This window comes from Hakea prostrata, chromosome 3 (genome assembly GCF_041222555.1).
Source record: "Hakea prostrata isolate BN-2017 chromosome 3, UWA_Hpros_2, whole genome shotgun sequence".
Classification (NCBI taxonomy): domain Eukaryota; kingdom Viridiplantae; phylum Streptophyta; class Magnoliopsida; order Proteales; family Proteaceae; genus Hakea; species Hakea prostrata.
Window position 1 is genome coordinate 25,097,908 of NC_142602.1, and position 72,089 is coordinate 25,169,996.

Consider the following 72,089-nt stretch of genomic DNA (forward strand, 5'->3'; position numbering starts at 1 on the left):
ATTTTCCCACCCCACTTCAAATTCTTCAAACAAACGATACCTTAGTAGACCTTACCCTAAAAGGGGTTGGATTATCATGTATTCTCCAAGTTGCCTTAGAAATATATATAAATCCCTGAATCTTGAACGACTCTTTTTTTTATCAACACAATTACCACGAATTTAAAGGTAAAATTTTGTGAATGAAGCATATGTATGTCTTGTTCATCATCTCTTTCAACAATCTAACATGTGACCTCTAAAGAATAACTCTAAAACATAAAGTAGTAGGTCTCTTTAGAAACATCTCAAGAGTAACATTTGAAATATCCTACAATACAATACCGTACTAGTTAATATGTATTCACATTAGATGCAACTGATACATTGCATATCGATACATCTCTTTTTTATTTCTAAAAAGACATGTATTAGATTGCATCAAAATAAACTTGATAATACGATACAACACTCGATACAAAGAGATATATCTCTTAAAAATCACTTGACGGATATGACACTTGATATTAATACTTTAACAAGGCTACCCCTCTTATACTCATCCAAAGAAAGATGTATAGACTGCAAAGACTCTCCATTCCTTCACATAGAGTGTAAGGTGGTATTGGCGTGGGCATCAGAGACTCTTGGTCCACTTGTATCAAGTATCAACCATATGAGAACCGATCTTCTCTCCAATGATGGTAGGTGAACCATTAGCATTAATGCAAGAAAAACGATTAAAAAGTGTCTGTAAAAGAAAAGGGTTTTCTTGAAGTGGGAGCTCACTCTCACCAACCAAGGCTAACTGCCACAGCCTATATAGGAGTTGTAGGTATCATTCAAACGATAACAGTGAGATTAAACTTCTCAATCAAAATAATTTTGAGAGTCAAGAGTTGGGGTGTAAATGGATACTCGAAATTCTCTTTCGAATTAGCATCTGCATCCGTTTAGGGGTATCCGAATCTGTCCGATTACTAATAGAATACGGATATGGTATACTCCTTTCTTACTAAATATTATCCGTGCGATAAAATTATCCGATTAACTTACTTATTTAGATTTATTATTCTTATTTTTATAAATTTTACCTATGATATGTGACTATTTTTTTACTAAAATAGCTACAAAATTTGTTAAATTCTTAAATTTCAAACCTAGCCCTCACAAATAAAAATGTAAAAATGTAAACAGGTAGAAAACTTGTATTCAATCTATATTCATGTCCGTTTTGAAGAATTTACTTAAGAAAATAATTATCCGATTATTATCCGAATCCGACATAATCCATCAAAAAACCGATAAGATATTATCCGAATCCGTTCGAATACAATAGGATGTGGATATGGATATACCACTATCGGATCCAAATCCGGTCTGTTTACACCCCTAGGCGAGAGCCTTGTCATTATGTGTGTTAGATTAGTCTCTTTTTTTTTTTTTGTGGAGAGTTTGTTAGATTAGTCAATTTGCCATTCTTTGGGTGTTCGATGTATATCACTTTACGCTATAAACTCATTTGTGCATAAACAAAATTAATAGTAAATAGTATAACAAAAAAAAATAATAAAGATTGCACCTACTTACTGACGTTCATGTGTCTCATGCATAAAAACTAGACTTTGAAATGCTCTATTATTAAAGACCAAGAAAAATAGCTTTTTAAATATACTTAATTTAAATTCAAAACTAATGTCAATAAATAAAGAAAAAGCATGGAATGTCTAATTTTTCGGTCAGAATCTCAACAGTAATGTCTAAACGACACATGATTGGTTGGCAGGTGAGGTGTCAGGATGTTTTACCACATTTGTGATGGTTTGTTTCCTTGTGGTTGTTTTCAAGTCTTTTTCAATTAGGAAAGTAAATTGCTTTAGTAAACCTTAATTGAAAAGAGGTAGGATTGTTATATGCTCTTGAAGTTTTTTTTTTAATATATTTTTTTATATAAAAAGAAAATTCATTAGAAACTAATAGCACTTACAAATATTAGATATTGTTCTATTACAGTCATCCATTTGATTGGCTGCAATATTTGCATACTGTTCAAAAAATGTCTGAAGCACTGGGTTTGGGACATTATCAAATTTCACCAATTTTGTTGTATTTGCTAATTTTAATAACATTGATAATTCCCCAAGTGGCCAACTTTCTCTTGTTGTTCTTAGTAATAGAGCTTGTAGGTTTGGATTGTTAGTCCAAACTTCTTCTATCTTTAGCCTCCTCTCTGCGGGCTCATCCAATCCTATCTCGAAGCTGCCTTGAATACCAGTATAGGTTTTTCAATTTTGACTGGCTTGCCTTTGGCTCAACATAATCACCTGGAATTTAAAGTTAATTTTTAACCACCACGCCATATAGACTAATAGGGCTGAAAATTATTACAGAAAAGAGAGATTGAAGAAGGGAGGTAACTATCATTTATTCAAAAGAATATTACAAAAATAAAACGCCTAATGGGAATGACATAAAGATTATTTGGTCGATTCTGAACTGCTTTCTTTTTTTGATGTTTTGATCTAGAATGTTGGAAAGCCTCACCTCTTAGGTTGGATGTTGAGGCATTTGTTGGGTCCTCTCTCTTAGATTGGATGGACTAGCTTTATCCGTGATACTTTTTAAAGCTCTGGTCAAATAGAGCTCATTAGCACTATATGGAGTACTCTTAGTTGAATTATTTGGAAGGAGAGGAATGCAGTTCTATTTAAAGCATCGACCCATAAACCCTAATCCTAATGCTCCCAAACTCCCAGAATCCGTCTTTGTTCTCACCGGCAATCGCCTCAACCTCCACAACCAAATCCTTACCCTCATTTGCCAGAATGATCTTGATGAAGCCGCACTCTTCACTCGGCGTTCAATTTACTCCAATTGTAGACCCACCGCCGATTCATCGTATGAGGAGGCTACATACAAAAACCCAAATCAGTGGATTGGGTGAACTACCCCGAGCGATGATTCCTTCTTTCTTGCTTTACCTGCGACCGAAAGATTAAAATAAAACAGTTGAAAACGATTTTTCCCTTGACGGGAGGGTTTCCAAACCTCACGGCTGTTTGAGCAAGCACCCAGCTGAAAAATGAGGCCAACCGCAGGCCATGTTTATCACTATTCTAGTGAAATTTCAGATCTTACCTTCTCCTGAAGACGATTCTTGAAGACGATGAATCGCAGGGCTGCTGACCTTCAACGGCGGGTTATGTCACCGGCATGCCCTGTTCAACGTCGGTTTGGAGAGAGAGAGAGAGTTTTGGGTATGGATGATGAGGGACTTACTAATGTAAATTAATAAAATTCAATCCCTTAAAATGTGAAACAAAAAAACTAATATTTACAATAAACTCTCATTGCTTAAATCTCAACCCTTGATTTAAATCTTGCATAGCATAGCCAAATAAGGGCCGTCGGCAACAGCAGGACTGCTGCCACAAATAAAAATCCCGTATCCTTTGACTAGTTTAGGACCAACGTATCTTTTTAGAAACCGAACTTAAGAAGTACTTAGTGATTGTATTAATCATGTCAACAAGTATGCACAGTTATATGATGTAATTTGCCGTTATTGTTTCGTTTGATCACATGAATTGCATGTGACATATTTAATGTAAGAAGAACACGATCCAGCATCCAGCTAAGTACCAGTGGATCTCCAGCATCGAGTACTGTGTATAGTAACAGTCAATATTGGCTGGATATTAATGGCGGCGCATCTCGATGAAGCTTTCCCAAGTTGATCAAATGAAATCAGGTCGACCTCTTTGACTGATTGCTAGAAATCAGATCGATCGGCCATTTTCTTCAACTTGGATGTGTTTCCTTAGAAAGTCGTTTCATTTTGCAACGGCCTTGACCACCCAGACTTCTCTAGATTACGTTTTTCTTCTTATCTGATGGATCAAATATTCAATTCAAAGTTTCTACCCAGAAAATAATTAATCAATTCAAAAGGTCTTCAGTCCAAGTTCTAGTATCCTGGTTAATTGATCAGTTCACCCACTGTTTTCAAATTTCCTTTTTCTTTTTCAGGTTGTCATCACAGTTCTTGAATTGCGGTCATCTGGTTTTTGGGTACTTCACTTTGAAAGTTTAGGATGATAAGATCCAATTGTTACCATACGTTAATTCCATCGATCTCCACTTCGATCCAAATTCCCAGATTAAGTAATCTATCAATTAAAACCTTGTACTGCTCTTTAGGATCGATGGTTTACCACATTTATGATGGTTTCTTGTATCAAGGAAATCTTTGTTAATTAGTAAACCTTATTCAGAAAGAAGTTGGATTGTCATGTAGTCTTCAAGTTTCTTTGGATAGAAGTGCATGTAGAACCCTAAATCCTGAATGGCTTGTCTTCCAATCAACACAATTACTTCGAATTTTAAAGTTGACTTTAACCACCCCACCGCATAGACTACTAGGGATAGAATTTGTGATGAAGCATAACTTACTTCCCAAAAATAAAAAAACACACTGATCTTAACGTTTCAAATATATTTTTTGGGAGACTAACCTATGATCCAGAGAGCCTTGTTTTGTGTGTGTTAGATTAGTCAAATGCCATTTCTTTGCTTGTTTAACGTATATTATTTTATGGTAAACACAAACACATGATTATTGGTTGTTTGACTTATATTATTTTATGCTAAACTCTTCTGTGCCACAAACAAAATAATGTGTTTCATGCATTATCTACATTTTGAAATATAGACTTTTGAAATGCTATGAAGAAAAATAACATTTTTAAAATATTTAATTTAAATTCAAAACTAATATCAAGACATCAAAAAACATATGGTTGGTTTGACCAAAGAGAAAAAAATTATGATTGGTTGGGGGTGGGAGGTGGGGTATGAGGTTTCAAGAAGTGGAGAAAAGATTGCAATCTATACCAATTTTAAGGGTATTTTCATGTTTTGTATCTTTCTTTTATTTTTAGAGTTATCTAACAGCATGGTATGTATGTTGCCTATATATTTGAGGTTCTCTCATATGAAATCATTCATCAATTTTTCCTATTGAAGTTGTTTCTTAATAATGAGTTTTTGAGGGATTGAGAAGTGGAGAAGGGTATGATTCAACTAAAATGTACAAACATTGGATATGGGGAGAGCAATCAATCTATAATTGATAAGGCTTTTTAAACAGGAGTCTGAACGAAATTGTTGATTTCTCAAAGTCTAACTAATTTAAGATGAGAATTGTAAAGTTCCTTCTCCACGACAACACAACGTCGGTGCAACCACTTGTGGAGAATAACATCGCTTTTTTGATTGCTAGAGCTGTTTTTGGATTGATGATGTGAAATCAGCCGAATCAATGAAACATGGCACTAAACACCTTGATGATTTTGAATTAATTACCAAAACCAGGTCTCTTTGGAACTTTTATACTTAACTTTTAGAAAGCCAACAAGAATTATTAGAGGAGTAATATTAGAAGATACATCGATATGGAATGTCTTAATACATTTCTTACGGATTTCTAATACTTGATATGCTTCTATGCTCATTTACTAGTTTCACAAAAAGAAAAGGAAAAAAAAATTCTAAGTTGCTGTTCTAACAGTACTGTTGAGAAACCAATACGCAAAGGAATCTAAGTTGTAATGCTCTAGCACTGGTGTCAAACCAATAAATTTGCATATGAGCATATCAAACATAGAAAATTTTGTGTGTAATGGATGGAGCAGTGATTTGATGGAGACTATTAGTTTGCATAGGCTTTACGCAATCAAACAATATTCTTTCATAAGATCTCATAAGAAAGTTTTTGCTTCACCCATGAAATCTCTTTAAATATTAGTGTGATTTTATCGTTAACCATTTATGTTATTCATCGACAAATGTAGCAAATGCCTTACTTATCACTCAAAGAATTTCCTCCAAGTGTCAAAATCTTAAAGCATAGTTCTTGACAGCATAGGTGGTTGAAAGCAAGACAGACGGTCGAGATCAAAAACTCAGTCCAGATTTCGATCTCAACTGTTGACAGCATAGTGTTAACCCGTGGGTGAACAAAAATTCACTCCACCAAACCCATTTCCTAAAATAAATTTCCAATGTGACTCCCGTGGTAGGTCAGATTTTTGACCTTACTAGAATAAAAGAATTTTTCTTGGCTAATTACATCACATGAATGTCACTCTGGCAAATGTGGTAGGTCAGATTTTGACCCCATATGCTGCATTTTCCTTTCTGTGAATTATTAATGCAACTCTCTTGGCTTAAAAATGTACAAATGGAAGAAGAGGGTAGGTAGGGTAACCTCACCATTCACACATCAAATTTCACATTTCAATGGTTGGAACTTGAAAGGGATGTAAAAGCCTAAATTAACTAACATCTTCTAAGCCAAGGCGTGTCGGACCGTCGGTTTGGTTCAATTGCATTTTGGGTTTTATTATGACATAATAATGAACCAAATCAAATGTTCAATTTACATAACCGGTCTAAGATAGAAAACTGTTGGTTAATGTAAGATCGGGTCCGGTCCAGTGCTGCACTGGACCGGACCGGTTTCATATCTTCATTGGGTCATTCTGAATAAAGTGCGGTTGGTGAACTTCACCAACCACCAAAAGGGTAATCTGGTTTAGAATTTTGTAGATTTTTTTAATGTTTACAGCAAGTTTATGGGAGGGTGAGTGAGAGAGACAGCGATTCTGAAATCCAGGAGATTAACCTTGCGGAAAAGCCATGGGAAAGGAGACCGCGTCACTATATAATGCTCTAGCCATTGCTTCTGTATTCGTACTCGTTCGAGCAAGTTCTTTAGATCTCCTTCTCTTTCCAGCTTTGAGATCTTTGAGGAAGAGACAGAGGTGCGTATGGGTTCTTATGGTTTTGGTTTTTGTTCTTATTTTTCTGATTTGCATGTTGGTCAGATCTTGCTTGGCATCTATTAGAGCTAGGAGGTACCCAGATACAACCATAGACCATTTAGCCGGAATTTCGAATTTTTCTCTACTTAGTTTCGTTGTTTTCCCCACCTGATTTGGTTTGGTTTCTGAAAGTTACAAAAATCTGATGTTTTTCCGTAGTTATAAGGGGGTCTCTGTTTTCTTAATTTTGTGGGTAAATTCAGATGCGAGACATAATTTATTTCTCTCAATTTAATTTCCTCCCCCATGCTTCAGATCTCTCCTTGATGTGCTTTGTTTGTTACATTTAAACAATCTGCATGCAGTAAAGAAGTAAATTAGTTGATTTTGAGAAACTAGTTCAGGTTTATGTTTCAGAAACATTTCTTTAGAGCTTCACTGACTCAAGATGAGTCCAATTCCAGTGTAGGGACTATATGATTATGTGTTTTATTTTGGCTTGGATCCAAGTTTAGTGTTAGAATTATGTCTGCCCTTCACAAGTTTACAGATTTGGCAGTACAAACTAGTTATATTTCTAAATTGATGTATAAGATCTGATCATGTCTTGCTGAAATATATTTTTTCTCTTTTGTGTAGAGATGGATACCTTCCTATTCACCTCAGAATCCGTCAACGAGGGTCACCCTGACAAGCTCTGCGACCAGGTTTCTGATGCTATCCTTGATGCATGCCTAGAACAAGACCCAGAAAGCAAGGTTGCTTGCGAAACATGCACCAAGACCAACATGGTCATGGTCTTCGGTGAGATCACCACCAAGGCCAATGTGGACTATGAAAAGATTGTCCGAGACACCTGCAGAGGAATTGGATTTGTTTCAGCTGATGTGGGTCTCGATGCTGACAAGTGCAATGTTCTGGTCAACATTGAACAACAGAGCCCTGACATCGCCCAGGGTGTTCACGGTCACCTGACAAAGAAGCCTGAGGAAATTGGAGCTGGAGATCAAGGTCATATGTTTGGTTATGCCACAGATGAAACCCCTGAGTTGATGCCTCTCACCCATGTGTTGGCTACACAGCTTGGGGCTAAACTCACTGAAGTGAGGAAGAATGGAACCTGCGCGTGGCTTAGGCCCGATGGCAAGACCCAAGTGACTGTTGAGTACAAAAATGAAGGCGGTGCCATGGTCCCCCTTAGGGTGCACACCGTGCTCATTTCAACTCAACATGACGAGACTGTCACAAACGACCAGATCGCCAAGGACTTGAAGGAGTATGTGATCAAACCCATCATCCCAGCTCAGTACCTGGATGAGAAGACCATCTTCCATCTCAACCCATCTGGTCGTTTTGTCATTGGAGGACCTCATGGTGATGCTGGCCTCACTGGTCGCAAGATCATCATCGACACTTATGGTGGATGGGGTGCCCATGGTGGAGGTGCCTTCTCTGGCAAGGACCCAACCAAGGTTGACCGAAGTGGTGCGTACATTGTCAGGCAAGCTGCTAAAAGTGTGGTGGCTTCTGGACTTGCTCGACGTTGCATTGTGCAAGTCTCTTACGCAATTGGTGTCCCAGAGCCTCTGTCCGTGTTTGTTGATTCATACAAGACCGGAAAGATTCCAGACAGGGACATTCTTGCTTTGATCAAGGAGAATTTCGACTTCAGGCCTGGAATGATGGCCATTAACCTCGACCTGAAAAGAGGAGGCAACTTCAGGTTCCAGAAGACTGCTGCCTATGGACATTTTGGCCGTGATGACCCAGATTTCACCTGGGAGACTGTCAAGATCCTCAAGAATGAGAAAGCTTAAGAATTATAATCTCCACCACCGACTGCTCGTTCCTCCTCTTCTTTCTGGGAAATAACCATTTGTGCTTTAAGCCTTCCAGATTTTTTGTATCTTTAAATTGTATGAGTACTCAAATGTTTTTATAGATAAAACTGCATTGTCGGTTGCAGTAACCCTTTATGGTAAAGCTTGTAAAAGGGTTGGTCATGATAATGAATTTTATATGTTTACTTTTCTTTTCCTATCTTTTACTGTTCATTAGATTCCAAATTCTACATTTACATTCTCTATGATATGATTATATAATGTCTTATTGAGAACATCCTGCAGCAGACTGACTGCTTAATTGTCTCCCCACAACCAAAACAGGTTGGAGGGTAATTGCAAACTGACCGGTTGTCTCCCCACAACCAAAACAGATTGGTGGGTAGTTTCACCAATTGCCATAAGAAATGGTGTCTGTTCATAAATATTATATAAGTTTGATGGCTCTACTTCTTTCTTTATGAACTACTCCTACTCAGCAGTCAGTTAGAAAACTAGTGAGGAAAGATGCTCTAGTAAGAATGGTTGTAGGTCAATAACTGGCTTACTGGCGTGGATCAAACTAAAGAAGGGTTGATTGAATTGGAGTTTCCATTCAACAGAGAAAAGGTAGGATGAAGGTTGAAAAAAGCTACTATTTAGTTCGATTAGGATTCTAAATATCAGATCAGAATATCCACTGGTGGAATTCCTATTAGATCTGGTTCTTTATTTTTGAGCCCCAATTTGGTCATTCTCTTGTTGACTGTTCCCCTGTCAATTTGGACAGTTTGAATCAGTGAATGAAAACTATCTCACACCCTTTTTTTTTCTTTTTATGGTAAAACCATCCCCTACCCAATTCCAAGTTTGTTGGTTTCTCTCTTCGACTGTCTTAAAACGGATTCCAGGAAGGCAAAAAGTTTGTTAGCATAAGAGCCAAACTAAATTTTATAAAATGAAAGTTCAAAAGATGCCTACAGTATTTTTATAAAGAGAAACAGCAGCATGTGAAAGACAATAAAGCATATGTTTACAGCAAAGGCTGTCTCTTAGTCGTGTGGTATTATCTGTCACAGCATATGCATGAGCTATTTTAAGAGCGTAACCAAGGTAAGAGAAGAAAAAAATCTAGTGAACCAGATTCATCTGAAATCCTTATCTCATTGAACAGCAACAGTGACATATCAATCTGATGCTTGAGAATATGAAATCGTTTACAGACATATCACCATAATTAATGTAGTGTCATACTCAAGGAGACAAGGACCATAAGTGCTAATAAAAAGATATCATCGATCTATAGATCACTACTATGCATTGTAAATTTCAAGAACTGTTAGTTCAGGTCCCAGCATGAAGATTTGGATTTAAGCCTCAGTGGCGGAGCTTCCCCAAGCCACGCCTTCCTATTCAGATTTTCTGAAATTTCTACAGAGATCCCTCTGACCCTCTTTTCATGGTGAAATACCAACACTTGGATTTAAGCCTGAAAGTCAAGTTTGTATGAAAAAAACCAAATGTCAAGACCATCTCCTACCTTACTGCCACTGGCTTTACAATAGTAGGACTTGCATCAATTTATGCTCCTTTAGCTACTCCTTCAGACACCTTTGGTGAAGATGTGGTTCAGACTGTGTGAGTGCTTCAGGAACAGGTTTATTTACTTTAGTGCCTTAGATTATACTTTTTCCTTTTTTATTTTTCACCTCCCCAAGGAGTTATATGTAATTCGATATATTTTTTGGATGAATAAGAAATCCATTACCAACACCCGGAAATATGTTGCCTACATGAGTATCACTACTGTAGAATAGAGAGTAAAATTCTTGCAACCCTAGCTCTGTTGCATTACCAATAAGTTGAGGTTGCAGGTTCTTGCCCATCACATGCGAATGTGATTATGGATGATGGAAGGGAATATGAATGCTTTAGAAGAACCCTTGTGTCATGGACGATGGAAGAGATTATGGATAACCATGAAATGCTGGTAAGACATCGTGTCCTCTCTGGATTCAAATTTTTGTTATCAACTATCTATTGACCTACTTTAACCAGTTTAATTTCCCTGCAGTTAGCAAACCAATAAGCACAGTGTACTTTATTTTGATTGCTTGCGTGTTCCAAAATTTAATCCTGTAAGTGAAGTTGTTCTGCATTTCTACAGTATATATCTGGGGGGGTGGTCCATCTTTCTCAACGATTCTTCTTTACCTGTGGAACGTATGAAGTCAAAGATTTCTGAATTTCTGGCAGTAACCAATTTACCTCCAAGTTCTGTATAAAGACTCAGCTAATCAACTAGTGATGTGACGTTCTGAGAATTACATACCTGACTAGTTTTGTTGCTCAACATAGCAATTCAATATGAGCTCAGCCACCATAACAAAACTATTCAAGCGATTTGGTTCACATCTTTTCCTGACAAAGAATTGTTCAGACACGAAAGAATTAATGAAGTTCCAGTGCCAATTTATCGTAAATGGGCTTTTCAATGAGACCATCTTTCTCAGCGCCCTTCTCTCCTTCTCTGCAATCTCTGTTGCTGGGGACTTGGGTTATGCTAGATTTGTTTTTAATCACATAGATTCACCCAATGTGTTCATGTTCAATACCATGATTAGAGGGTACGCTTGGAGTGCTATGCCTCATGAAGCCATCTCTCTCTATATTCAAATGCTCAATTCTGGATTGTTTCCTAATAAGTTCACATTCCCAGTTGTGATCAAAGCCGCATCAAGAATGACAGACCCAATTTATGGAAAAGCCATCCATGGTTCCATAATCAAGTTTGGGTATGGTTCAGATGTCTATGTCTTGAATTCTCTCATGCATATGTACGAGAGTCTTGGGTTGTCCACGGTAATCATTGACCTGTTTGATGAAATTCCTGAACCAGATGAGGTCTCCTGGAACGTTGTTATTGGTAATTTTGCCCAACATGGTTGCCTTAATGAGGTCTTTATTGCATTCGCTAAAATGTGTTGTTCTGGGGTTGAACCAAATGCAATTACATATCTTGGTCTAATGTCTGCCTGCTCCAAATCACAGGACTTGTATTTGGCGAAGTTGATCCATGGACATCTTATGAAAAAATATATGCAGACTACCCCAAATCTTGAAAACAGCTTACTTGATATGTATGTAAAAGTTGGAGATGTAGACTCTGCTAGAAGACTGTTTAATATAATGCCTGAGAAATCAGTCATCACTTGGACCTCCATGATTGATGGTCTTCTGCAAGATGGGGAGGTAGAAGATGCACTTCTGTTATTTGATCAGATTCCAAGCAGGGATACCACATCTTGGAATGCTATGTTAAATGGTTTTATTAAGGATGGAGATATGATCTCTGCAGAACATCACTTCAATATAATTCCTGAGAAGGATTTGGTTTCATGGAACAGCATTATTATTGGGTTTGTTCAAAACAAGAAGTATGTGAATGCCTCATATCTTTTCAGGGAAATGCTGGTTTCAGGAGTGAAGCCAGACAGAGTAACACTTGTGAGTATTTTGTCTGTGGGTGGGTTTCTAGGTGCTCTGGACCTTGGTGAGATGATTCACTCATATATGCAGAAACAGAACATAAAAGAGGAAGAGGTTGAAGTGGCTCTAATGGATATGTATTGCAAGTGTGGGGCTCCACAGGAAGCCATAAAGATTTTTCATGGGATGCTTAGGAAGACAGTGTTGGCTTGGACTGCCATGATCTTTGGCTTGGCCATTAACAATCTAGCCAAGGATGCTCTGGATTTCTTTTCTCAGATGACGAATGCTGGAATTAAACCAAATGAGATAACATTCATTGCTGTTTTATGTGCTTGCAGTTATGCTGGCTTAGTTGAACAAGGTCAATGGTTCTTCAATGCAATGATTCAGGAGTATGGCATCCAGCCAAGAAGTGAACATTATGGATGCATGGTTGACATTTTAGGCCGTGCAGGGCTTTTAAGTGAAGCAGAGATGCTGATTCAGAGCATGCCCATAATACCCGATGCTGGTGTCTGGGGAGCTCTACTTGGTGCATGTAAACTTCATGGTGAGGTTCCCATGGCAGAAAGGGTTGGAAAAATCCTGACTGAAATCGACCCATATCACTCTGGGCGTTTTGTTCTTCTCTCTAACATCTATGCTTCACAAAAAAGGTGGCATGATGCAGAGAATGTGAGAGACATGATGAAAGCCCATGGAGTCAGGAAGAAGCCTGGTTTCAGTCTGGTCAAGCTGCGGGGTAAGACGTACCAATATCTGGCAGGGGATATGTTGATCTCACCCTGACACCCAACAGATATATTTATATATTTCAATTTTCAATAGTGTGGAAGGAGATGATAAAAGATTGAAAGATGCAGGATGCAGAGAAGGATACAATTCAGATGTTGTTCGACATAGATGATGAAGAGGATCATGCAATATCGTCTTTTAGCAAGAAGTTCCTGTTGCTTTTGGATTCCTGAGGGGAGGCCCCAGGCTGCCATTATGAGTTATGACGAATCTTAATTTGTGTTGTGATTGCACTTCCACTGCCAATCCAATCTAGAAGGGGTTCAACAATGAAATTATCATTAGAGCTTATTGTTTTCACAATTTCAGAGGGGGTTCTTGTTCTTGGATGGGTTACTGCTGAAATTAAAGCTGCGTTTGTATGCTCTCATAATACATTCTAGACCTAGAATGGAGCGAGTTCTAGAATGCATCATTGGACCCATTCTGCATTCTATGACAAAGAGGAAATTTTCATTTTTAATAGCATGTGAAAAGAGCTTATGCAAGAACTTGTGAGGTGAGAAAGCATCAGCAAAGAACATGTGGTTCCTTACAACACTTACACCTTTCTGCGCATCAAGGTCTGATTTTAGCTCCTACCCACCATTAAGAAAAGAAGACAGACTCTCATTTCTATTAATTTGTATGATGTACAAATCATCTATTTGCTAGAAAATGTTGGAAGAGGGTTAACATGGATTTTAGTTGGAGTTATTTTGATTTTCTTCTAATTTGTTTTAGGTTTTCATTGGAGCCTGAGTGAGCTGAAGCAAAGAACCTGTGAATCCTTCAAAGCACTTGCCCAATCTTTACCTTAAGGTGAATTTTCTGATTTGCTCCCTCTCCTCAATTAGGAATTTGGGCTGAAAAGTAAATCCAAGTTTAGTTCACTTAAGCTGGGTCAATTAGAACCATTAGTTGTTTGATTCTCTGCATAATTTGGGATTTATCTGTTATAATTGAACTAAATATTCTTGTTTACTAAGCTAAATTATTTGATTAAGGACCACAAATCAATCTTAATGCATATGATAAACTTCCTATAATACAAGAAAGAAGTGACTCTTTGTAACTGGAAAAAATGGCAAACTGAAACCAAATTTTAGAAATATTAGTAAACCAACCATTTGTTTAAGCTGAAAATGTCCAGTATCTCATCAACCACTGACTAATCAACCACTTAGAAGGCAAGAAATAATTAAATAAATTTCTTAGAATGTCGAAAAATGGAAAAATGTAATCACATGCCGTGGCTGTCATGGTAAGCTTCGGTTGATGTTTCATACAAATGGCCTTGGTCTTTCATGGAAATGATTCACTTGCCTTTCCCATCCCATCCTCTCCACTGAGCACAGCCACTGGCTTGATTTCTCTCCCAAAAAAGTTATGTAAGGTCTAACTCAAATACAACAAAAAGAGTCAGTTCTAATGTTGCCCATCCTCATTTCTTTGTTTATTTCCTTAACGTGTTCAAACTTTTATGTATCACAGATTTGCTTGGAATCTTACCAAGCAAGTCTGCTAACATTGGATAAAGAAATCTTACCGAAGACTTCGCTTGAAATGATTATAATCGACTTGAAGTCCTCTAGCATTGGAATAAATCCCAATCTAATTGTGAACAACTGCTTGGCATACTTTTTAGCTTGTGGTGCGTAGAGCTCTTTGCTAACCAAGAGGTCTCAGGTTCAAGCTTTCATATTTCTCCATGACAGGGTACAATAGTGTGCTTCTAGCATGGGCATCTACTCTAGCACTAATTCATGTATTGCATCCTACTTAGTTAAAAGATTGAGCAAGCAATGAGAACCGTTCAGAGAAGATTTGGCAACTGTTGAAGCTATTGTATGATGAATCCATTCAAAAACTCTACCATAAAATCTAGAGCAAATTGCACTAGCACTCCAAAATGGAGGCCTTAAAGTATTGACACTCCCACTTTATATTCAAAAAGTGCAGAGACCCCAAAATTGAATTTTTGTTGGATATATTTGTCAAATTTATCACTAAAAATAATTAAATCACTGTTTATTTTCAAAAATATCTCGATAATAAACAGTGTTTGAAAGGTTTTCAATGACAAATTTGACAAATATATCCAACCAAAATTCAATTTTGGGGTTTCTATGCTTTTTAAATATAAAATGGGGATGTCGAGTGCTTTAAGGCCTCCATTTTGGAGTGCATGTGCAATTTGCTCTAAAATCTATTTATGGTCTTTCTTCATTGAAATCATATTTTTTTAAGTCAACTTATAGCATTGATTTATCAAATAGTTGTCAGGGTAGTATTCCCATAATGCACTTCTTGTTTTTCTCACCTTCCATAGGTTCCAAAAATTATGGATGTTTCTTTCTTATATTAATGTAATACTCTTTAACATTGTTTTTGATGTATGGGTTAATTAGTTATGATTAGGGTTGGACATGGATCTGAAAATTAATCAATTTTAGGCAGTAATTCCAGACGGATGATGCAAACAGGAAAATATACATTTTATTTCAAGTTCTCTCTAATTTATAATTATTCTTTTTCGGGAATGGAACCAAGTGATTCTCAGAATTTCAACATCAACTTGCCAAATTACTAAACAATGGTTAATGTGAAATTTTTTATTTCAGATACGAATTTAACCACTCAACTTCAACGTTGGAACAGGTTTTGCATTTGGAGGTCTAACGTACAATTGGCGTCCCAAAACCTTTGTCCATGTTTGTTGATGCATATAAGACCAGAAATATTCCAGATGAGGACATTCTTGCTCTGGTTAAGTAGAATTTTTTCACTTCAAGCCCAGGATGATTGTCATGTGCATGGGAAGTTATTTCGGTGAAATATCGGCGAAATTTGCCTGTTTCGCCCCCTGGCGAAACGCGAAACCAGGGGCGAAACGATATATTGCAGATCTCGAGATATTTTGGAAAATTTTATTTTTTTTACTTTTTTTTATTTGTGATTTTATGTTATTTCTTGCACTTTTTAGGCGATTTCTCTCGCGATTCTATCACAATCTTACCAATTCTATCCCAAATGATTCAAGATTCAAAATTTAATGTGCTAAATATAATTAGGAGGACAATCTACATAGAATAATTTATAAATAGAAAGACATTTTATAGCAAAATCTTCAAGATTAATGAGCAATCATAACAACTATATTCAAGTAATCTAGTCCTCAAAAGTCAACATGCCAAATGTGGTTAGGGAATTGTTTCCATAAATTATTTCATGTACAATAATTTCATGTTAACTAATTTAAATTATTCCTAAAGGATTTTGTTGGAAAGATTAATCTGTTCTATTACAAAATATCTTCATATGTAATTTTTCCATAATTTTTCATTTATATTCTTCCCTAACCCCATTTGGCATGTTGACTTTTGAAAACTAGATCACTGAATTGTTGGTAAGATTGTTCATTAATCTTGATGATTTTGCTATAAAATTTTTCTATTTATAGTTATTCTATATAGATTTTCTTCCAAATTACATTTAATACATTAACTATTGAGTCTTGAATCATTGTGATATTGTAAGATTGTGATACGTGAGAAAATCGCCTAAAAGTGCAAGAAATAGTATAAAACACATAAGAAAATAATTTCAAATTTTCCTCGATATTTGCATCAAATAAGTGGGTCATGAAATAATTTATGAAAACAATTTAAATTATGAAGGGATTTTGTAATAGTCGGTTAATCATTCCAACTATATCCGAATGATTTAGGCCTTAGAATGTAACACGTTAAATGTGGTTAGGCAGGATATTTAAATGGATATATTTATAGAAAATAATTTAAATTTACCACATATTTGCATCAAATTTGGGTTCAAAATGACCAAAAATACCCCTGAAACTCGTGGGCAAAAATTATCGAAAGTCAACATGCCAAATGTGATTAGGGAAGAATGTATACATGAAATAATTTATGGAAACAATTTAAGTTATTAATGAATCTTGTAATAGAATCTTCAGAGTGAATGGATAATCATTCCAATTATGTATAAATGATGTAGGCCTGAGAAGGTAATATATTAAATGCGGCTAGGTAACAGAATTCAAATAGAATAATTTTTAGGAAATAATTCAAATTTACCACATATTTGCATTAGATTAGGATAGGCATCAAATTTACCAAAATTATTGAATAAAAATATCCAAAAATAATAGGCTAAATTTTCTATATGGGGGCGAAATATCGCCGAGATTTCGGCAATATTTCGCCAGTTTGCCCGGTTTACCGGGTAGCGAACCGGGTGATATTTCCAAACTTTCGTTCCATGGTCATGTGCTGGATGACTGCTGTCTATTGACACTTCAGTCATGACGACCCAGATTTCACTTGGGAGAATAAAGCTAGTTGTAGTTCATTCTTCAAATCTGGGAGAATAAAGCTACTTGTGGTTCATTCTTCCATCAATTTGTACTAGTGCCGCTGTTTTCTTCCATAATATCGTAATGTTGGTTGTTGGATAAGACAGGTTATCCTCAGCTGATCTACTTATTAGTTTTCTCTAGTATCTCAATTTGCAGAATAACTTTGTCGTACATGTTTCTTTTTGTTCATTTTTAGTGGTGTTTCTTTTTCACCAAAACCTACAGGCTTTAAAGGCAGCGCATAAACAATGTATGCCGACTCATCACATTGTGCTTATGACACCATGAAATGAAAAAAGCATCGATTTTCCTATTGACACTCCTTTTTTAAGTGTTGAATATTTTGTGAACGTGGTTTTTTGCCCTCTTAATATAACATATTTTCTCCAATAACAATAACTAATTCTATCACAATCACAATTTTATATTAGGATAAAACAATATGAAATCTGAGAATATAAAAACTTAGGATGTCTCCTTCACCTATTTTCAATTGTGAGGTGGTGAAACTCGATTAGAGAGTTTCACTGCTTGTCCAGCTCAATAACATTTAGTTTCAGAAAGAGTTTCACTCCATTTGGGCAATTTGATCTACAAGAAAACTAAATTAAATACCAAGGAAAGAAAGTACAAAGAGACCAACTTTTAACAGAGAGGCCGGAAAATTGAATCAAGAACTTAGGTAACAACAATAACCCTATTCGTCAACAGTGGGTAAGAGAGAGACAAAAGCCTAGATGAAATCAAAGTAGATGACTTTCCAAATCATGTCCATGGAGCGAGATTGGGAAGTCCGTCTCTTGAAGTTACACCTCCCACCACAGGTGATAAATGGTGGCACCAAGGACTAGCTTACCTACTTGATTGCATATAGAAGAGCTAGAATAGATGCATCAAATCCAAGACCAATCTTGAGGAAAGCCATGGAATCAAAGCAATTGGGGCCAAATGGAGGCAAGGGTTTTCTTTCAAAGGGAGCTAGCAAATGGGCATGTGAAGAAAAGGTGGTTTATATCCTCTAAACCATTCAAACAAAAGATATTGTTAGGGTTAGCAAGGATAGAGTAGTTAATGAGGAAACTCTGGGTGGGGAGGCCAAGTTTGAGGGCACTCAAAAGTTGAGGGAGTGACAGGGAATGTGCCCTTTGAACCAAACCAGGGGTTTGAGGGACTGGGGAGGGGAACGGAAAAGGTTCCAAACAGAGGATGTGGAGAAGTTTTTGGAAGGAGATGGAAGCCAAATGGTAATATCCTGGGCAATATCCATAAGAGGGGGAAGGAAGGACCAAGCTCGTATGAAACAAGGGTAAGGAAGGGGACATTAAGAGCCATCAAATATAAAAGAGGAGGGGGGGGGGGGGATAGATTTAGGGATATAGGACTCATACACCGTACAAGTGCCATGGGAGTGAATAGAATGCCCATTGCATGCCACGGGTCAAGCCAAAAGGAGATGGAGGAACCTGAGGAGATGTGGGTGGAGATGGTAGTAAGTGTGAAATCCCCCGGATTTCTGACCATTTAACCCATTGGTTCCAAGACCGCAAACCCAGAGTACAAGTAAGTTACAACTCTGAACCATACTAGCTGAGCTTGGGTGTTCGGTAATTGAACCTATGGAGGTGGATGATCACGATGAATCACTCTAATGGACTTCAAAAGAAGAGAGAATATCAATCTTGAAGGCATAAAAAGTAGGTTTTGGCATGTCCGTAAACCAATGCTAGATGGCTCAAAATTCGAGATAAACTATATCAATAATCAGCCCTTGAAATGACCTTTTTACCTTTTGGAGTCCGTTGAAATTGATCGGCTTGACCAACCGCCCCTACCCAATTTCAAGGCAGATTCGGAATTTCGGGTTTAAAACCCTATTTTATGTTTATTTAACCTCATAAACGCATTGTTTATGCAAAAAGAAGTTGAGAACATAGGAGAGAATGAGAGATCATGATTTTGAAGCTTCTTCACTCCTTGGGTGGTGCCAAAGTGCAAGAAAGAAAAGAAATCACGCTAAAGGTAAGGATACTCAATGACTCTTCGCAACCTCTCTTCTAAATGCAATTATGATGAAATCTTTTGCATTGTTGCATTGGTTTTCATTGTTGAGTCACATTGATTGCTTCTTATTTCCCCCATTAATGTTTCTCAATCTTTGTGAGAATTGGTTCATGCAATCCTTTGCATTTGATTCCGGACGATTCCCGACTATTGCTCAATTAATTTCTTATGTTTCTAGGGTTATTTTATGTCAATTGCACTCTCTTTTTGGAGGATTACTTTGGGATTTGGAGAGTTATATAAGCTTGAAATGTTAGGAAATAATCAACCATATCTTGTATGAATGATGAGTTATTTAAATCTTCAATATTTAATATCTTGTAATCTCTTTTAAATTGTGTGTGACTTTACATGAATGGAAGGTAATGTTAGTTTATACTTGTTCTATTTCAAATTTCATAAATTGTTGTATGTGAAAATGGTGTGAATGTGTGGGCTTGATTTTGAGACTATGTTCTCTTACACTTATATACCAACTAGGGTTGTGGATCCTCCCATTACCCTAATGACATTATATATATATATATATATATATATATATATATATATATATATATATATATATATATATATATATATATATATATATATATATATATATATATATATATATATACACTTAGACCTAAGTACATGAATGCTAGATGTCTAAAAGTGTTTAAATAATCCCATGAGTACTACTACCTTTCCAATAGGGGTATTGAAGCCGGTTAACATGTGATGTCAATCGCTAGGTCCTGTGAACATTAAACAAGCACACTGTCATCATGAAATGATAGGGTTGCATATAATAGACATGGGCTCATGGGCACTCAATACCGACAACCAACCCATGAGAGGACATGAGAGTATCCTATCCATTATATATAGATCATCATAGGGTTGAGAAATGGAATCCAACAGATTCCTCATGTTGAGGATCCCATTTCTAGGTGGATAAGGATATCGGACCAACAGATGTCTCATGTTGAGGAATGATATCCGGACCATATGTAGTAGGAGACCGTATGACTATGCATTGGCCCAGAGTTGTCCTTAGACATGCGCCAGTTCTCATACCAAACAGTGATGTGAGAGAGTGGTGACTTATATCCCTAGCCATGGATTGATATGACTTGACCCAAAAACCACGTAGAACCCAATAGACGTCTCTTGTTGAGGGAGAGTTGAGACCGCCCAGAATAGACTGGTGTATAACTTAATGCATGTTTACCATAGAGACTTTATGATAGAGTTAGAAGCATAACATCATATTCATTCATTAGTTATATTTTCATCATTATTTATATTATCATTATTAATCTTATATACGTGATGTGAGAAATTGGTGAATGAATGCATGATATGTTGTTGAGTTGACCTCATTGTGTTATGTTGAACTCATTGTTAGATCTTATTGTATATTATGAGGAATCCATTCAATAGAGGATCCGTTGTCAACAGACTATTATGAGGGAATGGCTTGAGAGGAAGTGGACCCGCATGGAGATTCGTTTCAGTGCCAAGACTGCTCCTATGGAGCTGGGTTCTAGTAGAGAACTTGCAATCTGTTGCGATTCAATAGTGTCCTTCATGACACTATTTTACATTGTTACCCTTAGATCTTTCAAGAAGGGCAAGGGCATCTTCTATGAAGACAATTCGATTAATTCTGCTGCAAACAAACAATCATTTCTTTTAAACTCTAATGTCCAGTTTTGTTTTCATTTTGATTATGTTTTAATCCTGGTTGAGGGATAATTGTAACATTTTGATAATTTAGTTTATAACTTTAGTTATTGATTATGTTTTATTCTTGTCCTTTGATTACGCTATATTATATGATTGTATGGGTTTGTCATTTAACCGTAGTCATGTAGTGTATCACCCCTACGGGTATCCGGGTATGACTGCATCCGACTGAGTAGGGTGTGACAGTAAGGGCTATTGACCTCAAGAGGAAGAGTTTTCTCCAAACCCAAGAAGGGTTGGAGAGAGTGGGAACAATCCAAATTGAGCCGGATTTGAAAAGATAGGAGTAGACCCACTTAACTCATATGGAATCATGCTTGGTAGCAATCTTTCATATTTGCTTAAGTAGGCAAGCCACATTGGCATTATGGATCCAACAGATACCCAAGCCACCCTTCAACTTAAGCCGAAAAATATTTGACCAACTAATAGAGTGAAGGAATCACGAAGATTCTTGGCCTTTCTAAAGGAAGGCACAAAAGAGGTTTTCGAAAGCGTGGATGGTGGCCTTAAGAAAGGAGAACCGCACCAATAAAGGTAATAAGAGTGGACAACCGAACGAATGAGCACCACTTTAGTGTTTGCATTGCTAGAGTTGAATTTTCTTATGAATGTGGTCAAGCAATGGAGTACAGTGGTGGTAAATCACATGATGTTTTATTATATCATAATGTTGCTCAAATTGTATTTATTGTGAGAATAACATCCTCACATCAAATTCATTAATGAAAGATTACTTGGTTACAATGGAGCAATGTTTTTTCTAACAACAATTCCAGCCTTGTAAACGAACTAGAGTAACTCAAATTTACTGTGTGATTGTAAAACAAAGAGTTGAAAACATTGTTATAGTTCTATATCTTTATCCTAGTGGTTGTGGATAGCAGGATAGGTGTTGCTGTTGGTGACCATGAGAGGGGCAGTCCCTATCGTTCCATGATATCTCTATGTATTACTGTCACTATTCTTGGGGATCATTATGTCAGAAGTTTCTAAATGGACCAATCAGATAATCAATTTTATCACAACATTCTGATGGCAATTAAATAGAGTTAAATTTTGTGGGTACCTATACCGTATACCTCGAGAAATATCACGACAAAAACAATCCTTCAACTCATGTGAAGTATTTCTGTGAGTCCATTTCTTTTAAGGGAATTTCTAAGATTTACTAAATGGAAGATTAACACATGATCCAGGATCCTTTGTTGGTCACATTTCTTGAACCCTAATCTATGAGGATGCTTGTAAATCTAACAGGGAATTGAACGTTCATTGTTTTTAGTGACCATTGCAAGCCAATTCCTAAATTTTCTAGCCCTGTTTGTGGAAATTAACTACTACTCCCACATTCAAGGCAAAAATGATCAAATGCGAATTTATTCATACAAAAATGTACAAATACAGGATACTTTTCCCTAAATTATTTACTATTCAATGATTTCAGTATACAAACATGATACAACACCAGTCACCACCAAGAAACAGAAATGGATTATTTTTTAGTAACTCAGGTCCACTAGATGATAAGAATCTATGGACTAGTTCTAACTTTTCATGTAGAGCTTGTTCAAAGCTAGTCACCAGTAATCCATACAAGAGCAGGATCCATGCTTAAAATGGTGGAACCTGACTGTGTCCCTCACTACTATTTCACGGTGGAAAATCTTAGAGAGAAGCTTAAATGCTGTGTGACAGTCTCCACATATTCTAAGGTTCTTCACTATACGTATAGTAATCCCTTCACTGAAACTGATAAGCCCAAATGCCAGAGCTAACTTCTCACTGTGATAAGAAACAACAGTCTCTTTCTCTTCCTCATCTATATCAAACAGAACATGGGTTGTGTTGGGCACATACCCAACTGATTTCAGTCGCCTGGACATGTCCCCAAGCATTACCTCAATTTCTTTGGCACGCGGATGCAATTGATCACCTGCTAAGAACCTGTGTATAGTTCCATTGAACTCAACATAACTCCACCCTGGTGGCTTATGGATATCACTTTCTTCCATCAGTTTCCTCACTCTTCCTGCTTCTTCCCATCGGTTATTATCAGCAAATAGATTAGATAACAGAACATATCGAGCCCCATGATGAGGTTCCAATTCCAAGAGCTTCTTGCCTGCAATATCACCTATTGCAATATTTCCATGGATTCTGCAAGCGCCCAACAGAGCTCTCCACATTACACTGTTTGCTTCCAATGGCATTCTCTGAATAAAGTGATGGGCCTCATTCAAGTGCCCGCTTCTCCCAAGAAGATCAACCATGCAACCATAGTGCTCAATCTGTGGTTCAACTCCGTATTCCTTAAGCATGGAGTCAAACAGTTTCTTGCCCTCTGTGATTAGGCCTCCATGACTACAAGCACATAGAAGCCCAACAAAAGTTACATCATCTGGTTTAAGACCTGCAGACTCCATTTCTCCAAGAATGGTAATTGCCGTCTTACCAAGCCCATGTTGAGCAAGACCAGAGATCATGGAATTGAAGAGAAAGACAGTCTTTGATTTATCAGGAACACAATGGAAAATATCGAGTGCAGTCTCTATGTTTCCACATTTGGCATACATGTCTATGATAGCTGTATTGAGAATGACGCCATGGCTAAAGGATCCATCTTGTACATATTGGTAATGAAGCCTTTTGCCAGTATCCAGAGCACCCAACCGACCACAGACTGAAAGAACAGTAACAAGAGTAACTTCGTCTGGTTTCATCCCTAGAGCTTCCATATCTACAAAAAGTTGCAACGCCTCCTTGTACTTCCCTGTTTGAGAGTAACCACTGATCATGGCTGTCCAAGAGACCAAATCTCTTTCATCCATCTGATCAAACATTTGACGAGCCATCTCAATCTGTCCACATCTAGCATATCCCAATACCATGGAACTCCAGACCACAGTAGACTTGCAGCTTCCCATTTCATTAAAAACCCTATGTGCCATGTCCATTTTCCCGCATTTAGCATACATATCGACCAAAGCACCAGTCAACAAACCATTAGAATCATACAGAATGGATTTCTTACGCACTAGGCAGTGAATCTGTTTGCCAAGCTTTGGCTCGCTCAAGGCCGAACAAGCTGACAACAGAGCAACAAAAGTGAAGTCATCAGGTTCTATACATGAAAGCATCATCTCTCCAAAAAGATACAAAGCATCAGTAGGTTGAGCATCACGGGCGCACGCACTGATCATGGTGTTAAAGGAGACAAGATCTCTCTGGGGACACAGGTCGAACATGATTCGGGCACTCCGTACATCTCCAAAAACAGAATAAAAATGCATGAAAGAATTAGCAACAAATAAATCCGAGTCGAACCCACATTTAATTACGTGACTTTGAATCTGCTTTCCGGAGCTAGCAGTGGGCAACCTAGCACAAGAATTTATTAGGAAAGGGAACGTAAAGTTGTTGGGAAAGACGATGCCTCCGGCCATCATGGACTTGTAGAGGAGGACAGCTTCGCCAGGGTAATCGCTGCGAGAGTAACCCCTGATCACTGTGTTCCAAATGAAGAGGTTGGGTCGATCGATCTGGGAGAAAAGAATTCGAGAATGATGAATGCCCTCTCGAGAACCCGATAGGGAGAAAAAGGATATGAGTCTGCTGAGGGTAAATCCGTGGTGACTGAACCCATTTAAGATGATTTGGGCGTGAACCTGGAGTGCTTCTTTGATTGATTTGCATGATTCTATGACTGAAACCGGTAACTGGTTCGCAAGGAGAAGCTTTTCCGCGGCAAGCATCAACCACTGTTATTGTCTTAGCCCAACGTTAATGGCCGACTCTGAAGGCTAATGTTGTATTCTGCTGGAAATGTAATGGCACTTGCCACGTAAAAAGCTGCAATCAAAGATGCCAACGTCGAGAGAGACAAACTTAAACTAAATTATGGTTTTTGATGAGTGAAAAACAGAAACCTGGAACTCAGGAAGGGCAAGTAAACCCTTAAACCCTTCATCTAATCAAAACCTCAAGTCCAAATTTTCTCTGCAAATCGAAGCGCAGAAACCGGAAACCCAAAAAATTGAACGTGGGTTTACGAGGGTCAGCTATATTAATTTCCTAATAAACGTCAAGATCTGAGCTTTCTTTCTCAGCAACAGTAGCACAACTGGAATCTGGACGCTAGAGAAGCCGAAGGGTCATGACGCTTGGCTCTTCCAGTTTCTTTTCGGTACTATTTCTTATCTTTAGATTCAAATGGATACTTTAACTCTCTCGCTCACTTGCATCATAGTTGCATGTGAAATACCATGATTAGAAGTTTAAAACCAGAATTACAGGAAATATTTAATTGATGATGATGTGCGTCTGTATTTATAACATTTCATCTTGGGAAGTTTAAAACCAGAATGAAAGGGAAATAATAAAAAGCACCTCCAAAGAAAGCCAGATATTGTGTGGATAAAAACTACAGAGATGGTTTAACAGTTTCGCCCATAAGCATCAAATCTAAAATCTGAAACCATATTTGTATGGCAATGAGCCAATGACTGAGCTATCACATGTCAGCTGCCTGACCTTCTTCTGCAAGTTTGCCTTGGGTCCATCTCTTCAGCATCTCCAAAGAAGCTTTAGGCTGATCCATTGGGACCATATGACCAGCATTATGGACCTATTATCAGCAACCAAACTTAATTAGCAAAGAACAGTTAACAGAAGTAATTTTTTTATGGAGAGAATTTCCAGTAGTAATATGAGACGATGAAGTAGGTAATAGGACCTTCATGAAAGTTAGGGGACCATAGTTTTTCATTTGTCCTTTTTCTGTACCATCAACCTTAAACGGAACAGTAGGAGCAGCCCCGAACTTTTTCTGACCAGACCATTCCATAGCATGAACCCACCTCGAGTTACCTGAAGAGAAGAAAAAATAGGCTCATTCATAATCTGAAGCAAAGCATGTTTTAAGGATTTAGTACTCAAATTGGTGCAAGAATAGGGGCTAATAAACAAAGCAGAGAAACTTACCAAGCCAGTTGCAAATGATATCATACTCCCCTGCATATATCATCAACTTGATGCCATCCTCAAGAAGAGTTGGTATACCAACCTCAAGATTCCTCATCCAGTCCATAACCATGGCCTGGTAAACAGTAGGACTACATGAAACAAATTCGATGTCCCCAACTCCAAGAGCTTCCTTAACAGATTTGTCAGCTAAAAATTTCTCCATGTTTGAAAAATCATAGCAAAGGTCCCCCTCGCACTGCTTTCTGTAATCATAATACTGTAGAAAAAAGACATTTCAGAATGCTTTGCTAAGAAAATACACATATTCTTGGTTAAAATAAGTCTAATGTTTCCAACACCAACCCACAAACTGATGGACAAAAAAGGCAGACAAAACGCTTACATTGATGTTACCAACAATATCCATGATCTTATTGAATATATTAGTGCAAATATAATATGACGCCATGCATGCAGTATTACCATCGGTACCTGAAACAAAAATAAACACAATTACACCAAGGAGGATCACTCCTAGCAGGCAAGAAAACATTGAGAATTGCAACATCTCCTATGTTCATAAACGAATCTACTAATCTAAGATTACAGATCCTCCTGTCCCTTGAATCTTGTTCATATACAAAATTAATCTAGCTGTTGGAGATAACCAACAACAGCAGAAACAAATATAGCATTTCATGATAATGTAAATACAACTAGCGACAACTACAGGCGGGGTTGAAGAAATAAGAAGAATTACCACAAAGTTTTATTGCTGCTTCACAAGCTGGAAGCAATTTGTTAATATTCGTGTAGTCAGATTGCTTAATTAGTCCATTGTCCAGTGCGTAGTCTGTATATGCTTGGTACTGGATTGCAGGATCTGTCAGTCCATTGCCAATGGCAAATCCCTGTTTAAAGATTTTCCCACCTCAGTCCAGAAAAACAAACATGATGGGCCAAATTTAACTCCAAAACAAGCTAAAGTGTACCTTGAAGTTTATAGGAATGCCCTCTTTAGCTTTGTTCCCTTGGTGAACTCGAGAGGCAAAAGCAGGAATGTAGTGCCCAGCATATGATTCTCCAGTAATGAAGAAATCATTGTTCACGTATTCAGGATGCTCGGTGAAAAATGCCTATACACAAGTCAAAACCCATATTATTAAGTTAAGAGATACTGACCATCTAACAGAGTCCACTCTTATTGTTGTTACTTTCCTCTATTATAACCAGCCCCACCCCACCCTTTTTGGGGGTGGGGCAGGGGGGCATGGAGAAGGTGCAGATGTGCTTTTAAACACAACTGAAATATTCAATTAGGTAGTGCTTAGCCTTTAAGGCTAGGATCTGATTCAACAAGGCTCTATGAGTTTACATTTCCAAAGAGAATGAAATGGAACATTTCAAGGATTCAGCATGAAAGTAAACAAATCTTAACCAAGAGGCAGGGTGAAAAAAGTGAAATAATCTGATTCAACAGATGACAAGGCTATATGAGTTACTCCTCCAAAAAGATAAGGAGATGAACCATTTCAATGATCCAGCATGAAAGTAAATAAATCTGAACTTATCAAAAGACAGGGTAAGAAAGTGAAATACAAAAATTTCCCATTTTATATTGCTATTTGGTTATTCTTCACATTGCACACACAGATCTAGTTCCAGCTCTGTTTGATTGACTCATGACAAACTATTCAAGACCTGACAGTAAGTTTTAGATCCAATCCTGGCTTTCAAGAAATGATTTTGAATTCTAACCACGAAAAGTAGTGTTCTGAAACGTGGAACTTACTAACTTTTTCTTCTTTTTTTTGGGGTAAACGACATGGAACTTAACTGAGTTTAAACAAAACTCATCCACTTTTGATCAGTGTATATAAAGGACAAAACTCAACAAACAGCTGATTAGGGAAGATGAGTGTTATAACATATGGTGTGATATTTTGTAACTGAAGAATGTTTTCTCCCTCAACACATCCCAACCTCTCCTTGCATAGAGAATTTTAAGACTATTCAGTCTCGAAGTATAGATGGGAAAAAAGTAGTTAACAACACCATTTCAAAGGAAAGGAGAACTACTATAAACCATAAGCATGACATGAAGCTCAGCTCACCTATTTATTGATCATTTAAAAATATTTGTTAAATGATGACTCTACTAACAGATTAACACAATAGAAATTTTTATTACTCTTGTATATGCTACCAATGGTTCACAGAAGGGTTACACACTCTGTACCAAATGCTAGCACATTTGAACTACTACGTATAAGACAAACCAAACTGACCTGCAAGAAGTCATATAGATCATTGCTAACGCCCTCTTCATTATGACGAATGTCGCGCTTATCAGAACTATAACTGAAACCAGTTCCAGTAGGCTGGTCAACGTAAATGAGGTTTGATACCTGAAAAATAACATAAAAAATTATACTATAAAGATCACAATCTTTAAACAGTACCAATTCTTTCTATTTGTATATGACAGGTTCAATGAAACTGGTGACCAGACCCAAATGAATCAAAACAGAAAATGTAGAAAGTTGAATATTTGAACTAAATAAGAGTTTCCATTTGGGGATTCAATTTTCAAACGTAACTTTTACAACTTGATAGTCAGCAACCTTTTATAATGTTAAGTTCCAATATCCCTTCCCAAAATGGATTCTACCGAAGAAAACAGATATGCTAAGAAAATAAACTACTATATAAAAACCAAACTAAATATGAGCAGGCTCTAAACCAAGATAAAATGTAGAATAAGAAGGAAGAATAATCTAACTAATTTGAAGACAAAAAGTTACGAGAAATACCTTGTCCCAGCCATACTCGTTCCATACAAGAGACATATTGTTTGCAATGGAGAAAGGGCCATTTTCATAGAAAACAGCCAATTCACTGCTGCATCCTGGACCTCCGGTCAACCAAATAACAACAGGATCTTTCTTGCTGTTCCGCGATTCAAAGAAGAAGTAGAACAGCCTAATAAAAAGCAGACAACACAGAACAGAATGAATTACTTGGAAATTAAAACCAGGTCAACTGAATCTAAACCATCAGAATTTCGTAAACATAGTAATCTGCTCTATTTCCAAATCTAGTTTCAGTTCCAGAACATAAATTAAAAAACAAAACTAATCAATATAGAAGTAAAACGGGTAGAAACTAAAATAAGAACAACCCAATAGATAACAGGCTCCTTTGATAACCGAAGGTGAGTAATTAGCATTAAACATTTAGTAGCAGCAGCAGCCATGGGTCTGTCTTGTTTGGGGAAATACCTGGCTGCATAGGAATGCTTAAGCTGGTAGTATCCGGCATAGTGACCGAGGTCTTCGACGGATACCTCAGAAGAATCAGCAAGATAAGGTAACCTGAAGCTTCTCTCGACGATCTTGGGAGTGGGAGGAACGGAAGGTTCATGGGGGATGTAAAGGGCGTCCTTGGGAATGAGATTCAACTGTCGGATTAGCTTTTCAGCTTGGACAGTGGGGAAATTGCCAAGGTCATCAAGGTTGAGAGTTGCAGAAGAAGGGAAGGGGTAAAGGAGAGCAAGAAAAGAGAGAAGAAGAACGTTTTTCCACATTGCTTCGATTTGGAGCCAACGCTTTCTATGTATTTTCTCTAATCTCCACTACTCTTTAAATGTGGGAGATTCGGAACGGTTAGTTGGAGTGGTGGAGAAGACTTATATATACACAGAGACAGAGAAGTAACAGATGCTCTTGAGTGTGACCTGTTCTTTCTTTAATTCTGAACCTATTATTTCTCCATTTTATTTTTTATTTGTTTTTCATTTTTTTAATTTTATTTTAATACTTGTCTGAAAAACAAAATATATTTAATAGCAAAATGGAAAAAGAAAAACAATATTAAGCAAAGACAAGGAAGGTCTTGCTTCCTCAACGACTTTGCACCTTTAAAAATTAAACTGAAAGTGAAGAGATGTGGGGTCCACTGAGAAAATAAATTTGTAAAGAAAGAGAGACGGGACGTGCAAGAGAGGAAAAAGGAGTTTGGTTCCTGAACCGTGCTTGCGTTGCAAGTTCCTTTATTACTTGCTTCTTTTGCTTTCTATGGTAAAAGAATCTCTAAGTTCTTGGTTGGACAGTGGCTGTGGATGTATCCAAGAAAGGATATATATGTTGTCGAGACTTGAATGTTGCGTAATGCACAGTACTTATTGCGAATGGTTGAGATTGAAATCTCGATCGTTGGCAGCTATATATATATATATATATATATATATATAATTGATCTCAAAAGGTGGATTGAATCACTAATATTTGTTCGAGTCTTTTCATTTTCGACTTTTGCTTGATTTGTTCTAAGAATCCAATGCGTCTAAATTCCTTTATGTAAAATGCTTTTCTTCTTTAAAAGAATCCTTGTCGTTTCTAATGACATCTGCATGATTTACTAAATTCCCTTTGATTACACCGGCCAATGTGTCTAAACTCCCTTTAGTAACATGTTTGAAGCAAAGCATAAATGGGGAAGAAAATTAAAGAAGGTAATATAGATTTGAGCCATAATGAGTTGAATCATATTTTCATTCATTTATTGTATGTATGTATGTATGAGTATATAAATAGTGAACTTTTTTCAATTTAAGTGACTGAAATAACCATAGATGCGATACATGTCGGTTGAATTAACGTATCGGTTATTTTAAAGTATATATCTTTTAATTGAAGTTGTATTAAGACTGTTAGGTGCTATTGCACCCTTTCTCACGCTTTTCTTATAAGTGTTTCTATTTTCATCAGCACACGAAGAGAAGCAATATCCAACCAAAGTTGAAGACGTCAAGCATCAATTCCGAAATAAATTATGAAAAGAAAGGAGGATTTTTGCTAGTCATCATCAATTAGGCAGAAGGACTAGGCTCCATAACTCCAATGGAAAGGGGTGGGGTGAAGGTATGGGATGTTTTTTTTGTCTTAGATTTTTTTTTTTTTTTTTGGTGCAAACGGATTTTTAAATAGAAGCTGGGCAAGAAAAGCCCAAGACGTGTTGATTACAAGTTTCAAGAAGCCAAGGAACGGAATTAGACCAGACAGTCCTACTTGCCACGGATCGGGCCTTCCTAGCTAGGGTATCGGCTACTGAGTTAGCCCACCTAGAAACATAATGAACCAACCACAAAGGTTCGAAAGAGAGCATCAACCTAATGTCTTCGACCACACGCATAACATCTAGCTCAAAGGGAAAGAAAGGATCAGCAACAGCATGACACAAGGTGATGGAATCACACTCAAAGACCAACCTGCGCAACCCATGACAAAGCTTCCCTGAGAGCTAAGGATTCTCCAGTAAGAATGGATGAAACCGAGCTATGGATCGAGCATGCATGAATACAATGGCCTCTGCTATCTCTCACAACAAAACCAAGACCTGCAACATCTTCGGTTGGAGAATAGGAGAAGTCGAATTCCCCGTTAAGATAGGGAGCCGAAGGAGGAGTCCAGATCCTAGTTGTCCTAGAGCTATCATCAATAGCAGGAGCTCAAGAGCATCCAAATTCATGGTAGGCTTTCCATGATCTCTTCACAATTTGCTCAAGCTGCCAGCATTTCCCATTAAAAAGAAGGTCATTTCTAGCCAACCAAATGAACCAACATGTAAAGAAGAAAAAGCTGAGAGCCTCTTTGCTTACCCTTGAATCAAGAAATTGCCATTTCTACCCATTATTGATGATACTGATCAACGATCTTGGGGTTTGTGATTCGATCAAGCCAAGAGCCCCATACCGAACCATATGCTCGAGAGAAATCACAAGCAAACAAGATGTGGTCAATAGATTCCACTTCATAGCCGCATCTTCTACATGTAGGGTCACCTCTTATGTGTCTAACTTGTAGATTCTCCGGGGGGGGGGGGGGGGGGGGGGGGTTTTTTTTTTTTTTTTTTTTTTTTTTTTTTTTTTTGGGAAAAAAACCTTTTTTTTTTTTTTTTTTTTTTTTTTTGGGGGGGGGAATTAAAAAAATTTTGGGAAAATTCCAATAAAAAACCCCCCACCTCCCTCTTTGCATATTCTCTTTCTATTTATTCTCTTCCCTTTCTATAAGTATGGGTTAAGGGAAAAATTGTCAAAAAATCTTCTCCACAAATAGGTTTTCTTTCTCTTTCTCAATTTATTTATCGATTTCTATTTTTTTTTTATTGATTTTATACTATTTGTTTCTTTATTTCTTTTACAATTTTGTATTGATTTTATCGTGAAAAAATGTCTAAGTAGTAAGGTAAAACTACTATTGGTTTGCATCTACTAACAAAGAAATTGGTTTGTGTATGACTTTCGGGGTGGGTTTTTTTTTTTTTTTTTTTAATTTTATCCCATATTTGTCAAAAAAATTATTATCAATAATGGACCCTACAAAATAAGCATAGTGCTTCCCGGAGGCGATTTTATTCTTCGCCCCCCCCCCCCCCCCCCCGCGGCCCAAGATGAGGGAAGCTTGATTCTCAACTTTCTACAAAAAAAATATGAATTTTAAGATAGCACTATGCTTTCCAAATTCTTTTCCATGCATCGGGTAGGACTTCATCCCATGTGTGGCCGAACATGGTATCCTGACTTAACAGAGAAGACTCCAGTAGATGCACCACCCCAGATTATAGAGTCCTCCAATGGTATTTGGCCAAGCTGAATATTTAGAATTGCTTTCACTTCCTGATCTGTAAATAACTGTTGTAAAATAGTTCTATTCCAAGACATTGAAGCTGGCCTATGAGATCGGAGACCATCTGAAGAGAGCACCCTCTAGGCTTAGAAGAAGAGATCCGAAAGTTTGGTAATCCTGGTATCCAGTTTGAGTCCTAGATCTGGGTTTTTTCGCCATTGCCAACCAAGCTAATGAGACGCAATCTAAGGATATCTCTCCCTATAATAATACTTTGCCATGCCCATGAAGAACCAGTACCTTTTATCGCCTCCATAAAGTCACATTGGGGAATAGAACTATAAGCTATAGATTTTTTTAATCCAGGTCAGTTTATATGTACTTCAACTACATCTTTGAGGAGTTTTTATATAATTAATATAAACAGAGCATCTCCCTTGGTTCGGGGGAATTCGAACTCTAAACTCCTGTATGGAAGTGTTAGTCTTCTGTTAGCCGAATCACCCCTCATGGTTGAAGCTATGAGATTTATTTTTCCAGTAAAAAGGCGCTTGTATTATAGAAATAAATATTATATACTTAACTGACCAAACTTACATAAGATAATAAATATGACCATTACAATCAGCCAAAGTTATTTCACTAATTCGATCGGGCAAATAGGAAACCTCAAAATCCAAGGTTACATGAGTCTTAATCTGGCGCATATGATGGACAAATTCACAACAGTGAAAGGTATCACCGAATGACCAGATTTCCTCTAACAGATCACGCACTCTCCACGGAATCGTAAAAGAGCAATTGTTATGGTTAATGGCTTGAAACGAGTCACTATGGACCTCGATGTTGCAAAAACCACCTTGTTGAGCTACACATACACCAACATGAATAGCTTTGAGTTCTATACGTAAAATGTTGTTTCTAACACATCCAGCAGCAATTGCAAACAGAACTTCCCCTTAACAATTTCTACCAATTGTGTCATGCCCCTCATGCTCAACACTGACCAACCCATCACAGTTAATGGCCACCCATCCTTCTAGAGGAACCAAGCCAACAAAGTCTCCTGTAGATTTTAAGCACACATTCAACAAGAATGATACTCCTTTGAAGGATATGGGAATATTTCAAAGGCTAGTAAGACGTCTTATCGATCTGACTATCACAACACTTTATTACATTCGCCAGTTAGTTATGTGAGTTAGTTTATATACACTCCAACCAAAGGCCATATGGATCTTGCAATTCATATACTCAAATATTTAAAATCTTTCCTGGAAGTGTTGTAATTTTCATAATTTTATTTAAAAATTCAAACAATTTATTTTCCTAAGATTGGATATTTTCTTAAAAGACACCTAAATGGCTAATAGGTGTCTTTGCTAACAAACACGCCTTAAGGGGAGAGGTTTGTTATTTAGGAGACAACCTTTGGTGGTGTCTCTTACTCTTCTATATAAAGGTGGGAGATGTTTTGTTTTTATCGCGCACAAACATTTTTGAGAAGCATTGATTTTCTTTAAGTTGTGTCATAGAAAGCGAATTGGCGAATATAGCATCGTCTACGCAATGGAGGGGTTTACTGATCTTGGGGTGAAAATGCATTATTGACCCATGTGCATTATTCGGGACATTTAAATACCTTAAAAAAAGTGCCGACTACTATCGGCACGTTTCAACTCCGTCATCTTTGGTGTGTCACTTGATGTATATTACAATGCTTTCAACAAAGAGATCATTCATGCCATTTGAATCAAGATAAGTTTTTCTAATTTTGCTTTATTTATCTTTTACGATTGCCCTATGGTAATATATTTCCAACAGGAAGAGGTATTTTTTTTTTTTTTATCATAAGAAAATATAGATTACTAAAAGTAGTTAGAGCTTTTACAGCTTCTTATCCGGATAGACTCATCTACAGGAAGAGGTATCTTGATAAGGAAAAATGGACAAACTAGCATTATTGGATATGTCGATGCCGATTGGGCCAAAAATCTTAAAGATAAGAGATCAACTACTGGATTTTTTGTATCTTTGTAGAAGGCAATCTAGCCACTTGAAATAAAAAATTAAAAAATAAATAAATAAATAAAGAAGTTGTCGCTCGCTTTAACACTGAAGCTGAATATAGGTCAATGGCTTCAACAACTAGTAAGCTGGTTTGGATTAAGAAATTACTGATGAATTTTGGAATGAAAGATTTGCATCTTCCTATGGAGCTATTTTCTGATAATTAGGCGGTCACTCACATTGCCTCAAACCAGGTCTTCCACGAAAGGACAAAGCATATGGAAATTGACTGCCACTTTGTTCGTGAGAAGGTGCAAGACAAGACTATTGAAATTCCCTACATTAAAAGTAAAGATCAATTTGCTGATATAATTGCTAAACCCTTGTCAACAAGTGCATTTCAAAGTTTATTGTCAAAGTTGACCTCAAAAGACATCTTTGCCCTAACTTGGAGGGGAGTGTTGAGGAAAGGCCAGCTGTTAGAAATTTGGCTTTATCACATAATGACTATAATTACCATGTTAATTACCATGTTGAGGAAAGACCCACTATAGAATATTTGATTATATTATATGATGATTGTAGTTGCCATATTAATGGCTGCTCCTCCATTATATATAATCATTTATTTAAAACAGATAAACCAATCCCAATAAATTAAGTTGAATAGAGATTTAATTGTGAAATAGTCTCTTCTTACAAGGAAAGTTCGAATCGCTTAAAATCTTGTTGTCTCTTTTCCTTCTCCTCTAAATTTGGATCTAACTTATATCACAACCTCAAGGAGATTCAGACTCTTGATATCTTACTGGTGACATGTTACTCTTACTTAGTCAACTAAATCCATTCCATGGAATTAAATGAGAGAGGAGATCGAATTTATTATAAATAAAAAAATGATGGATTTTTTTTTTATTTTTTATTTTTTTATATTCTTAATCTGTACAGGGAATAGATTCCAGTCCACGGTTGGATCAAACTGGATGATATCAACTTTATTAGAATCTCAGTAATTTAACAAAAGAAAAAACTAATTAAAATCTCAGATTTGAATATCCACCAACCTCTTTTTTTTTAAATAAAAATAAAAATAACCTAGAATTGTACATTTTAAAACTGGGATTGGTTACAGAGATGCCAATCCAAATTGCTCTAAGTCTAATCTTTAACAAATGCATTTCCCAATCCTTGAACCATGGCTTAGATGCAGATGTGATAAACCAGTAAAAATCGTCAGAATCTCAATTAAATAAGAGAAGAGTCTCTACACCACGTCCTTTCTACTACTTGAGCCCCACTCACTCTATTATTCTTTAAAAAAAATTATTATATGCTAATCTCACATTAAGAACCATGTTTAAGATAGGTGATTGGAGTTAAACCGGGTGTAGTTATCAAGAAATTTAAAAATATTAAGTGAACAAATAAAAGAATGGTTAAAATTGATGACCTAACTAATACACGTAAACCTAAAGATGCTTGATAATCATTATTTTTAATGAAAAATAAATAAATAAATGCGACACGGATCTTTCAAATATCTTATGTTATAGTGGTGTGACACCTATCTCGTAGCATACGCAACATAGCTTAGTCATCGGATCCTCTCCAATAAGTTGGTGTGGTGTTTATATTGTAGTGAATGTTAAGATATGCGCAACATAACTTAGTCATCAGATGCTCCTAGTCTCATTGGAGAGGATTTATCGGAAGGATAGGATGTATTAGAGAAATTATCTTTTGGTTCTCATGTGACCATATGCTATACAATTAAAACTTTGGAGTCAACTTTAATAAACAATTACATCCACACTAATCTCAATTTCTTGTTTATTAATTCTTCTTAATTCGGGTTCTATAGTGGAACTGTTAGTCGAATTTAATTGATTAAACAATTAACCAAATTTAATTGATCTGAACCAACAGTTGACCGGTTCAAACTTGAATCGAACTGATTATTATTTGTCATCAGTTTTCAAAACCAAAACCAAAACCAAACCATTATTAGTTGGTTAATAATGTATTTAAACCTAAACAGTTTCGGCTCAGAATTCAAAACTTACAAGGAAGATAGGTATTATGCAAAAATCAACTGAAACCCCCTAAATATAGAATTAGAAAGTTGAGTTTTTTGGGCTTTTATTTTATTTTATTTTTTATTTTTATTCTCTATTTTGTCTATTTAAAAGAAATGAATATACTAATTCATTTTCAGTCAAAAATGAAAAATGGTTTCATAATTTTTTAATAGATTAAATTATGGAATGAAAAATATATTTAGTGTGATAAAATGAAAAATAATAATATAATAATAATTGAGAACATATCATATAAGGATTTGAAAGTGAGAAAATGAAGACACAACAAAAAGTTTTCATAAAAAGGATTTTGGGTGACTCACGCAAAAATGAATAGAATGAGTTTTTGACCCAAAAATGTCTATTATAGATTTTAAAGGTTTTTCTATTATTTTAAACAAAAATAATATTTAAAATAGATGCCAAAAATATTTTTTTAAAAATTAAAATTAGAACGGACTCCAAAAACATCCTATAAAGAAGGCTCTCACATCTATAAAAATATATATATCCAGTCATATCCCTCGAAAAGATTAAAAGGATATCTTCACCTTTGCTAGTTGATATCAAGAAATATTAGTTTGTTAACAAATAAAATGAAACTATAAGGTTTAGACTTTGTACAATACATGACTTTTCATCTTCATTCAATGGTTAAAACATAATCTTACAACATATACAACCATGCACAAAATCCTTTTCCTAAGTTTGTATTTTATTTTATTTTTCTATATTATGTCACATTGTAAATTGTATACAAAATAATCTCTCCACTTGAGTTGAATTAGGGTTGATGTAATCAAACTACTGGCTGATTAGTTGGTGGATATTTTCGATTGGTCATATGTCAAATTTCTTATTCTATTCACGTTTACCATTTAATTTTATTTATTTTTCTTAATTTTATCAATAATATTATCTAAAAGAAAATATTATATACATTTGTTGACATTCAACAAGAAGGCATAAACATATTCAACAAACCAATTTCTTCATTTATTTGGGTACAACTTGGACTTCAAATAATCAAGAGTGAAAAACCAGAAATGTGGCGCTCACATTTTGGTGATGTTAGATTTTACGAAAAAATTAAATAAAATACTAAAATGGTTTTGTGGTGTCATATAGAATTAAAATAAAAACACAATAAAATATGACTCACTACAAGAATAATTTTGTAAAAACTTATGAATCATTGAAAACATTAATTTCTTAATATCTTGAATGAAAATTGAAGTAAAAATTAATTTACTTGACTAGGAAAAAATAATGTCCTCATGCATGTTCCACCCAAGGTATCCCAATGTACATCATGTTAGATGACTGTAGAATGGAATTAAACCAACAGAACTTAGAAATTTCGTTGATGACTCATGTTAGAGGCCATGGTACTAATTTTGCTTGCCTCAAGCACCGAGACAAAGACATAGTTCCAAATGAAATTGAATCAATTGATTGAATTTCAACAAAAATTCAACATTCCATTATATTTGAAGAGTTACCAAGAGACTGTGATTGCAAATTGTAATTTGTAATTTATAAATTTTAACTAAGTTTTAACTATTTCTTAATATTTATTTTTGTCTCGTAATGAAAGTTTCATGTCATCTTTAGATTTTTGAAAATATATGATCCAGTTTCATCTTCTGCAAAAGTTGAATATGTACAAATTCAAAAGACCAGTTTATGTTAGGCTTTAGTGAAAAAATAGCATTGTCGTTGTGTTAATTTTTTTTTTTTTTTTTTTTTGATATTAATATGCATCAGCGAGAGTCGAACCACGATTCGACACTAAGAGGTGTTGGTGTCAACCACTAGAACAGCTCTGCGTTGGCAACATTGTGTTAACCACTAGAACAGCTCTGAGTTGGCAACATTGTGTACACAAAAAATTACACCAAAAAACTACTTAAAACTCACAAAAACATGAGCGGAAACCTGATACAATGAAAATCCCGACGGCTATCTTAGTGTCTCGACCAAGACGAGACGAGATTTCGAACCATATCAGAGGTATAATCTTTGCACAATGATCACAGACCACGAAACCCTTTCCTGGGCAAGCAATAATATCATAGTTGATCCATGAACACTCAACATTGACTGCAGCATTACAACCTAAATCTCAAAATTGGATGGAGAAAAAACCTTGACACTTATAACTTGGATTAGGTCAGTCTCCATCTATTCGGTCTAATTTAGTTAGAAATCAACTAGCAAGAACCAGTGTTAATTGAAAATGTGACTGATCAATTGGACTTTCTCATGCAAGACCCAAGTTTCAGATAGTGAGGGGAAATCAAATTGGTCCCAGTCTTGAAAAGCAGTTACTTGTAAAATTATAAGAAAGCAAATCATAATGAGGAATCATCACATTTCATTCTCTTTGTTATTCAGATGTCAGTGGGATAGCACCCTAGCATATCAAGGGATGAAGCCACATCACCTTCCCGCAGGAACATACCAAAGTGCTGAACCTATGTTGATATAATACAGGCACATTTTCCTACCTCTAGGTAGAGGAAAGAGTGGAAGACAAAAACATTTTATGATCTAACTCTGGCAAGCCTTTCCCTAATCTCTTCTAATTCTTGCTCATCATCAACACCCTCAACTATAGCTTCTTCCTGCAAAATCGAAAAGAAAAAAAAAAAAACAGTTTGTTCCATTGTTAAGTCAAAGGGTGACCACAAGAAAGAGAAACTAGAACTGAATCTGCATTACAATTTGACACTTGTACCTCCTGTGCAGTTTTTGCTGTCTGTGCAGGTTGCCTTATTCTCTCCCTCCTTACAGCTTCAGGGAGCTGTGCAGAAGTTTCACCAGCAAGTGCAGTCAAAACCTTATCAACTTCTTCTTCTGTCTCTTCTTCTATGTCTTCTGAATCTAAAGCCGAGTCAACAGCATCATTCACCATCTCTTCAATTACACCAGCCTACAAGACACATGTAGACAAGCAAATAGTTTAAGCCAACAACCATGATCCGGTACTAAATATTTCAACCTCTCTTCAAAATGGAGTGCTCTTAACTTGATATTGACAAGGGCAAACAGGACCCCTAAATAATAGTGGAATTCCTTGTCACTTTGATCCATATAAAAGGTACAAGTTTACTAATAAACGTTTTTCAGATTAACATTCACTTAAAATTGAAAGAATGAATGGTGGATGAAGAAGCCAAGGCAATACAATGCAACATCAAGTATTAAAAGGAGGGATTTACATGTGGTTAGGACGTTCAATTTCTGAATAAATTATAGAAAGATCAGTGGTTAAGAAACTGGAGCAAATTAAGAGAAGAAAAAACAACCTTGGTCATTTCTTTGTTGAATTCTTGCATTGTAGCAGCCATCTCAGGAGCCTTCATGAGGTTATTGACAATCTTCATGACCTCAGCACTCTTTGATATATGACCAACTGTTCGAGCAATTGCTGCAGTTCAACCAAGAAAAAAAGCTTAAATGTATCAACAAATTCATAAAACCCCAAAAAGCTCCTCTCATTAGGATGAAAATATTGCATAAATAAATGGCCAGAGTAAGACAAGGAGTTCTACCCATTTGTTTAACTCCCAGTCGCACATACATATGGAGTTCCATTAATAGGTATATAATAGTTATAACCTAGGCTGATTAACCAGGTTGGCGTAGCGCCGGGTTCGCATACGCACTTTATGAACCCTACTCAGACCCTGCAGTAGCAGAAGCCCCACGCACTGTGTATGCACTTCTATTGTGGTTCTTTATTAGGTTTCATAATACATATTGGTAACACATGCAACAAACAGTAGGTGCAATTAGAAATTCTATTTAAACCACAAATAAATAGGGAACGGCCATCACCTGACTCGACCCAACCTGCTTGCAACCCTATCGTTATAGGGTTACAATTAGGTGAGATGATTGGCATGGACAAAGAACCTAAGAAACTCCCTGGTTAAGTAATCAAATTGAAGATTTCCTTGTTTGCTTGACGGATTGTTACAGGCTAGAGGACGTCTGAATTTAATAAGCAGGGTTCTGTGCACACATGTAGGTAACACCCACCAAACCCAATTGCTTTTTTCAATCCTACCTGTGAGAGAATACTCCCGGCTTATTGGCTGTCTATGTATGAACATGGTGTTCGGTGCATAAAATCATAGAGAAATGAAGACTTAAGCTTTTATCAGCAACTTAGTTCTTTGCATGCAGCTCTTATGATAGCTAAAAATCATTTTTCTCAAACAATGATTGCAGCATTTTTTTTAAGCGCATATTTCCATAATAAAAACCAAAACTGGAATAAGGACAAGTTATTCATGCACCTCAAGTAATCTGTATCTAGGTTGTTGATGGTTAAATCAAAGGTTGAATACCACATATGTTTTAAGCATGACAAGTATAAATAATTGACCACTAATCAAACTGAATAAGCTGATAAAAGCTGACAATCAATCTCTTTGACTGAATGCAAAATGGTGAACCATCAAGAACAATAAATAAATTATACTAATGATAATAATCTCCAGTTAGCAGTCAAAATCACAGAAAATGGAGCATCATATGGAATTCTTCTATTTAAAGTTCATTGTTCTATTAACTTTTTAACCTCTCTTTTCATGAGCAAACTATTCAAACTGGGTGTGCCAGAAACTTTGCCATGTCCTAATTTTCCATGTTTGATCTCGCACTCCAATGATTAACCAGCCAAAGGTTCAAGTTATTCAAATTATTACAATCCTCCATATTGGAGGAAAATAATACCATTGCTTTTGTTGGAAAAGCAACAGATACGTAAGCCACTTCCATTTTCAAAAACTATATAGGAACCCCTGACAAGAAAAACCTTTGAGACAACTCTTAACAACCCGTCCCTCCCAAGGGGAAATTTTTTTTTTTGACAAACTAGGACCCAGAATGCCCAATCAATCTACATAAAAATACTGCAATTTTCTGCTCTGGAAAAGAAAAGTTTAAGATACCAATTCTTATTGATGCTACAACATATTCAATTCAAATCAAAATTTGAGTAAAATTATATTTCAATGTTTAAATTCCCATACCAACAGTTTCTCCAAGATGCATTGAGATTGAATTAAGTTGTGCCTTGTTCTCATGAAGTCGGTTTACAGCTCTTTTTGATCTCACAATCTCCATAGCAAGTGCCTAACATTACAAATAATAAAAAATCTAAGAGAAAATCATAAAGGAAGTACTCACTATTGAGTTGCAATGAATACAATATAAAATGGTAATAAATAATGATGATGATGAAGCAAAATGGACCCAGCTCCAGCAGCATTGATGGCAAGTTCAGGCTTCTGAACCCCAACACCACGTCACCACCATCAGGGATGCTAACCACACATGCAAATGGTTGAACAACAAGAAGATTCCATATGCCAGTGAAGTTTCAAAATAGGCTCTAATCCAATTGTGTGTCCAACTTGTGTAGCACAGTTCCCATTTTGCAAATGCTTCAGAATTGTACAACAGGTTGCATTTTTTCTAGCAATTTCCCTTTGTTTCAACAATACACAGTTGGAATACCATAACACTGCTTATGTAAAAAGGGAAGGGTGAGTCAGCCATAAGGGACCATATGACAAATAGGGGCTCGTACACCATATAGTTGTGGTGCCAGCAGACCTGTATCAGATCCCCCTAAAAATAATAGGAATACTTCATACAATTTGCTTCAAGATGCAGGGGGCATGGGGCTATATGGAAGGAAGAAATAGAAGGGTGTTCCAAGATGTTTGGCTTGTAAAGATTTTGTTATCACATATGGGAATAGTTTGTCTTCCAGCTGGGACGCATTACTGTATACTAACTGTATGAATGGCTTCTATTGACTTCTAGATTTGATGTAAAGGTTCTAAAGTATTGGGGGATGTGGGGGGGCTTGGGGATGGGGTACACTAAGACATCATTGAAGCATGGTTGTATTTTACTTACGTTGTTGAATAAAACAGTCTCATTTCTCTGCTGCTTATAGAACACGACAAATACTTTTATCTTCAGTGGATCATTCAATATCCATGCTATAACTCGTCTATTTTCTGAGCTAATGCTTGAGCCTTCTCTTGTAGTCAAATGGGTGGGAACCTGATGGTAAAAAGTAGTTTTGATATACTGAGCAAATATGATGATTCTGCTAGCTAGTCCTTCCAGTATAACTGTTTTGATCCTTTTGCTTTAGCATTTTGTGTACAGCAACTTGAGTATTTCTGTCAGCCCATGCCACAAGGAACCCTCTAAACCATGGATCCACGATCCTGTGGGAAATCGATTCCATATATTCAAGCCTCTAAAAGTTTGTAACTGTTCAATCATTGCAGTTCCTACTTGCAAAGACCACGCACAAGTGTTTGTGCTTATTTACCAAAAGCATGATTCCCACCAAAAGGAAATCCTTTTTGCTGAATATGCATATTAGAAAACAAAATGTTCTCAGACATTATAGTTGGAAACCTTGGTGATCCCTAAACTACTGAACCAGGGCAAGTAGCTTGTGTTCTGGTTTCCATCCTCAACAGTGGTGTGTCTTTCAGCTTCAACAGCAGCTAGAAACCAAGCAAACGAGGACTGAAGACAATCCAATTTGTTCCCTATGGAAACCACTCTGTCAACTAATTGATACATAGAGATGCCGATTTTCCCGTTCACCCCCCCCCCCCCTCATGGTGAATTTCTTTTTCTCAGCCACCATTTGACTCCACAATGGCATTCCCTGGTTCTAAATGATAACAAGTTTAGCTACCGGGATGAAGGCAGCTGTAACCCTCTGCAGCCAATGGTCCATCCTTCCAAGAAGACAGTTGCCAGCCATCTGTATAGCTGAAGCTGGTTCCCGGTTGCAAGAAGTAGATTCATAAGTTTAGCAACAACGGAGATCAAAGTCATTCACTTCCATTCTGAAATTTTAGTTTGATCCTAGCAACCAAAATTTAACTTCCAGTTCTATCTTTTATTCATTGATACTAAATCAAGAAGTGTTGATCCTTAATATAATCACATCTATCGATACTAAATTTCCTCCTAAAAAATTTTATAAAAGAAAAAGAAGGAAAAATGATGTAGAACCTCCATTTGTTTGGACTATGGACATTAAGGGGTCAGAAATAAATAGAAAATATAACTTATCCTGCAGATGTACTGATAAAAATTAAACAGTTGGATGTTCAGTTCTATGGCAGGGCCAATTATTTGATTCCTAAAACTGCAAAAAGAAAAAAAAAATCTTTAAGGAATAATTTAACTCAACTATTTTTATTTTTATTTTTATTTTTTAATTTACTTCCAACTATTTTATATCCAAACGAAAATAAAAATAGGCAAAACAAGATGAAGGGTATTATCATGAAAAATCCAGAGTTGCATTGTTAAAATTCTACCTTTGCTGAGACCATGTCGTTTCTCTTGGCAGCTTCTCTAATCGCTTTCTCTACAATTTTCTGTTCTCTCTGCACATCTAGGGGGAGTGGGAGATAAAAGTTGAGTTACGAACCCAAAAGGAACAAAATAAATAACTAAATAAAGAAGAAATCTAACACTAAAATGGAGGAGGGTTCCCAGAATTAGGAAGATAGGTAGAAAAGTGGAGTCGGGTAAAGAGGACGGGAATAAAAAGAAAACCTCGGATTTGGCGTTCCATGCTGCGGCACTCTTGCCTGAGACGCCTCTGCCAATCTCTCAATTGCTCTTGTGGATTTGCCTTGGGTTTTAGCAGATTTTTCATTTTGTCCATTTCGTTCTAGTATCAGAAAACAAAACCCAGACAAAAAATGAAGAGAAGATGAAGATGATTAGGTTGACGACGACGACGACGACTTAATTGCGATGAGATTGCTTAGAACCGAAGCTTTCTTTCCTGGATTCTTTCCTGTTCAGACTTGAGAGAGATCAAGGACCCTGTAAACATTAATTTGAGTTGCCAACGATGAAATCATTCACCATACGCGTCGGATTCCTAATCAAGAAGGGCAGTAACGGAAGCATCCTCAATCCATTCACAAAGTCACAATATTCAGTTTAATCTCCTCCCAAAATGAAAATGAAAATGAAAATGATAATAATGGTTGCCTACCTAGTTGGTCATCTACCTTTTATCATCCAAAAATTGTTAAAAATTAAAGAAGTTTGTAACAAAATAAAAAAAAAAATGAAAGAAGTCCAAATTTAAATTTGATCACACCTGTACCTAAGGTTTAAATATCCCACGACTATATCGTACTTGTCAATACATATCCATATTTGACCACCTAACCAATACATCTTGATGCGTCTCTTCATTGAATTATACTAAAATACATTAATCAGAGCGATACAATACTCGATACAGGACAATACGTCTCTCAAAATCATTTAATTGATACGATATTCGATACCGACACTTTAAACCTTGCATGTACCTGCCCTAGCCCGTCTTCAATTTAAAGAGGAAAAAACTAGTTTTTTCAACACTAGGATAGAGTAAGGTTGATTAATGCAAACTCTTGGAGTGGGTTATGTTTTTTACATACATAAGGTGCTAGTTTATAATGCAATTTACTGTATCAGGCCTATTATTCTAAATCTTTGGAATATATATATATATATATATCCTATTGTATATTTGTGAGAAACTTTTTGTTTTTATTTTGATTGAATTACATCTGAGTAGACAGACTTATAAAATGATCTCCTTTCAGTGAGAATATTGTAATTTAAATAAAAGGTTGGTAAAAAGTTCAATAGAAGTTCAAAAATTTTGGTAGGATTGGGTAAAATAATTCTAGGAGATTACCAATAAGTATAGGTATGATACATGAGGAAATTGAAATTTTCCTTTTTAACTCTTATGATGCTCAATAACGTTCTGGGAAAGGAAAGAAAGAGTAAAAAAATGCTATCTAAGAACCCCCTGCAACCTTTAGCAATGAGGTTTGAAGGTTGGTTCATGAATCAATGGGTTCTGTTCATGTTCTTTTATATTGTTTTTGGATAAAGAATTCTTCTATATATTTAGATTTGTTTTGTTTATGAAAATTTTCAGTTTCCCTTGAGTTATCCCATAATATTAATGTCATTCTTTGAGTTATCTAATATATTAGTCAAATCTATTATTATAAACACCATTGGTCTTAGTTAATTTTTATTTGTATATTTTCAATATTACCACCACATTTTAAGTTTAAATTAAAATACTATTTAGGAATCATATTTCTCAAATCTTGTGAGGATTTATAATTGGGAGGGAAAAAAAGCCACAACTAGTTGGAGAGGATTAGTTTTTTCCCTTGCTCTTGTGTGTTTTGTAAATGTGTACAAGTCCTCTCAATCTAATAATCGAGAGTTGCTTTCAAAGCCTACACCGCTATGATTTTTCATTCAAGGTTGTTATTGTCCTTTTGAAATATTAAAATTGCTTACTTCGATTAACTATGATTTTCTAATGGCAGAGACTGTCTTTTAAATATTTTCACCCTATAGGGGGTCTTAATGATAAACTAAATAACTCAATGAATAGTATTAATTTTAAAAGATAACTCAGGGGCTGACATGGGAAAATTTTCCTTGTCTTCTAAGCACATTTAGAAGAAAAAGTAAAAAGTTTTATACCTTTTTTAATTTGATTTTAATGAAAAATAGTAACCACCGGGGATGTTGCTGGTCTAGTGGTCCCAAGCTCACTCCCAAGTGGTTTGGTAAACCTCATGTTCCAGTTCGAATCTCCTCTACTCCTCTGTTTGTTGCATTGGACAATTGTGTGCTCTTTGGCCTGGGCATGAGTTCTACCGGTTTCTATGGACTATACTAGGCCTCCGGTGGTGTTCCGCTGACGAGGCCAGTGCTTGCGCTAGTAGTGCACAGGGCTAATGTTTGCGTAGGTCGCACTCTATAAAAAATCCCTATACTAGGCCTCCGGTGGTGCTCTGATGACGGGGCCACTACTACATCCCTCTTTTAACTAGTGCCAAGAAATAATAGTAGCCTTGAAGTGCTATCGTACAAAGTCCGAGCATTGCAATAGCTGCTCACTACTGCATTCCTTTCAATTACCAAAAAAAAAAAAATAGTAACCTTGAAATGATACTGTACTAGGTTGGAGTAAAATTTAAGATTCAGCTTTAATAGCCTTGTAAAATGATATAAATTTGAATCAATATATAAAAATTGATACATCATAATTTATAAACTAAGACCTTCCCATTTTAAACACGCAAATGTGTTACCTTCTTTGAATCAACCGATAAAGACAACTGAAACCAGTATCTCTGAATCAACCAATAAAGACCACTGAAACCGATAGCAAAGAGGAGGGTGCCGTCTTATGTAGTTTAGTTAGTTTAAACATTTGACTTACCAAAAGTCCAGACTTTCTTCCCATTCATTACTATATTTACGTCACTTCAAGTCTTCAAATACTCCAACAATCTTGTTCATCGTGATTTTTCATTCGGAAAATATAGTTGCTCATCTCAATTCTGAAGTTTCACTTTTGTAGGAAGTTTGACTTTGGATTTTCTGATACTTTCCTTCCCAAAACTATGGTGGTAATCATTGCTTCTACCCACCATTTTATGATGACAACAATTGTATCTACAACTGAAGCCTTTTAATGGAGATTGAAATTTCAGAAAAATTGGCGATTAGAAAAAATGAACGATCTTTGTGTAAAACATGTAAACAATTAGAAAAAAATCATTCAACGCTAATTCTTTCTTCAACAATTCCTAATAAATCTCTCAGTATGATTCAAAATCAAGTAAAGTTCAGACCATCTAATGGAGAGAATAAAAGAACGAGCTAATCTGGTAGGATTATCAAAATATTCAACTCCTTCTGCTCTATGAATAGCAAGGACGTTTTTTTTCCAAAACAAAAATAGAAAAAGAATAGTAAGGACATTGAGGAATATCTGAAAAGCACTTTGATCTCTTAATTTTATTTTTTTTAATTCCAAAAAAAAAAATACAATGACAGGAGAGGAAAGAAAAAGGCACATCTGGCTCCTAGAAAGAGAGTGACCTGAGCAAGCTGATGTAACCTGGATTGTAGGGCCTGTAACAAAATCTTTTCTAGGAAAGCAGTAGACAATATAAAGCCGTTGCTTTCACCTATAAAACGGATATTCGAGATTGAAATCTTGATTGTGTCACACATTTAGTGCATAACATTCAAGTCTCCCACAATCTACGCTCAATACTTTGTTGTTTGATGTCGAATCTTAAAGTACGATAACAGTTTTAGGCTTATAACCCTACTGTCTTAAGTCTAGAATTGAAGGACAACAACTGATCTTGTTATTATTGTCAATTAGGGTTTGAAACTGACATGTCTGAATTTCAATGTACAGCAATTAAAATTTCACTCTAAACACAATAGGAACCTGCAGCAAGGCTGAATTGGATGCCAACTCTTAATGGGTAGGTCTAGTGTTAATTGGGATAGGACATGGCATTTGATCAGCTTGAAAATAGGTATGAAATTAAGAGTTAATTTTCTGTTCTTCTATATGACAGTAATTGCAGAGTTCTTAGAAACTAGGGTTTGTAGTTTTAAGGTTTTTGAAATTCTAGTGTTTATAGGGTAAGGGTTAGGGCTAGGGTAGGGGCATGCATCAAAGCCAGAGGGGATGGTAGGGGTGTTAGTCCTAAAAGGGTTAAGGCTTTGGGTTTTGGGTTTTTGTAAAGAAGATGAAGTGCAGGAAAATTCTGCAACTTGAGGGAGGGGCTGAATAGGGATTTAGAAATAGGAGAAGAGAGAGGAGACACTGTGATCCTAGGGAGGGTTTAAAGGGGGAAGGAGATGGGGGGTTTCTAGGGTTTTATATAGGGGAGGTGTGTTGCTGCCGTAGGAAGAAGAAGGGAAGGGAAGGTTTGGGATAGGGGTGTCAATAGGTCGGGCTTGGCCAATTTCGATCGTACTTAATCAGGCCTATCAGTACAAAAAGGTTAGACTTTTTATGACCTATTTAATAATTGGTCCACTTCGGTCCTAGACTATGTCGGATCACCTTGGTCCTAGGCCGTAATAGGCTACTTTAACTCGGGCTTAACTGGAGGAATACAACCAAGACTCTACATAAGAAACCAACTTGACTCCAACTAAAAAATATACTAAAATTCAACTTATGGATCTAATTTGCACTGGAATTTCCTTTACAACTCAATAATCATCAAGAAAATACTCTTCTACATAACTCCTAAAAGATAATTTGCAAAAATAAATAATCAACTTCTAGAAGATTTCCTACTTGAAATTTGGATTCCAAGTGGAACTCACAAATGTTGGGTCCTAATATTATAATGAAACCATTGGGTATTCAAAGGGATGGGGAAATAACTAAATACCTTCTTAAAATTCGCCTAGCTCCTTAGTGCACCACTTGGGCTAGCTAACAATCTCAGGGCTACCAATTCAGCTCCCCATATTGCGGGAAATCTAATAAATTCACAAATAATATCAATCAAGCAACTATGTTTTTTTTCTTCTAATTTTTCAACATAAATATCTTAAACAACTAATCTTGGAATAAAACTGGAACTTATTAGATTGAACATGGTTCACAATAACACAAGAAAAAAACCTCTTGCTTACCCATTTGTTGGTTTCCTCTAATCTCTCAAACTGATTTGGTTTTCATGTCATGGAATTGATATTTCATTTTAACATAATCGTATCAAAATGTCTTTCAATAGCTGCCGGCAAAAGTATCTACTGAGTGCTGAGATTGAAGGACTGTAAATTATCAATTCAATGGAAGGATTAGATATGATATCTTTAAGAGTTTCAAAAAATCTATTATCTTTTTTACCTCAACAGTGAAGTTTAAACATGTAATCTATATAAAAGTAACCTAGTTAAAGGATTCATGTAATACCCCTAGTTGCCTTGGAAGAAGGATGGTCCAATGTTAAGATTGATGAATATGAAATCATATATGTATGTCTGAGGAGCGAACATAGACCATGCATGATATATACAAAATACAGTTGTGCTCACCACTAAAAGATAGAAGAATGTCATAAGGATGTTCCCAATCATAGTGTGAATTCTCATTTCTAAAACTCATTTAAATTGAATCAAAAATTTTGAAATAGCAAAATATCATAGAGATATTGTACTTTTTTTCGAGTTTTGATTGGTTCTTTTGAAAAGTAAAATGGGCAAAATGATGAAACTCACTAAATTTTCGATGAAACAGTGCCTTTTCCAGTTTTTGTAATCGAGATTGACCAAAGTTCATTACAAATGCATCCCAACCAGGGCAATTTATTTGGTCAAACTCGGGATGAGAGAACTGGATGGTAGCCAATAGAGGATCTGGAACTAGAATTCCTGGCACGAAAAAATAATTTCACTCTGCTGATGGAATTTAAGAAGGGAAGGGAAGGGACTCTTCAGAAAGGAATTTTGATCAATAGAATTTGAAAGATTAAAATGACTTCAAAAACTGAATGTGACAGTATGAAACTTCTTCATTCACAATACCCAGCCTGAAGGAAGTAACACTACAAAGAAAAAACACACATACAAATTAAGAACCCGAACACTTGAATAACCATCCTGCCAGTGCAACAAGACTTCGGAGCTGCTCAACAAAGATTGGGTCATCTGGCTCTGGAGCAGTTCCAAACCCCAATGTCAAGAAGTGAACCCTGGAAGAGGATAGGCAATTTTGTTTTGGTAAAGCATTCAAACAGGACTACAAGTTTGAGAATGTCTATGAATCCAACTACCCGATCTGGAAAGATTGGCATAACTCCAGTAACGACTGATTATTTAGTTTCGGTGATCCAAGCTGTCTAAACAGCCAATCACTGGTCCCGGGAACACTGTTTTGGCAACCATGCAGCCCAGCATACAATTAAATGAAGCTAGTTCCAGATGCCTCTATGTAAGTCGCTCGGGAAGAGAAAAATACAGATTCATCTTTAGCTTAGGATTGGAGATGACAAGACCATATGCAATTTGAGTCTAAATTCTTGAATTGAAATCCTAGAAAGATTACAGTACTTTATGAATACGACTCTGCAATTCTGTTTATGAACGTTCTAAATTAAGCCAGTATCAATGAGAAAACCGGACTTAAATGATTGACCTGGTTTTGTATGTTAAAATGCAATAAAAGCATATATTCTTACTGGCAAGAGAGGAAAAAATTCCATGATTATCTAATCATAGAGTCCCTCTTCATGCCAAATGTCAACCAAAAAGTCTACCATCTCCTGCATGAAACCAAAAATAAGTGATTAAGTATATGTACACTACAGTCAAAATACAAGTAAAACACATGGCGTCTAAAACAACTTACAGACAATGGGATTCGCTGGGGAAAAGGATCATTAGTCGAGAGCAGTTCCTCATAAGTAGTTGACCAGCTACAAAAACATTTACTTCACTCATATTAGGCACATGGAATGCAACATAAACAGAAGAGGTATAGACAGTTTTAAGCAAGAACTGTAAATGCATGGTAACTTCAGTACGACTTCATTGGTTTCTATGAAAAATCGTTAGCCCAATGTTTCAGAAACTACTGTCATACAAGTCACTAAAATTTTCATTTGTAAAGACAACCGCTTCAGCTCAGTTAAAACAGAAAGTGGGAGAACAAGTTCAGGGCGACACATTTAAAACAGCTAAAAAAATTAAATGGATGGCCAGAAAAAGGTTAAATATTATTAGGAAGGCAAAGAAAGAGTGCAATACACAAATTGAAGAGTTATTTGAGCCTGCTATCCTAATTTTTGGGGAAGTACATACTGTTTAACCATAACCAATTATGGTTGATGGGTAATAGTAAAGCATTGGATTTTAATTGAATGTAGTGGCACAATAGGCAAGTACACCAGCAACTGCAACTAGCTGATTGGGATTAGGAAACACATTGTTTTGGAATAAGACACTGATTTCCTGCCCACAAGCATATACACATGGGATAACCTAGTTACAACAGAGGTCGGTAAGAAGACATCGTAACGTCACTCTTTTTCTTTCTTTCACTACAACACAATTTTTTCTCCCATGAGGGTAAACCTATCATTTCACATGCCAAAAAAGTGCAACCTAAAAATGACATAATGACAAGTGACATTCAAATTCTTCTGGAAAAACATTTCTTACACTAGCATTAATAATATTGTGGATGTAACAATAGGGAAGAAAAGAAAGGGGGGGGGGGTGGAGGGGATCAATAATTTACACACTAGACTACTAGGGGTGAGACAGAACATATGATAGAAGCAGAAAAAGAGGATGAGAAACCAGTTTAGCTTTACCTACCACATTATATCATGACCCATGTGTGGTGAAAAGTACACAATTATTACCTAGGGGCATTCCCCTCTAAGCAACATCCCATGTCAGCTCCCATATTAGATTAGTATCATAGAACCTTGGATCTTTAGAAGATAAGAATCTAGAATTGATAAATATTATGGGGAGAAGGAGGATTAACGTATCCTGTCTTTATGAGAATAGATGGAAGGGTAATAAAGCGAAGGAGTTAGATGACTTAATCTTTGGGATGGAAGATAAAAGTAACAGAAATGGAGAAGGCATAGTAATGGATAAAGATATACCCATCAAACTTGTGACATTTTTTTTCTGATAAGTAGCACATTTTGACTTTGGTATAATGTTCAGACTTTTTCAATTGTAGAATCATCATCCAGCCTTGTCCAAACTAAATGGGGTCGGCTACATGGATTCTTGCCTTCCAATCAACTCTGTGTTTGAGGCATGCTAGATACAAGGCCTAAGTAATGCATATCCTTTCTCACCACTTCTCTTAAAGTTATCTTAGGTCTGCCCCTACCCCCTAGCTCTCCTAATTCTTTCAATCTGAATTATATCACTTCTCCATACAGAGGTATTTACAAGTCTTCGTTGAATGTGGAAGTCCCACCTGAAACGACTTTCTCATAGATTATTGCTTACCGGAGCTACCCTCAGACCAAATCTAAGATGAGCATTCCTTATCTTCTCCTTCCTAGTTTGCCACTCATCCACCTTAGCATCTTCACTTCTACTACATTGATTTTATTCATATGATTCTTTTTAACAACCCAACACACTGCACCATATATCATAGCTAGTCGAATGACGGTCTTATAGATTTTTTTCTTTGTGAGCTTTAAAGGAATACAACAATCACACAATACCTCAGACACACCTCTCCACTTCATCCACTGTATTTTAATTCTTTAGGAACATCATCCTTTATATCACCTTTTTTTATTTATGATTGAACCAAGGTAACTAAAACAATCGCTCTATGGAATCTCCTTATTATCAAGTTTCACCACCTCATCCTCCGCTCGATCATGACCAAAGTTACAAACTAGAAACTTTGTCTTTGATCCACTTCGTTTAAAGTCTTTTGATTCCAAAGTGGCTCTCCGGCTCTCCATGATTCTAACTTGGTATTCATCCCTATTTGAGTCTCATCTACCAACACAATATCATCAGTTTTTGCAATTGTAGAATGCTTTCCAATTAAATAGTTCTTCATTCTTAGTGCTCAATCTCATGTTTTTTAGTGAAAGCTGTGTGTTCTAGGACGAAATTAGTTCTTCATTTTTAGTGCTCATCTCATGTGTTTTTAGTAAAAGCTGCGTGTTCTAGGACGAAATTATGAACAGAACAACCTATACAAGGGAAAAGATACAGTAGGATACGGCAGCTACAACCAATCTAGGTCCAAAGTCAAACTACCAATTTGGGTGGTTTTGTGTTCCAAGTATATACATGGTTAAACAGGAAAGACCCAAAATCTCAGGCAAATCTAGCTTTTGACTATTGAAAGAATCATTTCAAACTATCTACCAGAATGAACCCAATTATGGTGGGATTTGAACAACTTCACTGAATCATTCAGGCTTCGTCAAAATGATTAAATATATGGAACCTTGTAGAACAGCCCATGCAATATATAACAATAAGCAAAGTGAAACCATCATGAGGCAACCAATGAAGTTTGACCATACAATAACAGACACAAGAAAATACCTAATAACAGGATCCTTTGCAACTCTTGATGACTTTTGAGATTGATCTCCAATCCACTGTCTTCTATTTTCATGCCAACTTATTAAAGCTACAAAACAAACAAGCTATTGTTAGAGATTAGATATAGGAAAAAAAATAAAAATAAATGAAAACTACAAAAAGCAGAGAGAAAACATAAATATTCATCAAGATGAAACCATATACTTTACAAAAATTAGTAAATCCTTTTATATTTAGTATGATTTAATGATTTCAAAGAACAATTAAGGAATCTTCTTGATCGAAACTAAATTTTATCCACAATGGGTTTGATAACATAGGTACTTAATGTGCTCCAAGGCCCACAATATAGACCTAGAAGGAGAGGAGAAAATCTCAGATTCTTGCTTGATTGTTATTTTTAAATGCCCCTTTTTTTAAGTCACAGAGCAAACTCGGAGCATTAGCAGCTTTATAAAACCCCTTATCAGCAAGGACGTTGATTACAAAGAAAGTCATGGAATTAGCTAAAAAGTAACAAAAATGTGAACTAAAATAAGTGTTTTGGCCACCTCAAAATGGAAAAAATAAATAATTTTTTTGGGGTAAGTCTCAAAATGAAAAATTATCCAGCCATAAAAAATTATTTAATAAGATTTGGAGTACAAAGTAAATGTCATATGAGTGGTGGAGAAGCATCATAATGCAGATTTTTAAGAATAAAGGTGTTACCCAGAATTGCAATAATTACAGAGGTATTCAGCTTATAAGACATGCCATGAAACTATTGAAAAAAATCATTGAAGCTCCCCTAAGAAGTGAAATTGCTAAATCAAAGAACCAATATGGATTTATTCTAGGAAGAGAGACAACTGAAACAGTTACCTTCAAGGAGGCTTATGGAAATCTTTAAGGCCTATAGAAGGGACCTCCATATGGTCTTGACTTAGAAAAAGCATATAACGGCATCCCCAAAGAGCTCATTTGGCAGATCCTAGGGAAGAGAGGGAGACAAGAAATTACGTGGATGTAGTAAAGGACATGTATGAGGGCACAATAATGAATGTTTGAACTTCAAAAGGGCAAAGTAATGAATTTCCAATTACAATCGCGCATACACCAAGGGTGAGCTCTAAGCCCTTATCTGTTGCACTTATAATGGAAAATCTTTACCAACCACATACACGATAACTTGGTGTATGCTATTCGCTGATGAAATTGTTTTGATCGATGAGACAATTGAAGGGATTAATGCAAAGTTGGTATTTTGGAGATCAACTTTGGAATCAAGAGGTTTTAAAATAAGTAGAACAAAGGCAAAGTATATGATGTGTAACTTCAGTCAAACTATAAGAAGCAATGAAGTATTGAGAGCCAAGGGCCAAGATATACTGCAGAATACATGTTTTAGATGCCAGAGCTCTACCATTAACAATGAGGGTGATAAAGAAGATGACATTTTGCACGAGATTAAGGTAGATGGATGAAGCGAAGAGATGTTTTAGGCATTTTATGTGACAAAAAAGTATGCCTATCAATCTCAAAGAAAAATTTATAAGACAACTACTACTCAGCTATGTTTTATGGGGCAGAATGAGTGTAGCAGAGATAAGGATGTTGAGGGGGACATGTGGCAAGACTAGAAGAGAATAAGAAACAACTGAATTACAACTAAATTAGGAATTGCACCAATCTAGTACAAGCTAAGAGAAAGCTGCTTGAGGTTTTATGGTCATTTCCAATGGACACCTTAGAGGGACCTTAATATAAGCACACAATATCCACACAAAAAAGCACAAAATATCCCCACGCCAAAACCCTAGTTTAAGCCCAAGGCCGAACCAAGATGTCGCAATTAGGGCTGGCCCACCACCGTGCTGCCAGATTTTGAGAAAATATGAAATTGTGTAGAGAATGAAGACTATGGCTAGACAGAAGAGATTGGATTTCTTCCAGTGGTGAGTGTGGTCGAAGAAGAAGACAAGATAATGGAGGACTTACGATGGTTGGAGAAGAAGACTTGCAATGGGAGTTACAATTGTGGTTGGAGAAGCTTATGGTGGAAGTCAGAGAAGAGGAGTTGCAATGGGAGGAGTATGGGGGGGGGGGGGGGGGAGAGAGATACACGATGGAGATGAAATCGTTGAGTGGAGGGGGGTGAGTGAGTTAAATTGGGCGTAATTATATCATTTTACTGCCCAAGCATTTGGAATTTTGAATTGAGTTAACTGGGGGTAATTAGGTCATTTACCACCCAAAGGGCATTAGGGTCATTTTACTTCTCACTTAACAGAGTCTAAGCCAAAAACCTTATTGTGGGTAACTTGTAATATTTAAAGTGGGTGACATGTACTTTTTGCCACTATAGTGGGAGACCCGGGTTTCACCCCCATTATAGTAGGTGACATGTAAAAAACTCTTATTTTAATTTTTGGAGTCCAAATCTATTTTTATTTCTTTGTTTGAGTTAGTAAATTGAGTTCTAGTAACGATGGGAATCTATTTTTTAAATAAAGATTCCTTGTGGATAATTAGGTCTTTGAATATAAGTTAAATTCTTTAAATTGTGTGGTTGTTATTTACTTAAGTGTAAGGGGTATCCTAGTCTATAAAGGAAACCCTAGTTGAGTCAATCTTTCTTTCCTAGTTAGAATCTAAGTCTTTCATTTGGTATGTAAAGCCATAAATAAGTCACTCCTCCGATTGTAAACTTAGACTGACTTGAATAAAGAATTAAGATTCTTGTGGGAAACAAGTTGTGGCTTTCTTGGGAGGGCCACAGCAGGGTGCAAGGATTCTTTCTTCAAATTCAGCACCATACCTTCAAGTTATAGCATCAGTTCTTCATCTACAGCAGCCTTCCAAGTAAGTACAGCAGCCCAAAACCCCTTACCCTTCCTCCTATCTCAATCGCAGCCCTCCCCTTCCACTCCCCCACCACCCCCAACCCCTGTGGCATCACGTCTCCTCCTTCTCTCCCTCGGTTTCATCTCTCACCTTCTCTGACTTGCAGCAAGTCTGAAAACAGAAAAGAAACGAAAAGAAAAGGAAGAAAAGAAAGGAAAGACTGAAGAAAGACTGCCCAAGATCCAGTCCAGGAAACCCTAGAAATTTTCCATCACTTGATTTATCCCTTTGATCATCCCTACAATCTTCCCTAAGCACCCCAAGCTACTTTTGTTAAACCATTTTCATTCCAAGATCAATCCCACTATTCTCTTTCAACCCTATGATAATTTTTAGTCTCCCAAAATCATCCCATCGAATATTTTTAACTCCCTAATATCTCATAAACCCTTCCGCAGCTCTCCCTGTAGTATTCCTTATTATTTCAAGTCAACCCATTAGATTTTTGTTCATTATTTTCTGCTTCAATAAGAAGATTGACCCTAAATTCTAGGGGATTATTTTAAAGAATCCTTAACCATAGAGTTGGGTTACATCACACCTATAAGGAAGAATGATCAGATTCAGTTAAACAGAGCTAAAAGCGGTAGAGGACTGGCCTAAAATAACTATTGAAGTAGTAAGAAAGTTTATGCATGCATTAGAGTCTTAGAGCTAGTTATTAGTATGGTGGCTGACAGACTTGTCTGGAAGACTAGGACCTTTGCAACCGATCCCGTGTAAAAGGATGTTCCTGGGATCTACTTTGACTTCATCTCCCTATCTTCTTCAATGCTTAATTTACTGATGCTACTCTGTCTCTTTTCTTTAACCTTATAATGTCCTAGCTGACCTCATTGAGTTGGGAGAAGGTTATGGATGTTTTAAGATAAAACACACACACACAAAAAGAAGCATGACTTGATAAGGAAGTACACAATCAAGTTACTCTCAAGAATAAGCAACATAAACAAGTAGAATTCCGGAAATGTTAATCTGATGCATCAGATGATGTATTGTTCAATTCAAAGTTGCCCAGCTGAACCAAGGCACTGAAGGGGGCTTGACACAAGGCAACCATGGCACTTCGACACCTTGACAACTACAATCATATATTGTTAGTGTAAAAGTAAGAGCATTAAGAAACTAAAATGCCACCATCAAGAAAGAGTGACAACATTATAATCTTGAAAGCTGATAATTTCAAATAAGTTCCACATTTTTATATGGTATATTGAAAAACTGTCTCCTTAGTATTCATTTTTACTTCTTTAGAAGGATCTATAACTCGTGGATTATGTAAATCAGGATGCTCATGGCAAGCATGAGTTAAAAATCAGCTCAAACAATGAACCCATACAGGTCATCCTTTGTAGCTTAGAGAAGTAAGCCAGAGGCAGTGGGGGATTTCAGAAAGAGCATGGATCAGTATTGGGTATCTGAGTTCATTCTAAGAGAAACAAACCTTGGTTTACAAAAACGGATGTATTATTAATATATGCATCCATGGGTTTCTTTTCATCATTAGAAGATGTATGAACTGCTGAAGACTGCTCCCCATGGGAGTGAGAATTGCTAACGTTGTTTGCCATCACCTTCAGACTGGATGACCATTGCCTTTGCCTACAACCCAAGGTTTGGTTGCTTGTGCTCTTGTATAGTATCCTTGAAGCTCCCTCAACAGGTGTGGTGACTTGGGATATGACAAGACCACCAACACAACTGCTCTGCACAGAACAGACAAAGGACTGAGTTGAGTTTAGGGCAGTACCACGTGCAAAAAATTAGTTCAGATGTGCCACATATAGTAAGTAAACGCCTAGGTGTCCAGGTGCATTAGTTGCCTAGGCAGGCAACTTAATTGCCTTGTTGACTGGAACCTTGACAATTAATCATGCATAAGCAATATCTTTTACGACTATGTGATAAAAAATAATGATACAGTTACCAATATCTGAAGCACTGAAAGACACTCCGATCAAGAACTATTAACTTTAAGGGTGTCAATATATATTTTTTTTCTTTTTTCTTTTTTCGTGTTCAGTACTTCTCTTTCCCCCCCCCCCTTTTTTTTGGGGGGGGGGGGGGTGTTGGGGTCCTGGGGAGTCATGTATATAGCCGCAGTGGCATTAAGGACATTCAGCTTGGCATGAGTTTGGAAACTCCTTAGCGGTTCCAAGGTTGTTAAGTCGAACCACGAGATGAAGACCCCATACGTATCTCACAAGTAAACTTCCAACCCAGAAAAGTATGGAACTGCCTCAAAATTAAATACAAATATAACTGAAATTGCACGGAAAAACAAAAAAAGAAGAAGGGGAAATACATCAATATGAAAGTGGACTTTTGGTAACTAATAGAAGTGTAAAGTTCCTTTTAAAAGACTTCCCATGGTTGATTCAAACTGAACTTTGACTACTGAGAGGGGTTGAGTTCCCCTATCAGGTGGACAATCTCAAGACATAAATATCGCTGATGATAGGGACAAAGTTCCTTTCTATTTTTGACCTATTTAAGCTCAAACCATATTTGCATAGTGAATAGGACACATACTTGCAAGTAGGTTAAGTAAGATTTGGAGGTATTACTCACTTGAAGTAGCTGTAATAAACTCACTTTAACCTCTGAAACCATAAAAAAATATCACACACTTAGTATTTTTAGCCTCTTAAGTCTTACACCTAGTAGTTTTAGCCTCTTCAAGTCTTACACCTTCCATAGAAGAATTTTAAAGAACCAAACAATAGCTTATCGAATAACAAGGTGATCAAGCAAATTTTTGGTTGGGGAACCTTTTAAAATTGAACCTCTTCTAATGTTGTTTCATGTCTTCTTGTAAATGAGATACCTGCTAATTATGGATGCCCAACCTCTTGTAAGGGCCTAATTGCCAGTCCTGTCACTTCTTTCTTCAATTACATACACCTCTTTCTTTACAAAGTTAAAACTGTTAACAATCAGGCAAGGTTGTCAAAGCGTCCTAGGCTGCTAATTATGGATGCACAACCTCTTTAAGGGCCTAATTGCCAGACCTATCACTTCTTGTTTCAATTACATACACCTCTTTCTTTACAGATTTAAAACTGTTAACAATCAGGCAAGGTTGTCAATTGTTGCCTAGGCCCATTTATGGGTCAAGGCGACCTAGTGAAGCCTTGTTGCCTTGCTTTTTGTTGCTTTGGTTTTCATTGCCCTCTATCTCCATGCCTCACCTTGTCACCTTGACAACAATGCAATCAGGTACCTGGGCTCATTTTGAGTATGAAAATGGGGACGGGCATAAGCAAAGAATCAGCATGTTTCTTGGCATTTTCCGGAATCCCTAGGAAGAAAATTTTGTTTTGTAACTCCTTCCAACATAATGAAACTCTTACTTTCTCTACTTGAAGTGGCGGAATGAAGGAGAAAGGTTTTAGATGGAGGATTCATTAAGAGAAAACTGTTGGCAAAATTAATTTACTATTGGAATGAGATGAAAGTTCAATTGTCTCTGTTTCTTGCTTGGATGGCAAACTTCCTTTTCTTGCTTTCTTTTAAAATATCTTTGTAATAGTGGGAGATTGCTTCACTAAATCTATTCTTCCTTCTTATTTCTTGGGAAGAAGAAAGAGAAGCCAGCAGGGTGTGTGACGTGAACTGGATCTAGGACCACCCAAAGAAGGCCCAGAGAGGTTGCCAATATCCTGCGGCCCTGCCAGCAATCCAGGGAAATTCGGCCATAGGGGCATTTTGGTCATTTTGGGTCCCCTGGCCAACTTGATCTAAGAACCAAAATTTTATTAGCATTCTAGTCCTAATCTTATTCTGATATTTGAGTTAGTCTTTGTTAAATTATTAAAGAGTCCTAGTCTAGTTAGGAGTCCTAGTTAGAAAGGCATTCCTATATTTGCAGTCCAAATTCTACTGGGAGACTAGTCCTGCTCTTGTTTTGCAATTTGAATCATCCTAGGATGAGTTAAATAAGAGTCCTTAGTGGAATAGGAATCCCAAGTAAAGTAGAAATTATCCTTTGATTTGGTTCCTAAGTTAGAGTCCTATCCTAAAAGGAATTTCTTCTTAAAACAGGAGTGTTATATGTTTGCACTTTTGTTTAGTTAGGAGTCCTTGATTGTTTTGCTTTCCAATTTGAGTCCAAGAAGAAGTCTTAGTTTGAATTGCTTTTTGATATTGAGTCCTAGCATGAATCCTTCTTGTGGAGGCTATAAATATAGCCATTTATTTGTAAACAAGACAGCTTTGATGAAATTTTGAATAAACTTATTTGAAGGAGAATTGATTAGAGCTGTAGGTTTTCCAGGAGGAGGCCTACGGCTGTTGGTGTTTTCATTTTCTGCAATTAGGAACCTATCAGCTAGCTTGGCAGACCAAGTTGTTTAATACGATTATGAGCACAAGGAAAATGCACAATGAGTGAAGGAGAAGCATCATAGTTTCAATTTACAAAAATAAAAGAGATACAAAGCTGTAGTAACTGTGGAGGCATCAAATTAATGAGTCATACTATGAAATTATAGAAAAGAGTAATTGAAACCTGTTCGAGACAAGTAACCACAATTACAAATAACCTATTTGGCTTTATGCCAGGAAGATCTACAATGGAAGCTATTTATCTTAGTAGGAGACTTATGAAAAGGAATAGAGAATGCAGGAAAGATCTTCATGTGGTCTTTATTAACCTATAAAAAGCTTATGATAGAGTCCCTAAAGCATTATTTGGCAAGTACTAGAGAAAAGAGATTTTTTTTTTTTTTTTTGTAAGAACTAGAGAAAAGAGATGTTGCAAGTAAATATGTGGACATAATTAAGGATATGTACGATGGTTCGATGATGAGCATAAGAATGGAGGAAGAACAAGGTAGTTAATTCTTAAATACAATTGGTCTACATCAAGGATCAGCTTTAAGTCCATATTTATTTGCACTTATAATAGATGAATTAATCAAAGACATTCAAGATGAGGTTCCTTGGTATATACTTTTTATTGATAATATTGTGTTGATAGATGAGACACAAGTAGGGATTAATACCAAATTAGAATTATGGAGAGCAAATTTGGAATCAAAAGGCTTTAAACTAAGTAGAACAAAAACAGAATATCTACTTTGTAACTTTGGTCATGATCGTGTGGATGATGAGATGGTGAAACTTGATGATAAAGAGATTCCTTAAAGCGACTATTTTAGGTACCTTGGTTCAATCATAAATAAAAAAGATGATATAGAGGATGATGCTTCCCAAAAAATTAAAATAAAGTGGATGAAATAGAGAGGTGCGTTCAGGGTCTTGTGTGATCGACAGATTCCATTAAAACACAAAGGAAAATTCTATAGGACTGTTGTTCAACCAGCTATGATGTATGGTGCTAACTGCTAAGTTGTTTAAAAAAATCATATAAATACACTCAGTGTAGTCGAAATGAGGATGCTAAGATGGATGAGTAGCAAAATTAGGAAGCATAAGATAAGAAATGATCATATTAGAGTTGGTTTGTGTGTAGCTCTGATAGGTGATAAGCTACGAGAAAGTTGTTTGAGATGGCATGGCCACATTCAACAAAGGCCCGTAAATGCTCCTATACAGAGAACTAATTTGATCCAAATTAAAGGAATTAGAAGAGCTAAGGCAAACCTAATATAACCCTAAGAGAGGCGGAGAGAAAGAATATGCATATTTTAGGCATTGTATCAAACAGGGCATCAAATAGAGCTTATTAGAAGGCAAGAATCCTTGTAGCCAACCCCATTTAGTTGGGACAAGGCTTGTAGTTGTTGTAATCATTTAAGTTCTCGCTCCCACAAGTATGCAAGCACCCTACCCCTACTCTTCTTCATCCCTCTCTTCCCATAGCAGCCCTCATTCTCCCCCTCCTCATAGCCTGCAGCAATCACCATTTCCCTTGCAAACCCTAGTTATCATAATCCCTAGTCCCTACCACATCCCACCCTTCCCCTTTTTCTTCCTCCCTTGCGGCATTAGTAGCTTTCCACCCTTTTTTAATCTTTTGGAATTTTTCTGAAATTTACGGACTTCTTCTAGACCTAAAATTCAAGGTATATCTATGGCAATATAACCGTTAGACCTATCCCAAACTTTAGGAGCCTCATCCCCCCCCCCAAAAAAAAAATTAAATAAATAAATAACCAAAGCCTTAATGACCTTCCCTCTCAATTTCAGCCCAGTTGGACCAACAACACCCAAGTTAAAACCCTAATTCCTTTGCTGCCCTAAATTCCCAAAACCTAGTCTTCCTTCAGTTAGAACTTTCAAACCGATTACCTAAATCCAGTTTCCTTTTAGGTTTATCATCCCCTACCCTTCCTTTACCTTCAGCCTAACCCTGACCCTAGCCACCTCCTAGAAACCCCAAATTCTAAAAGTTCCTTATATTTCTAAACCCTAGACCTGAAGTTTCAAATCTGAAATTAACTTACAGCAAGGATCAGATTTGAATCTCTTTAAGCCCTAACCTCCAATCCATACCTGAACCTTGTTTTCCCTATATCCCCAACCCTAGAATCAAGCAGCCCTACACCATAACCGCATGGCTGTAAAAACCCTAAATTTATTGTTGGTTCACTTGAATAAGATCCTGAAGACTAGACCTCATATTGAGGTTTACCGTTTACATCAGTGTGAAGGGACTCTATGCTAATCTCTGGAAGGGGAGAAAACACTTCTTTTAATGACCAAGCCCCAATGGCAATTAACTAATCCAAAAAAAGACTACCTCCAACAGGTATATCTCATTACCCTTTTTTGGCCAAAATATGTCAACTAAGTATATTCATTCAAATTGTTTATGGTCTACGCAGTTGGTAAAACTCCAGTTAACTGATCCATGAATATACTTGATGAAGGAGCAGCCAAAGGAAAATTAATGGGTCAAAGGTTTGGTCAATCTTAGGTTTTATTTTGATTTTGGCTAGAATTAAGACTATTGGAAAGAATGAATATTAATCATCCACATTTTTTAGAGTAAAAGACCAAAAAGGTATGACGGAGAAGTGGTTCAAGCTTTACAGTTTCAGTGTCTAGGGTCTATTAGGAGTTCATTTCCAAGTTGTTTTAGGTTTCTTTATGAGTCTATAAGGGGAAAATGAGGATAAGTTCTATTATTAATAGCATTACTTAATTGAGCCAGTCAGTGAATCATATAGGAATCAAGTCTCATATTTTAGTAAGTCTTCTATCAAATTTCCTTTATGTAACTACAGAAAAATAACAAGCTAAATTATTAGCTTAGGAGTCCTGAAGAAGTCAATTTAATTGCTGAAAGTAGATACATAACCACATGTGATTTTAAAAATTAAATGGAATAAATGAGTCACCTAAAATGCTTTTAATTATTTCTTCTGGCCTCAAATAGAGCTGATTGATCCACCCAAAAAAAAATAGAGTTGATTGGAAGGCTAGAATCCATGTAGCTGGCCCCATTAGTTGGGACAAGGCTTGATGATGATGAGGAGGAGGAGGAGAAGTAATTTCTTTGATGTCTTCTTCTTTCAGCACTATCTTCTCACTCATCTCTGTTTTCTATTATTGCACTTTTCCCTTTTAATCTACATGTTCTTTTTCTACAGTCTTGCTCCACTCTGATTTAAAATCATCCAAATATCCTGATTGACCTGTGTTTTCATCTATTACAGCATATCTGATTGGCCCAAAACCCCTTTACCCTCTACTGCAACAATTCTGTACTAACCTTGGACCAGCACCAACCTCCATGATCATCAAACTATCTATAGATCATAGAAATCTCACCAAGATGAAAATGATTGTCAACCCATGAAGTTCACTCAACCATAATGTTGACCTAATCTGTCTAGGTCCCCCCCCCCCCCCCAAAAAAAAAAAAATTAATAATTCACAGCCAAAGTTTCTCTTAGGTGGACCAGTACTGCAGGATCACTTGAGTCTCTTGATCCTTGACAGCATCAGTACTAGTAGACCCAAATTATTTCCATATCATGTTGAAATAGTGCTTCCCAAGGATTGGTTTTTCGAAGTACATAAAAACATTTTGAAATTCTTTCGCATACCCCTTATAACATCAAAATGCAATTACATAAGACCAACTTAGAAAATCTGCAAATAAAAAATATACAATCTCAGAGTTAAGTATATGTCACATACTCAATCAAGCAAATGTCAGATGATATTTATATATATCTTCACCATGGAATGTGGTTTCGTTATTCCAAGTAGGACAGGAAGCCTGAAGCTTAAGTGCAATGCAAACAAAAACCTTGAAAACATGGCTTCGCTCTATAGCATGAAAGTCACATGGCAAAGCCAGAGTTGAAGAATCAGATGCATCACTTCCTCCATTTTGTTCCCAAGATGGATACTTAATGGTCTACCCCAGCCCCCAAAACACTGGAGTATCGTGAGCAATATAAACACAACTCAATCGGCCTTTTCTCTAGTACCCATGATCCAATATGTTCCTTTCATTATTTCTCCTCTCCTCCTATATTGGTTATTTATGTTTTTGCACGCAATAGATATCACTACAATCCAATCCGTAAAATGACAGCAACCAAACCAATCAAGTACGCATGAATTCGTTACTTCTGAGGAAAACCATCAACAGAGAGAAAGGCATCATTTTCCATCTAATAAACACATAACGAGGAGAACGCATTAAACCTCAGCACCAACTTCTGACCAGAAACATGTCAAGAAGGGGGGAAATTTTACTGGGTATACAATCCAATAAAAATAATGAAAAAGGATCAAGAACATATGATAATACCTGTCACGAGAAAGCCATTAAATAAGATCTAGGGCATCAATTCAGGACCTCTGTTCAAGTATCTCATGAAATTATCGAATTTGAAGTTCATCAACGAGAATCGCGTGGAAAATCCAAATACTTCGAGCATAAAAAAGATCAGATAGAATAACAATAATAAGAAGAGAACACACAAAACTTTCGATTTCAGTATTCAATGTAGCGGTGTTGATTTCTCTCGTAATTCTTCGTTTGTCCTTTTTATCTTTCGATTCGATTTGATTCGAGACGCGCTGCAGGAGTAAGCTCTACTTGAATATACGATCAGCCTCGAGATGGATAAGGTCATAAGGATATGATTTTTTTTTTATTTTTTTTAAGATGCACGTGAATTTCGGTAAATCTGTGTGACTGTGTCTTTGTTGTTGTACAAGTTAAATGACTACAATGCCCTATCCCTGGTTGATGTTTCACTTCAATCGACAATCATATATAAAATATATGAATAATTTAAAAGGGTATTTTTGGGGTAATGTGAAATTGCAATATTTTCATTTTCCATTTTAATGAATTATAAGGAAATAATACATTACACGTAAGTTAAGTACCAAAGGAGGAAATTTGGCGCAGAAAGAAAAAATGTAATCGCGACCGGATAGAAGTAGCGACGATTTCTTTTTTTTTTTTTTTTTTTAGTCAAAAGACTTAGCGATGATGACTTGGTGAGGAAGACATTGACGGTAGTTAGCGATGACTTGATGAGGAAGACATTGACGGTAGACGGTAGACCGGAGGCTAAACTATAGTTAGTGTTGTCAAACCATTGGTTAAATAACTTTAATATTTTAATCAGGTTTTAATTAATTTTCCTTTTACTTTGTCATATGAAAATTTGATAAATAAGGCATTCCAGTATTATTAATATTAACTAAACCAAATAAGGTTTATCAGTATTTACCCAAAAATACAGAAATATTGGTTTTGGTCGGTTGTAAGCCCACTTGGCCTTCGTTTGGATGCCTTCAACGTCTTCTCCCTACCTTTAGTTTTGTATAGATATTGGGATGATTCTTGAATGACATGGCTCTTAATTATTTTTTCTTCTATTCCTACTATTTTTTTTGGTGTATGCAAAATCAAGTCATTTTTGGAAATGACGGCCTAACCCTATAGTTTTGTTGCACCATATCTCGTACTAGACAACTCAATAGATTATTCTGCTCACCCCTTGCCCACAAGCACGAGGACGTTTGGCAAATGAACTGCTATCAGCCTAGTGCCAGATCCCCTGAGAGATTGTTTGTTGAGGTCTTTGGTTCCTGATTCTAGTTTAATTCTTCTAGGTCTAGACCCGTCAGTAATCAATAGGAGTAAAGGGTGCTGGACTTTTGAAGTCGTACATAATAGATCATGGTGTTTGTTTGAATGGGCAAGGCCCCATTCCAAAGTCAGCAAGAACTTTGGTGTTGTCTTTGTTTTTTGGGCTCAAGGAATCTCTTCAGTTTTGAATCCAAGTGGAACACATTGTCCCATGGTTAAAAGAATTGGCACAAAATCTTTCATGTGCCACAGGATCCTGGCCAAATTATATGGTTTCCATTCTATTATAGATTTGTGATATGTCTCCCTCTACTTCTCTCCTCCACCTCCCCACCCTCCTATTAGGCCCCTTTCCCCCTCTGGGCCTTCCTCTCTTCCCTCCCCTCCTTGGCCCTCTTCTAGCCATTGTTGTGTCTTCCTCTCTCCCACTTAGCTCCTACCCAGCCTCCTCCTCCTCTTGGCTTGACCCTCCCTTCCCCTTGTGCCTTGCTTAATTTCTTTTCACTAGCTACTTGTGAGCCTAGGGGCTCTTTTGACACCAAGACCCCTTTCTCTCCTCTCCATGATTTCTGGAGAAGCTCGCACTCAAAAAAAGGTTGTCACCACTTCACCAATGATTATTTAGTGGAGCTCCCATCGTTGAGGAAAAAAAAACAGGAAAATAAGAAAAAATAGTTTGTTGGACTTTTGGGCTTGAGTTTTTGTGTTATCATTGCTTGTAGTACATTCTTATGTTCATTGATCTTGTTTGGTCTTGCAGGCCTCTGTCAAGGTCAGCCCTTTAACTCCGTTTGTACTCTTCCCCACCCCCACCCCCACCCCCACCCCTACCCCTCTTTCTTTCCTTTTTGTAATGAATTTTTTATTCATCCAAAAAAAAAATGTTTAAATCTAATGGCTTGAATTTGAATATTTTTTTTTAACCCATAATTTTAATTTTTTTCCCACGCCAATGGTGGATTAGTAGAGCGGTTAAAAGCCCAACTTCCCACGGGGAGGTCTTGGGTTCACACCCATCCGGCGGCACTTATATTAGTAATATTTCCCCCATATAAACTCTTCGGATTCAAAAAAAAAAAAAAAAAAAAAAATCTTTGATTAGGCGTGCATCTCACCATGAGTTTGAATGATTTCCACTAAGATGGATAAATAATGGAATTAAGAAGGATAAAGTGAGGAACAACCATAATAGGGTAGATTTAGGATTTGCGCTTGATTGGTGACAAATTAAGAAAATCTCGTCAAAGGTGGTTTGGACAAATTTCCTCCACTCACTCCAAAACTACCCAAGAACCTGTTGACAGGAAAATTGTTTGAGCAACCACAATTACACAACTTCTTTGCCCGAACCTTACATAATGAATTACCTTCACATACATAATGTTGGGATTGGGAACTGTGAGATCTTAGTTGGAATGAATACCCATTGACCTCCCCTCCCCATTGGTATCCTACTTGTTTGCCCTTGTGTCCCGGAGGGGGCTCATCCATAGGGAAAAAGTGCGGGTTTAAGGAGATTTGAATTATTCGCCTCTTACTTATGAGGTATTGATCTTTTCCAACTGATCGAGCCAACCCCATGGGGGTGAGTGTGGGAATTCTTTACAAACATAAGCACACATAAATGCAAGTGAGGCACTCAAATGAATTCAACCTATAAGTTGGATTTTATAACATATGAATGCTTCACATTAGTCCACACATATGTGAAGTTTCATCGTGGTGGGTGGGTGGGGTAACTCTTTATAACTTTTAAGAGCAAAAAACTTTGAGGTGTTGGCTCAGTTTGCAAAAACTAACACTTCATAATATGAGGTCAAGTTTTCAGATCTCCCAAGGGCCAAGGGCAAGGGCAAAGTCCCATCATATATAAATCATATATAAAAACTACCTTGAGGATGCAGTTGAGGTACATACACGTGAACCTTGATAAAAAATAAAAATGAAAATTTTTTCAAAGTACAAATTGTAAGAATTTTATTAACCATTAAAATACTTCATTGACTTCTATAGGGTTGCATGCATATAGGAACTTGAATTAGGAAAGAGATTAATCAAATTATCACTGTGATGTTTCTAGTAATTACAATTGGCTTAAAAATAAAAATATAAGTGAAATTAGAATTAGAGATGGGTCGAACATTTTCCCTATGTTTACACATCCTATTACTCACCTTAATTTCCCTTGCAACCAACTATGGGTTGATCCAATCCCGTTCCTCTATTCTATAGATTCCTATCTTTTTCCAAATCTAGATTGAGTGTTGTTTCCTCATTTAGACAACTTCTTCCCCCCCCCCCCGCTAGATGTGCTAGGTTGGTGGTACCGGTGTGGGTAAGGGAGCAATTGGCTGGAAGTTTGCAACCTCTCTTCTTGTGAGATGTGGATGCCTCTTTACCTTCCTCCTCTCTCTCCTCCTTCTATCTCCCTTCAAGTTTTCTTCTCCTACTTTCAGTAAATGCTTGGCCCTTCCCCCGTGTCACATGTAAGGGTGTCAATTGCATACTGAAACCGTTTAACTGTACCGAACCGCACCGTCTAAAATTGCACTGTAACTCACCATTCAAAACTTGGTATGGTTAACTCGGTATGATACGTACCAAAACTAAATTTCTTCAATACGGTTCTGGTTTCAATACTCATTCCATCGGTATGTACCGAAACCGTATCGAATTGGTACCATACCAAATTAAGGGATATAAATATAATTTTACAATTATAACATTTTACCTTTACCCTATCTATAATTCCATGTTTAAGTTTTTTGTTTCGTCCCTCACTCCTCTTCTTAGATTTACTTGCTTTGTCTCTGTTAATATCAAATTCTATCGATTGTTTGATTGCAATTTTATTAGGATCTTAATGAACTAATAACAAAAGAGGCATGGGTTCGTTCGTACCAAATTTGTACCGCACTAGATACCGTTTTAAACCATTTTCCCACACCAATTTAATACCGAAACCATACCAAACCATTTTTGCAAATACTGAAACCATATCGTACTGTGTAAATTTGGTACGTTACGGCTTTGGTTTTTGGTGTTCAAAGTTGGCACCGTACTGAATTACCAAAACTATACCAATTGACACCCTTAGTCACACGTAGCTTGTTTCCTTCACTTTATGTGCATTTCTAACACCATCTAGAGCACCTATTAGATGGATGCGTGCACTACAAGTGCCTAGAGTGACATGGTCTGAGTCAATGGAGTGTTCTCCCTTGTCAACTCTCAATGTCATTGTCTACTCCAAAAGTGGTTTCTCTTCTTCTTTACCCATGAATGATATGGATATTCTTGCTACTCTTGTGTGCCCCTCCCCTCCCTTGGTAGCCCAAAGAATGCATCCTGTTTCCTTCTCTAGTTCCTCAAAGGCTGAATCTTGTCGTCGAAAACCCCACAAAAGAGACAAGCATCGTCGACCACCCCAACCATCCCCTTAGTTCTATGTTTGGAGGGGCCCATTCTCATCTAGTGTACATATATGAAAATATACTTCCCCATGCTATTACCATGTCTATGTCTGTGAAATCGCTCGGATTTCTGACCCTTTAACCCATTGGTTTCAGGATTGCGAACCTAGAGAGCAAGTAAGCGACAACTCTGGACCATACGAGTTGAGCTCGGGTGTTCAAAAATCGATCCTATGGAGGTGGATTACCACGATGAAGACCCGATCACCCTAATGGATTTCAAAAGAAGAGAAAAGGTTAGTCTAAAAGACATAAAAGGAGGTTTTGGCATATCCATAAACTGATGCTAGAGGACTTGAAATTTGAGGTAAACTATACCTTGATCAAGCCTTGAAAGGACCTTTTTACCCTTTGAAGCTCGTCGTAATCAGCTTTCCCATGGAGGAGATATAGGGCTAGTTGGTGGGAGGCAATTGACCGGCTGGGTTGACCACCCCTATCCAGTTTCGGGTTTAAATCCCTATTTTATGTTTCTCTAGCCCCACAAATGCATTGTTTATGCAATAGGGAGGCTAAACGTGGGAGAGAAGGAGAGCTCGTGATTTTGAGTTTCTTCACTCCTTTGGTAGTGCCGAATTGTGAGACACGAAGGAAATCATGCGATAAGTTAAGGAGACTCGAAAGCTCCTTCAAAAGCTCTCTTTTGATGCATTTATGATGAGATATTTGCATTGTTGTGGTGGTTATTGTTGAGAAACATTGAATAAGAATTATTGCCCCATCAATGTTTCCCAACCTTTGTGAGAGTTGGTTAGTTCAATCATTTGCATTTAAAACCCATTTGAACCTCTTTGAGACATCCACGAGCAGACACGAAGAGCCCAAAGTGGGGGTTTTCGTTTGGAAACCAATTGGGATGTTTGAAAGGTAGTTTGGGGACCCCTAATGTTGTCAAATTGAAGACCCCAAAGTCCCATTGCAAGTTGATTTTGAATTGGGGACGAAATTGAACACTTTGGCATGAACCCTAGACTGGGCAGTCGACTGGCCCTGTGTGGCTCAACCCCCCGCCCCCTATTTGGGTGGGTGTTTTACCCCCCTTGGATTCCGAACAATTCCCGATTATTGCTGATTTAATTTCTCGTGTTTCTATGATTATTTTGGATCAATTGCACTCTCTTTTGTAGAATTCTTTGGAACTTGGAGAGTGATTTTAGCTTGAAAGGTGAGGAATATACTTAACTATATCTTGTATGAATGATGAGTTATTTAATTCTTCAATATTTTGATATCTTGTAATCTCTTATAAATTGTGTGACTTTGCGCGAATGAAAGGTAATGATATTTTATATTTGTTTCTATTTTAAATGAATTGTTATATGAGAATAATGTGAATGTGTGGACTTAATTGCTGGACTTTGTCCCCTAGTTCTTATATACCAACTAGGGTTGTGGGTTCTCCCATTATCCTAGTGACCTTATATATATGCACTTAGACCTAAGTACATGAATGCGATGTGTCTAGAAGTGTTTGGCTAGGTAAGCATATGAGCACTACTACCCTTCCAGTAGGGGTTTTGAAGTCGGTTAACCCGTGATATCAGTGACTGGGTTTTGTGAGCATCAAGTAAGCCCACTGCCATTATAAGATGGTAGGGTTGCATATGTATAGAGTTTGGGCTCGAGTCACTTTCAGCGTGATGTGCGATTTTCATGGGGAAGTCACAAGAGCATCTGCCTATATACATAATGGATGACTATAGGATTGAGAAATGGAATCCAACAGATGCCTCCCATTAAGGATCCCATTTCTAGGTGGATAAGGATATCGGATCAACAAATGCCTCTCGTTGAGGAATGATATCCGGACCATATATAGTACGAGATCGTATGACTATGCATTGGGTCTAGAGTTGTCCTTGACACGAGCCAATTCTCATGCCAAATGGTAATGTGAGATAGTGGTGACTTATATCCCCAACCATGGATTGATGTGACTTGACCCAACAACCGCAGAGAACCTAATAGACATC

At 36.7% G+C, this 72,089-nt stretch overlaps 4 protein-coding genes and 2 pseudogenes across 6 annotated transcripts; 2 read left to right on the forward strand and 4 right to left on the reverse strand.

Annotated features, from left to right (window-relative positions):
- The first annotated feature begins 6,694 nt into the window (after positions 1-6,694).
- LOC149021845 (S-adenosylmethionine synthase 1) lies at positions 6,695-8,835 on the forward strand. Its single transcript, XM_089150023.1, has 2 exons — positions 6,695-6,803; positions 7,443-8,835. Exon 2 carries the CDS (start codon positions 7,445-7,447, stop codon positions 8,618-8,620), a length of 1,176 nt encoding a protein of 391 aa, XP_089006149.1. The 5' UTR covers positions 6,695-6,803; positions 7,443-7,444; the 3' UTR covers positions 8,621-8,835.
- A 1,612-nt stretch (positions 8,836-10,447) lies between these two features.
- LOC149021846 (pentatricopeptide repeat-containing protein At2g29760, chloroplastic pseudogene) lies at positions 10,448-13,679 on the forward strand (annotated as a pseudogene).
- An 8,963-nt stretch (positions 13,680-22,642) lies between these two features.
- On the reverse strand, positions 22,643-24,508 carry LOC149021847 (pentatricopeptide repeat-containing protein At2g29760, chloroplastic pseudogene; annotated as a pseudogene).
- An 843-nt stretch (positions 24,509-25,351) lies between these two features.
- SCPL49 (SERINE CARBOXYPEPTIDASE-LIKE 49) lies at positions 25,352-29,706 on the reverse strand. The gene is made up of 9 exons (XM_089150024.1): positions 29,309-29,706; positions 28,841-29,009; positions 28,316-28,435; positions 27,020-27,163; positions 26,788-26,938; positions 26,431-26,519; positions 26,046-26,304; positions 25,798-25,931; positions 25,352-25,689 (listed from the first exon to the last, which is right to left on the reverse strand). The coding sequence occupies exons 1-9, from the start codon at positions 29,611-29,613 to the stop codon at positions 25,576-25,578; spliced, it is 1,485 nt and encodes a 494-aa protein (XP_089006150.1). The 5' UTR covers positions 29,614-29,706; the 3' UTR covers positions 25,352-25,575.
- Positions 29,707-39,015: 9,309 nt separating this feature from the next.
- Positions 39,016-44,822, reverse strand: LOC149021849 (vacuolar protein sorting-associated protein 24 homolog 1-like). The gene is made up of 6 exons (XM_089150025.1): positions 44,362-44,822; positions 44,121-44,197; positions 41,787-41,889; positions 40,053-40,174; positions 39,482-39,676; positions 39,016-39,368 (listed from the first exon to the last, which is right to left on the reverse strand). The coding sequence occupies exons 1-6, from the start codon at positions 44,471-44,473 to the stop codon at positions 39,288-39,290; spliced, it is 690 nt and encodes a 229-aa protein (XP_089006151.1). The 5' UTR covers positions 44,474-44,822; the 3' UTR covers positions 39,016-39,287.
- A 4,498-nt stretch (positions 44,823-49,320) lies between these two features.
- Positions 49,321-65,659, reverse strand: LOC149021850 (uncharacterized). 3 transcript variants are annotated; one of them, XM_089150028.1, is made up of 5 exons: positions 65,345-65,659; positions 58,055-58,311; positions 53,725-53,812; positions 51,026-51,092; positions 49,321-50,939 (listed from the first exon to the last, which is right to left on the reverse strand). In XM_089150028.1, the coding sequence occupies exons 2-5, from the start codon at positions 58,179-58,181 to the stop codon at positions 50,886-50,888; spliced, it is 336 nt and encodes a 111-aa protein (XP_089006154.1). In that variant the 5' UTR covers positions 58,182-58,311; positions 65,345-65,659; the 3' UTR covers positions 49,321-50,885. The 3 variants fall into 3 exon arrangements, with proteins under 3 accessions (XP_089006154.1, XP_089006153.1, XP_089006152.1); XM_089150027.1 differs by having other exon boundaries at positions 58,055-58,316; XM_089150026.1 differs by lacking the exon at positions 65,345-65,659 and adding an exon at positions 64,835-65,336 and having other exon boundaries at positions 49,323-50,939.
- Positions 65,660-72,089: the final 6,430 nt, after the last annotated feature.

Excerpts from the sequence above, each read along its gene's own strand:
- LOC149021845 (XM_089150023.1), top strand. The coding sequence starts at position 7,445 with ATGGATACCTTCCTATTCACCTCAGAATCCGTCAACGAGGGTCACCCT.
- LOC149021850 (XM_089150026.1), bottom strand. Across the intron at positions 53,813-58,054 it reads ATCCGTTTTTGTAAACCAAG|CTTTAATAAGTTGGCATGAA; the intron begins GTTTGTTTCTCT and ends TTTGTTTTGTAG. Across the intron at positions 50,940-51,025 it reads CCCAGCGAATCCCATTGTCT|GAGATGGTAGACTTTTTGGT; the intron begins GTAAGTTGTTTT and ends GGTTTCATGCAG.
- SCPL49 (XM_089150024.1), bottom strand. The coding sequence starts at position 29,613 with ATGTGGAAAAACGTTCTTCTTCTCTCTTTTCTTGCTCTCCTTTACCCC. Across the intron at positions 28,436-28,840 it reads ACGAGTATGGCTGGGACAAG|GTATCAAACCTCATTTACGT; the intron begins GTATTTCTCGTA and ends GTTATTTTTCAG. Across the intron at positions 26,305-26,430 it reads ATATTGTTGGTAACATCAAT|TATTATGATTACAGAAAGCA; the intron begins GTAAGCGTTTTG and ends TTTTTTCTACAG.
- LOC149021849 (XM_089150025.1), bottom strand. The coding sequence starts at position 44,473 with ATGGACAAAATGAAAAATCTGCTAAAACCCAAGGCAAATCCACAAGAG. Across the intron at positions 44,198-44,361 it reads CATGGAACGCCAAATCCGAG|ATGTGCAGAGAGAACAGAAA; the intron begins GTTTTCTTTTTA and ends CACTCCCCCTAG. Across the intron at positions 40,175-41,786 it reads GCATCTTGGAGAAACTGTTG|CAATTGCTCGAACAGTTGGT; the intron begins GTATGGGAATTT and ends GTTGAACTGCAG.